This window comes from Vicia villosa, linkage group LG3, assembly GCF_029867415.1.
Source record: "Vicia villosa cultivar HV-30 ecotype Madison, WI linkage group LG3, Vvil1.0, whole genome shotgun sequence".
NCBI classification, from domain to species: Eukaryota; Viridiplantae; Streptophyta; class Magnoliopsida; order Fabales; family Fabaceae; genus Vicia; species Vicia villosa.
This window is the reverse complement of record NC_081182.1, coordinates 23,855,713-23,914,186: the sequence shown is the minus strand read 5'-3', so window position 1 is coordinate 23,914,186 and position 58,474 is coordinate 23,855,713. Positions and strand designations below refer to the sequence as shown.

Sequence of the window (58,474 nt, the reverse complement as noted above, 5' to 3'; positions counted from 1 at the left end):
CATTGTCCAACATAACCTTGTTCACTTTCATCGCTTCACCATACTCCAGATTTTTCACCTTAATGATGTTAGCCTAATATAATGGCCTTTTATAATCAACCATATGCATATCTTTATTACGTCATGTCCAAATGCTATGACATCCCATAGCCCAATAATTGCACCAACCTTTTTCCTCCATATTGAGCAGGATCCAATACTAGAAACTGGTACAATAAAACTGATTCTTCAACCTCTAAGGCAAGTTGTTCTCCCACACATGCTTAATAATGTCACAGTCACGAAAAACATTTAACGAGTCCTCACAAACATGCCCACACAAACCACAACTATCATTTCCAATACCACATTTACTCTTTCGATAGTTTGTGAGAAGCCTATCGTGGCACAAAAGTCACATGAAACTTCTTACTCTCTCGGGAACCTGCAAACTCCACAACTTACTCCAAATTTCTTGCTCCTCAATGGTATAATCATGCCTAAGATTAGCATACATATCACTCACCGAGTAACCTCCACTATTCGAAATAAGTATAATTAACATGTCTTCCCCGCGACCCTCACATGGAGAAAGAATTTCATGCATAATATGTATGATAGAACTTGCCAATTCCACTCCACAACCTCATTCACCAAATCAATTACTTTCGCTTCATGGAGAACAATTGGTATGTTCAGTCCCAGATCTTTGATATATAAACTTGGGGCTATCCAAGGATCACCCCACGCATCAATGTTCTTACTATCCCCAATGATCTAAATACTTTCCTCCAACTATAATGGCAGATTCTTGATAATAGCCTTCTAAAGGCTAGAGTCCGAATTTTTATAAGTCATATCTTCATGCAGATTATTCTTTTGAGCATTACATAGAATAACTTTCCACCATAGATCATCAGAGTTATTCAATAGATTGTGACCAAGCTTCATCATGCGAGCTTGATTCATACTATCTAAGTCCTGAATCCCTAAACCACCGTACTTTTTTGGCATAGCAACATTGCTCCAAGCTACTGCATGCATTCTTTCTTATTATCTGTATCACCCCAAATAAAATCATGTTGCATTTTTTTAATCTATTTAAGACACGCTTTAGGTGGAAGATTTATCATCATGGGATATACCGGGATACCTTCCACCACACTCTTGGCCAAAGTGATTCTACTTGCGAATGAAAGATAAGAGGTTCTCCAACCTGCGATCTTGAAGGAGATTTGTTCCATGATATATTGAAAATCCTTCTTCTTTAAGGATCTGCCACTAAGAGGAACTCCCAAATATTTCTCAAACTCAAGCGTTTCTCTAAAACCAGAAGCCTGCACAATTTTAGATCTAATTGCTCTAGTAACATTAGGAGAAAACAAGATACTAGACTTATTCGTGCTAACTTCCTGCCCTAAAAGCTCGCTGAAATTTTGAAGAGTATTCATAACACACTTGATATGCTAATTAGTAGTTTCTCCAAACAGCAACAAAATCATCAGCAAACATTAAATGAGATATCTTCGGGCCATTCCTATCAATCTGAAACGCACTCCAATTCTTATTCAGCACTTCCTCTTTAATAAGATGAGTTAGTTTATCCATACAAATAACAAAGATGTAAGGTGAGAGAGGATCACCTTGTTTAATGCCCCGTCCTAGACGAAAATATTCACCTTTATTCCCATTCCAATTAATATTCGTTTCCATACTCAAAAAACCATGCATGATGATATTAACTAATATATTTGGAATATTAATTTTAGTAAGAACACAATTTTGCCTGGACTAGCCAGAGTAGAGATAGCTGCCGAAGCATCCACACGCATCAGTATCAGACAACTCCTCCACTTTTTTTGTTAGAGCTCTTTCACAGCTTATACTGTTTTAGCTAACTCGAAATTTTCACATATTTGTTAGTTTAATTTAATTTTGTTAGTTTAATTTAATTGGAGAATATGAAAATTGAATTGAATAAAATTGTGCAATTAAATAGATTTAAAATAGTGGATTCGTTTAAGTGACATGTAGAAAAGATTTAAAGATATAAGTTTGAAAGACTCAAAGTAAAATCAACAAAATACTAATGCTTATTAGAAAAAAAACCACAAAATAATTTTTTTATAAAAAATGTAGTGGTTGAAATTAATCGAACCCGTATTTTATATTTGATGTTCCTACACATTTATCGATTGAGTTGGCTTAACGAGACAAAATAATTTTCTTTTTAAGAGTTAAAATTTAGTTTTAGAGATTAAAATGTTTTTAATAAAATAAATTTAGATTTTTTTAGATTTTTAATCCCAACCATTCAAATATTGAAATATTTAATGCCCACATGCCATGCATTGGTAAACTAAACTGAAATAGGATGAATATGTAAATGAAGCATATACCGACTTGATAAAATTATTGAAGGAAGTTTTCATGATAAGTTGGTGAGATGTGTACTTGACTGGAGCTGGAGACATGAAATCCGTACGATGTGCACCGAAAAAGGAACGGTTGGTATTTAGAGTAAAATTGAGGTGCCTGTCTATTTATTGTTAACTGCCATGTTTGCCATACATCATCATAGCTAGCACGGGACCGTTTTTTAGTACACTGTACCCACTTCTTATTTTCTTCCCTTTTTTTTTTTTGGGTACAAACAACTCAACTCACTTTTTCCTTTTTCTTCTATCTTTATCGTTATTTTAAATTTTATTATACTGTATAAAGATAAAAACTAGACATCTTTGCAAAAACTTTGATACCTTTAGTTAAGAGAAATATAATACTTAAACACTTAAAATGAGTTTGAATTGTCTATACGTAGTAGTATTTGGTTTCCCAATAATTGTTGTCCTTTAATATGTTTATATTATTTAAATAAGAGGATCTCCCTAGTTTTCTTATTGTCCAAGTGGTGTCATCAATGATCTCTTTTGATAGTAAATATAGGGAAAATTAGTTTCTGTAATTATTACACGTGAAAAATATAGAGATGTAAGTTGTAACATGTTTTATTTTTGTGTGAATCAAATATGTTTCACGTGCAAATATATAAAATTTCTCGAGTAGAGAAACGGTGAAAAGAAAAACTCTTTCTTAAAAAAATAAAATAAAATAGTTACGCATTCTTCTATTTATTTATTTATTTTTGTTTGATTGAATAAAAATAAAATATAAAAATATATATAAAAATTTTACACGGTGAATCAATAAGAGTCATGTATCACAATAAAATATATTTTTATTTTAAATTACTGAAATGATATGGCAAAGTTGTTACAGTATCACCTTGCTAGACACAGGTTAGATCCCAAATCAATCAGATCCACCATCAATAGATTAGGTCCCAACTCAAGAGGAACAAAAGGGCTACCACCACACTCTGAAACAGGGAAAATACTCTATCCGCTATAAGTGCATGTAGAGGATAGAATTTTGAAGTCACTTCGAGAAAGTACAAGAGTTCTCCTCCGACTTACCCAAAAACCAATTAGAAACCGAAAAATAGCCTTCACCTCCACTTCTTTTGTTGATTTTGTGACTCCATTAAAGATTACATTATTTTAGGCTTTCCAAATATACCAGATTACAGCATGCCAAACAAACAGATAATTACCCCTAAGAATAAAAATATTGGAAAAGCACCCTAAAATCCTGATAAATAACTATCTCTCATCCCAACCACCTAAAAATTAAATACCACACATACGAAGCTAACTCACAAGTAACAAAGAGGTGAGAAGCAAACTCGAGAAATAATCCACAAAAGGGACAAAAAGCCCACTAGTATCTTAGTGCGTTCATATTCTAAATAGGTTAACTCTCAAAGGGATTTTATCCTGCAATAACCTCAAGGGAAAAAATCAAGATCTTAGACGGAACCCAACTACTCCAAATAAGTGAAAGCGTATCACTCTAAAACGAAAGAGAAGCCATAGAAGATGTCAAACTCCCCCTCTATACCAGGTAAGTGGATGCCATTAAAAAGTTCTCATCACTAGAATGCATCCAAATCCATTTATCTCCATCCAAGGTAAGAATAATATCTTTGAGAAAGGCATGGAACTCCTCAAGAACGGACAGTTCTATGAAAAAGAAGGATCTCCTCCATCCAAAGTCCCAGGTCAAACCTCATTGATAACCTCCCTTATCTCACCCACCCGTCTTTTTTCGTCGGAGAGAATAAGAGAACAAACCATGAAATTTGAATTTTAAGAGATAGTTCCCAAGCCAATGATTCTCCCAGAAGGAAGTCTGAACAATCGATCCAATTGTATCCTTGTAATGCCATCAAAAAAACTAATTTGAACCACCTTCCTCTTTAGTCCTGAGATGAGAAATCTCTTTCCACCAAGATGAGGAAGAATTTAAACCTCTAGCACTACCACCATTAAGGGAAGAGATATAATATCTCTATATCTAGCTATCAGAAAATTTCTATAGAGCCTTAAATCTCTTATAAGTAGCCTTTGTCTCCACTTAAATAGAAGGGAAATATTAACCACCTTGAGATCACTCGCTCTTAATCCTCTTCCACTTTTAGGCTTACAGTCACCATCCCAATTCACTCATGGAATCTAAGATACATTCTTCACCCCATCCCAAAGAAATCTCCTTTGGAACACCACTATCCTTTTCCTAATCATAGAAGGCAATTTCAAAAAGGAAAAAAAAAAGATAAAGATAACATTAAGCAACGAATTAAGGAGAACCATTCTACCTTCCAGAATCACATATTTATGCTTCCAAGAATTAAGTCTTTTTTCCAACAAAACACTTGAAGAATCTCAAATAGCCTCAGGACGGGGATTGACTCCCACTGACAATCCTAGGTGCTTAGAAGAAAGCGAGGTTATCTCGCAATGGAGAAAGTCCATTGCAGAAGAAAGAAATACATGGTAAACACGAAAACACGAGGCCTTCTCAAAACCTCTAAGGATGGCCTTAATACACCACTGGTTCTTTAGAGACGAATCATCCATCAAAAAAGTATCATCAACATACTCAAGATAAGACACTACCAATCCGGAAGTACCAACTCTAACTCCAGTGTATAGGCCCAACTCTTTTTCCCTCGCTACCAAACTACTAAGACCCTCAGCAACCAGAAGGAAAAGAAAAGGGGCCAAGTGATCCCCTTGTTTCAGAATACTCTGAATGCTAATCACTTGAGTATGAGACCCATTCATCAGCACTGCAAGGTTCCTGGCAAAGACACAAACTTTTACCAAGACCTCAACCTCTCACTAAAACCGAATATGATCATCATATAATTCATAAAATACCAATTAACTAAGTCGTATGCTTTCTCAAAATTCCCCTTAAGAATAAGACAAGGTCCTTTTTATCTCTTGGCAAAGTTAACCACCTTATTAATAACCATCACCCCATCCACCAAACAATCTCCCCTTAAGAAAAGGAGATTGGTTAGGAGATATGAGCTTATCTATCACAACACCTAGTTTAATGGCCAACACTTTCGCCAGCAACTTATAAAGGGATCTAACCGAGAAGATAGGTTTAAAGTATCCTAGATGGGAAAGGGAGTTAACCTTCGGATCAAAGTAAGAAGCAACATTGTGAGATGGAGATGCAAAACGATGAAATTAATCCAACAAGATCTCCAGGTTTCCCCGAAGGAGGTTTCAGATTATTTTTTTTAAAAAGAGAAGTTAAAAATATATGGACCTGGACTTTTATCACCCTCACTCTAAGATATAGCCACATCAAGCTATTAAGAATTGAACAGGGAAGATAAAGGAGATGTTGTCATCAACCAAAATATATGGACCTGGACTTTTATCACCCTCACTCTAAGATACCGCATACCATTGTTCTATTTTTCTCACTTTTTGATTTCATATACTTTCACAAAATTTGAAAATACTACAATACACCCAGAAAGAACAAAGGGACGCTATAGTGACCGAATTTTGGGTATTCAAATATGATTTCTCTTTCTTTAGTGTATATGATTTGCAGATTGCATCACTAAAATTTCCAGGCAATCATTTTCAAAACATACGATATTCAAAAAAAGAATAGAATTTCAGAATGAGTTTTCCGAATCCTTCTTTTATGTGTTAGTCCACATATATAGTTTGGTAAAGTTGTTTTGATATGTCTAAGTAAAATAGTTTTACCTCAACATTCAATGAGAACTCGCAGAACTCACAGTATGTCATGAGCTCACTCTCTAGCAGCAATTTAGAAACAGTTGCAAAATATATAGTTATTTACCACCTCTAGATGTTTAAACCCTATCATCAGTACAGCATAATATTTTACTACACTTCCTCTTCCCTCACAATACTTCCCTTCCATGTTCCAATTATTCATCCTAAACTTTAACGGCTAGTTCGTGCATCTTCGAGTTCTCTCCTCTCACTCACCCTGCCATCAAAACTTTGGCAACTTTGCATTTGAAATTAAAACATTCAGACAAATCACAACCAGTATATCAATATAGGAGTATAAAGTTACTTGCCACCTTATAATTAGTGCCATATTTTATTATAACACCTGCTCTTCCCTCACAATACTTCCCTTCCAATTCTTCATCTTAAACATGCCTCTTACAACTCTCACCACCTTCACCCTACCATTAAAACTTCAGTAACTTGTTTGAAATTAAAACATTCAGGCCAAGCACAGCTAGTATCATTATAGAAAGATTTACCACCTCCGGATATTTTAACACTGAGTAGCTTAGTGTATTCCAGAGCAACTCGCTGCAAGACAATATGGATCTAATGCATAACATTTGTTGATGTTACCAAACTGAAATCCATAAAATTAAAGCCAACCAGAGAAATAAATATACGCCGATACCCATTTACTGACCAAATCAACTTTAACTGCTCCTACCTCATCAACTATGCTCGAGGCATTCCCCAATAATGAACATCCACATCTCAATCAACAAAAATAAATATGATTGGGTGGACAGAAAACATCTGCCAATATTCAAGACTAGCACCAAAGCATTCTTTCAATTAAGGTTGCTAACCAAAAGGTTTTAACTGTTTTCAAAAAATCCATCCATCTAGTCTAGAAGAAACAATGGAAGAAAGAAATAAAATTATTACCCTATTGACCTGAAATACTACTAAACTATTCTTAAGAATAACAACGCTAGCATAGCAACAATGAGCTGAGCTCCGAAAACTATTAGCAGATGCCTAATACACAGCTTTAGATTCACCACAGTACACGAGCCAGAGAAAGAAACATCCAAATGCTGTAAGGAAGTGCACTGATAAGCAGAGGGCAAGCAAGTAGATATGGAATAGTCTAGGAACATATATTCCTTCTAGCTTCTCTGACGTTTATTTCCCCTCTTGACCTCACTTCCTTCTGCCTTTGATGAACCTGATGTCTTGCCCTTTGTATATTCCTCCTCTCTTGCTGAATCATCTGAGTCATCATCCTCCAAAACTCTTTTCTTCAATGAACCAGATTTCAACTTGCCACCACGGTCGACACTAGACTTTCCGCCACTATTTGGGGGCTTTCCCTCAGAAGCAGCAGTCTTTGGGGTCTTTTGGTTGGTTGCTCCACTCTTTGACGTTTCCTGCTTGGACTTGACAGAGGGTTTTGGAGTGATAGTGTCGTTATCCTTTGGCTTGCTTGTCTTGGAACTACCAATGTTCTTGGACTTACTAGTTATTTTCGGTGCAGCAGATGCAGGAGTGTTGTCCTTAAACTTTCTGCTAACTTCATCCTCAGAATCGCTAACAGTATTGGATTCTTTGGATTTGTTTCCATCCTTAGACTTCTGACCAGACATCAAAACACCCTTTGATTTACTTGATCCTGATGCTCCGCCACTACAAATCAAAGGAGTAAAAAAATTAGAAGATAATAAATTTAATTTCTTTTATTCTCTCTACAAAGTAACACTAAACAAAGTATTAAATAATTGTTATGCTTGCAAATATTAAATTTGTTTACTTTATTTGATAATTTCTCTATTTAACACAATGATAATACTTACAGAAAATATAATGAGTTTAATAACTATATATGGACTGTTTAAGATGCACAATCTTATTGGCACTATCTTCCACAACTGCACAAGCAGCCCCCAGTAAAATATGATGTGGAAATACGATAAAGTATAATTGAAATTATATGTCAAACATATTAAACCGTCAATCGATTGTCATTTAATTCATATAATATTAAATTACTTCAATACATACGCAACTGCAATAAGCACAACTGTACGTAAAACTAATTATGCCACCTAAGAGCACTGCTTCTAGTTGCTCCATTTGATTTACTAAATCCAGTTGCTCTACCAAGACAAATCCAAGTAGAAAAATTGACATCAAACAAAAGGTGGTTCATAAAAGCTGAATATCAATATTGACAAACCTCGAGGACAGCTTTCCATGCTTAGTTGGTTCACCGAAACTTGTTTTTCCTTTCTTTTTTGTAGGCCTGAATAGGATTTTAAAAAACAGTACACCCAAATAAGAACAAAATTGCTTCACAAAGGATCTTCTCCAACCAAACTCCAGTCAATAGAAAAACAATCAGATGAGGAGTCAGATTGCTAAAAATGTCTCATTTTTATGGAAGAATAGCAGCTTCTTAGTTATACAAATATTGCAACTCCCTAATAATTGCAAACAGGCCAGCCCAGTCCATTTAATGTACAGGTTTATGCAGATTGGATTAAACCGAGCGGGCCAGCCTGCACACACAACTCTAGCTATAAGACTAATGCTTGAGCCCAACGTGGTGGAACTGTGAGACCAAGTGGAGTACAAACATACACAAACATGCATACAAAATAATTTAGGATGGTTTTCTGATATATATCAAAAAGATGTATCTAAAAATGCAATATTATTCAATACATACATTTCAGGGGAAGCATCGAGACTAGCATGATCACTTCCTTCTTCCTGTCCAAGGAAATAGTTGTCATTAAGTTAGGCACAGAACGAATATGATGTAATAAATATAGGTAAGAGACAAACCCCATCTGCAACTGAATCAGCTTCAATGATATTCCATTTTTGCCTAGAGAGGTTTAATACTTCAACTTCACCATCATCATAAACCACCTAAAATAGAAAAACAAGCATCAGAAGATAAGAAGTGCCTTTCGACAAACTTTACAAAAAGGCTTTTATGATAACGCATTTTTTTTATTCTGCTAACTTTTCTAGTTTCAAGCTTATGATAGAGCATAATAAAACTTTATTTGGGGGTTTTTTGGAAAGACTTCTCCAATTATCTAAAAAAATTATACACGTGTTTTTAAAATCTAAAAGTGCTGCTGCTTGAGAAAATAAAAACAAACAATGGAGTCCATGATTGCAGATCTAGCATGTTATATTTTTATGCTATTTAAAGTTATATCTTTAAATATACACCCTAAAACAGAAGGCAAATGCATGCTTTTAAATAAGAAATTTATTAGAAGAAATAAGTAGAATGGGACAATTACTATTCAAAGGGAGGAAATAATCAAAATGCATACAACAAGATAATAAAGAACAGAGTATTTTTCTAACAATAGGGATGGGAGGGTACAGGAATGATTTAATGAACAGTCATATCACCTTGTGCTTCTTTTTTATAGGATCAAAACGTTCAATGACACCTTTGTAAAACCTGCAAACAATTATACATTTGTCAAAAAAGATATATAGATTTCTATTCTGCCAAAATGAAAAGGCAAAGTCTCTTACGACAGCATGTCAAAAATTAAGAAATAGAGAGTACTTACTCACGATCCTTAGGCCACCATACTTCAACTCGTAGACCAACAAGGTTTTCACCGTATTCCTTGACCCCAGATCCCTGATAGCAGCAAGATACTTAGCAATCAAAATGAAAAGAAAAGATAGTTTTTGTAGTTTTTGTAATTGCTATACGGAGACATAGCTGCAAAAAGGATTTTCCCAAAAAAAATGCACTATAGGGAACACATCATGAAGATTTCATATTATTTTTAGAAATTGATTGTAAATGCCAAACAAAATACACACATTTTTTCTTCCTGAAGCGGGTTTCCTCTTTGCACTTGTTTTGGGAGTCTCCCCTAACTTTTCATCTTCGGCGGGTTTCCTCTTTGCACTAGTTTTGGGAGTCTCCTCTAACTTTTCATCTTCTAAGGCATGTTTCCTCTTTGCACTTGTCTTGGTAGTCTCCTCTAACTTTTCATTTTCGGAGGATTTGGTATCGGACCTTGGAGAAGAAACCATTTCCTATATTAACAATTAATAATGATTCTGTCAACAATTTGTTTTTAAATTGATTAAAGCAAAACAAAATCATGTTGAAATAATAAATAGTACAAATTAATAATAAGAAAGAAAAAGGCTGTTTAAAAAAGAACAAAATGTACCTTATCAACACCTACACTAGAAGACTTTGCTGCACCCGTCTCTGAGTTAGCTTCCCCCCACCCCAACTTTTTCTCATCTACAAGCTGTCTGGAAGAGGATCCACCACCACCACCCTCGTTATCATTCAATTTCTTGGCAGAGTGCTTTTTAGCATCAGCACTACTAACAGCCCCACTTTGTGTTTTGTCTGAATCTGTACCAGCAGTTTTTTTTACACCAGAGCTTCGACCAAGTGTCTTTTTCACTGGCCGCTTGACAGGTTTGGCTTTTGATATACTTGCTCCTTCAGATATCTTTTTCGAAACAACTTCAACATTTGCAGGGCTTCCTTTAGTTTTTGCTTTTCCAAGTTTCTCTGAATGATTTTCGTCAGGAAGGCTGTCACTAGGTGAAAGAGAAGCCACAACTTCAGATTCATCATTGTGAGCTTCCTTGCTGTAACTTTCAGAATCCAACATTTTCTCAGCTTTCTTTTCATTAGCAACAACTTGACATTGAGACAGTTTTGCAGATTTGGTTGAAGAGCTCGATTTCCTCCGGCTCTTTTTGGTGGCTTGTTCCGGTTTTCGTTCATTCTTGTCAACTTTTCCATCACCCAAATCATTGAGCTCCTCTTTGGAATGATCAGAAAAATCGGTATCTTCTGTCTTTGTAATGGACTTATGATCTCCTAAAGTGGCGTCTTCTCCAGCTGATGCAACGCCATTGTTTGTGACTGACTTGGAAGATCTATTCCCCTCCTGGTTATCTTGTGGAGAATGTGCATCTTCCTCTTTAACCACCACCTGATCAAACCATAATTAAAAATATTGTATTTTTCAATTCTAGAAGATAAAATACAGAACCAGATCAGACGAATAAAAAAGAAATATACAAGATGGAACATACTGGGCTTGACTCCTCAAGTGGTAGTTCAGCTGACTTGGTCTCGTCTTCCTAAAATGGTCAAATGATTCATAATAAGTTTGTGTCAATTTTTTGAAAAGTTAAATGACTCGGGAGTCGGGACTGATCTAACCATAATTAATAATATTGTATTTTTCAATTCTAGAACATAAAATACAGAACCGGATCTGATGAATAAAAAAGAAATATACAAGATGGGACATACTGGGCTTGACTCCTCAGGCGGTAGTTCTGCTGACTTGCTCTCTTCTTCCTGAAATGATCAAATGAATTCATAATAAATTTTTGAGTGTCAAGTCTTTGAAAGGTTAAATGACTCGGGAAAGATCAAACCATAATTAACAATATTGCATTTTTCAATTCTAGAAGATAAAATACAGAACCATATCAGATGAATAAAAAAGAAATATAAAAGATGGGACGTACTGGGCTTGACTCCTCAGGCGGTAGTTCTGCTGACTTGATCTCCTCTTCCTGAAATGATCAAATGTATTCATGATAAATTTTTGAGTGTCAATTCTTTGAAAAGTTAAATTACTCTGGGACTGGGAAAAAAAACTTACCTTGTGGTCACTAGTAACACATACACCATTTTTCTCCAAGCTATCACAGGTATCTTGGCATATTGAAGCAAGTACTTTGCTATAATCATCCACAGATATATCCAACATTCTCACTGCTTGCACTAAGTAGGGTTTAAGTTTGGTTGTACAATTTTCAATAACCCTCTCTGCCAATTTCCGGGCAATCGGTGATACTTCCTGGACCACAATGATTGATGATAATGACAATGATAAATATATTAACAATTTAAACAAGAATCAAGCTCAAAATCACAATCTATTGAGAAGAATGAAAATCAAAACTGTCAAACTCCAACCTCATTGTCTTTCTTAATGCTGTCCAGGAGAGGAGAAAGCAAATCAAAGGATATTTCTTCACTTTCCTCTAGGACAAGTGTCATAATGGTTTCCATGGATGAAAAAACATTCTCTGGATGATGTTCCCTGATTTTCAAACGGAGCTGGTTAGAATCATATTCCCGCATATAAATTTATCTAAATATCAAATGAAAAGTTTTTGTATGCATGTGTCATGAACTATCCTTAACTTTTCCAGTAAAAGCACATAAATGGCTTTATATTACATATCTAACATGTCCCTAAGAGCTCTAAGGAGTAAGCAACTCTCCAAATTTCCCAAAAGATGAAGATGTTTGGTGAAAGCATGTGAATGTTTTTATATTGTATATCTAACAGTATGTACCAACTATATTGTAGAAAGTGATTGCATTTGTAACTACGTGTTTACAAGGTAGTAAGAACAAGAAAAAAAAAAAACACATTAGTATAATTCGTGCCAACAGTATCATGAAATATCGGATTAAATTTAAAGTGGAATTATAAATGATAGCATCCAACACCATGATAGTGATGGACTTGTACATAATTGCTCCTAAAGTCTCACCTTATTGCCTTTAAAAAGTGCTGAAACATCTCCAAAATCAGCCCATCACATTCAAGGTCCAGCATTACCACGCATGATCTGACTTTGGCAACCGTTTCCAGAATTGCCCTCCTCTTCGCATAAGATCGGCTTGAGATATCATGTAGCTTTTCAAATGAAGATACAACTAATTGAAATATCTCCTGCAAGAAAAATCCATGATGTCTTTTATGAAGTGTATGAGAACAGGCAGGTCCATTGAAACTCTAGCAAAAAAAATAATCATACACACCTTCATTTGATCATCATCATAAGGAGCATCAGGCGCAGTGATTCTTGTTATTTCGGTGATGCAAGAGGCAAGTGCAACTTGGACATCAGTATCCGGATGCCTTAAAAGCCTATGCTCAACCAATGCTTTCAACGTCGGATCGAGTGCTTTTCGCATAGAGTCTTTAGGTGACTGTTCCACCCGTGCTAAGCAACTATCAGCTCGCTGCAGTGCACATGGAAAAAGATTAAATAAGACTGAAGACACATTTAATTTCCGCGCAAATAAATACGCAAATTTAGTGCAAATTTAACTCATTTCTAGGTAAGTTTTCAATACTATTACTCAACCTATATTCTACAACATTAATTGAGCATTATAACCGGGCAAATTTAGGGTTTCAGATAATTTGGAATCAAAACAACACTCAGAAAAAAACCACATTTTTAAAATTCCATCTCCAAATTCGAGATTCCTGAACTTCATTTCCACTTAATTGCATAACAAAACATAAATGGCATTACCAGAATAACAAAAATAAATTTAAAAAACTGAAAAAGAGAGATTACAGTTAGCAGCGAGATGAGCTGATCCACCGACGCAGGAGGATCCGCCAGCTTTCTCCCAACATCCAAAAGCTGATCTTGCAGCTCTCTGTACTCAAACGCCATTGATAGAGCTCAATTCGAGCCTCTCCGTTCAGATCTTTCCCCAAATCACTTCACTCTCCTCGGCTTCAGAAAATCGAAGCCTGAAACGCTCCAATTGAAGCCGATTTGTTGCTTCACGGTGGTTTTCCGGTGAGAAAGAGGGATTAGGGTTTTTTGGTAACGATGAAGGAATAACAGACAAAACGAGAACGAAGAGTAAAAAAAAAAGGAGAGAGAAAGAAAGTACAGTGAGGTTTGTTTGTCGAAAAAAAGAAAAAGAAAATTGAAACTAAATTTTGTGAAATCCTATCTTATATTCTCTTCTCTCAAAAACTAAATTTGAGACTTTATGACAAGAAGAGGGACATAATATGGGTATTTATAGATGGAAAAAATATATAAAGTATAAAACTTGTCAAAGAAATAATTTAAAAAGTAATAAAAAATATGTATATTTAAAGCAATTAAGAATATATATATATATATATATATATATATATATATATATATATATATATATTATTTTTATTGACTATAATTATATAAAACTTGTCAAAGAAATAATATAAAATAGTAATTAAAAATATGTATATTTAAAGCAATTAAGAAAAATATTATATATAAATTATTTTTATTGACTGTAATTATTTTTCTTTATTATTATTAGATGAACCATAAGATATATGTGCGGAATATATTGTTCAAAATGTATTTAGATACATGTAAATTTGAAATGGATGGCTTATTTATAAATAAACAATGATCTTGTAAATTAAATTGTATTAAATAATCATATAAAAAAGACATGTAAGATGATAAAAATAAAATTTTAACATTTAAAAAATATAAATTATTTCTCAAATAAAGATATTTATTGATTAAAATAAAATAGACATTGTGCTGATAATTATCTGTGAGATAAAAATTATTTGATGCGATATAAAATGTATTTAAATATAAATGTAAAATTTAAAATAATTTACTTAATTGTAAAATAAACAATAATAATAAAAAATTAATTTATTAAATAATTATGCAAAAAGAAAGAAACAAATCGTGAGATGGAGAAAAAAAAATTAATGTTTAAACATAAGAATTTTATCTCTCGAATTAAGATATTGTGTTGATAAAAAATTAATGTTTAAACATAAGAAAAAAATTAATATTTAAACATAAAAATTAATGGTTAATTAAAATAAAATAGATATTGTGTTGATAATGACCCCTGAAATTAATAAAAAAATTATTTTATTAAAATTGAAAAATACATTATTGGTGTTTTTAGTAATGATAAATAAATAGAAAAAATTAAAATAAAAGTAAAAAAGTCTGGGAAAAAGGAATGTGAGAAAAATTTAAAATTTTAATCAAGAGAAAGCATATGTGCGTAATAGTTAATTATGATTTAATTAGTGAAGGTTGTAAAATGAATGACATGTCATAATGTGATAAGATATGAGAATGAAAAAAATAAACATTACTTAATTACTTAAATGTCATTTTCTTAGTGTAAATAATATATGGTGAAAGATCAATTTAAAAAATTCATGATATTGATTTTTAATAGGTAGATAGTAGATAATAATATTATTAATATCTACTATCTAGCAATCAAAACAATAGTCCTGCACATTTACATTATTGCCCTTCCTTTTTAACTAATTTTCTACCTAAGGGTTACTTTGGTCATTTCATAAACCAACTATTTTTCTACACTTCCCACATATCCTCACCTTTTCCTTTTCTTCTTTTCATTCAAATTTCAAATTTCCCCCCACATTTCTTTTTCTTACACTTACTTTCTTACATTTCAACTTTCTTATTCATATTTATTTTCTTATTTTTCTTACACTACTCTTATTCTATCTCACTTCTCTCTCCACATTTATTTTTCATTTCATTTCTACTTACTTTTCTCTCTCTTTCTCTCTTGCATTTTTCTCTCCAATATTTTCACTTTTATTTTAATTTTTTCGCTCACAATTTTAATAAATTGAATTAACATAATTATTAAAAAAATTATTTTCAAATGTCAAAATGATTCATAATTATTAAAAAAATTATTTTTACATGTCAAAATTTCTACTTTTCTCACGGATCACTATGAACAAAATAAATATTTTGTTTTAGTTGACATTATACTTATTTGAGACACAAAATTCTTATTTTCAAATGTCAAAATTTTCTATTTTTCTCACGGGGCACTATCAATAAAATAATCATTTTATTTTAATTAATCATTATCTTTATTTGAGACACAAAATTTTTATTTTCAAATATTCAAATTAAATTTAAATTATTATTATTCATTTTATAATTAAATAACTCATTTCAAATTTAGATGTATATTTAAATAAAATCTATATCATATTAAATAAATTTGTAACAGGACACGATCAGTTAAATTTACGCAAAATTTTTTTTGATAAATATTGCTTTCAATATGCATTTGAATACAAATTTACTAAACAAAATTATTTTAACCTATACAAACTCATGAATATCATTAATTTTTTATAGAAATTATTTTTTCGCTCACAATTTTAATAAATTGAATTAACATAATTATTAAAAAAATTATTTTCAAATGTCAAAATTATTCATAATTATTAAAAAAATTATTTTCACATGTCAAAATTTCTACTTTTCTCACGGATCACTATGAACAAATTACATATTTTGTTTTAGTTGACATTATACTTATTTGAGACACAAAATTCTTATTTTCAAATGTCAAAATTTTCTATTTTTCTCACGGGGCACTATCAATTAAATAACCTATTTATTTTAATTAACAATTCTTATTTGTAACGGAACACGATTAGTTAAATTCACACAAATTTTTTTTTGATAAAAATTGCTTTCAATATGCATTTGAATACAAAATTATTTTAACCTATACAAACTCATGAATATCTAATTTTTTATATAATTATACTTATCATTCAATATTCTAAATATCTAAACAAACTATATATATAATATCAAATAAATGTACCCGTGCGGCAGCACGGGTAGTTTACTAGTTATGGTCAACAAAAACATTATTAATATTATTATTAGATAGGTATAAATATATAATATTAATATAATTCATAAATAAATTGTATATAAATTTAATACTATTAATTGATCGTTAATATCAATTGACCAATATTATTAAATTTATAAATTATTAATTAGGTTTAATATTATTTTTTATCATGTATCTTGTATTGAGGATTCATTTTGGTATCTTAATTTTAAAAAATAATAATTTGAGTCTCTTAACTTTTCAAAAAGCACCAAGTTGGACTTTTCCGTGTAATGTAAGTAACTTAGTCAATTTTTTATGATGTGTCAAATAACGTGTAGCACTCAACTTTTGTGACCAACTCAACAACGCAAAAATCTATCGCTGAAATAGAACTTTTGAGTTTTTAGAATATTGTTCATCTTTATGGTTAAAATCAAGAACACCAAAGTACCAATTGCAATTATATAGATTAAAAGACACCCACATTCTCAAATGATTTACGCTTAACATACATAATTGTTTCTTTATCCCTATAACACTTCAACCATTGTTTTTCATTCTTCTTCCGCATCTTCATCGTGTAGACACGAAGTACAGTTCGTCGTACAAAGATTCACTCGACTCATGTGAAGGTGCGAGAAACACGAGAAAGGGGTTTGAATTGGGTTTTAAGGTTTAAAATAAATTATTCTCAAGTCAAACACAAAGAACACAAGAACAAAGGATCAACTGTCGAACTGATTACAGAACCACAACAAGGATCAACTGTCAGTGTTACAAACCACAAGTTGATTTTGCCTTCTCAACAAGGACTTAATCTACTATAATCGAACTGATTACATAACCAGAACAAGGATCAACTGTCAGTGTTACAAACCACAAAGACTATTCGTCAATATCTTCTTGAGAAATTATGATTGTACTTTAGTCTCTCAAGGAACTATCAACTTACAATTTGAAATACAATGATTTGTGTTTATAAAGTTACCTCTTGAAAGTAGATTACACAAATTTAAATACAAACAAAAAACACAAAAGGGTTTAGTAAGTATATGAACAAAAGCTCACTTGTTGCAAGTTAACAAACAAAAGTTCACTTGCTTTTACCAAACTTTACAAATAATATATCAGAGTAATTTGAACAGCGTTTTAGTGTAAGTTTTGTAGAGTGTCGTTAGCATAAATTCTTCCTGTCTTCAATCTTCCAGGTCTTCCTTTTATTGCCAAAAAGAAGTTCGTTGAATGGTAGAAGACGAATATGTACCTCGATAAATAGTATCTTAGTATAATTCTTACGCCATCATATTCGGGTAGTGGAAACATATGTACCTCGTACTATTTCCTCACGCAAACCAATTTTGATCTTATCTTCTAATCTTCAAAAGCTTCTGATAGTCGATGGTGAAGCTTGCTTAGAAGAACAACAACTTGAATCTTCAGAACTTAAGTCTTCAGAGTCTTCAGAACCTGTTCATCCAGAACCTTGTCATTAGAGTCTTTAGCACTTGGTCTTTAGAAAATTTGTCTTTAGAATCTTCAGAACTTGTTCTTCCAGAACCTTGTCTTCAGAATCTTCAAAACTTGGACAACATAATCACAATGCTAAAGGAGTCTCCAGAAGCTCTTCCACAAGAGTCACGATCAGAATCTTTATCACTAACGTTCATCCAAATCATTGTTATAGAAGCATTCTAAAACTTGACTTGGTATTTGTAAACACCACTGGTTTCTTCCAGAGTCAGAGTGTGTTGAGTTCCAGAACCTGATGACATCACACGCCTTATCTTCATAGTCAAAACTTGTTAGTAAAAGCTACACACTAGACATAAATTGTTAGAGTGCTAAATTGTTCTCTTATCTAAGATGTCATGTAATGTTATCATCAAAACATAAGGCCAGATGCAGAACCAAATCTTGTTCTTACACCATGAATGTTGAGAATGAAGGGAACACTGCCACATACAAGAGGGTAATTTTGGACGACGTATTAGGTTCCAATGAATGATGTGTCACCGATAAGGATTAGGTCTTTGAAATGGAATGGAATAGAATTGATTGTTATCATAAATAACTATTTGTGATTGATTCAATTGAAATGATACTTTTTTCGTTCAATGGTTCGATAAAATATAGGGGAGAGATAATTATGTTCATTGTGTTCTTTCTAGTCTTAAATTATGTCGCAGTCATGATTTTTCAGGAAGATAAATTTGTTAGATTACTTGTATAATGCTAGCCACCTTTACTTACTCTATATATTGTATTTAAAATTTTAGAAACATTGTGTTTTCCATTGACTCTATCAAAGTCACTTTGTTTTTTACTACATGTCGTTTAGATTTTAGAACTGAAATTTGGAGGTTAACTCTCTTAGAATTCACGTAACGCGGTCAGGAAGAATTAGAACTACACTAAAATTCATTTCCAAAAAGTTTTAAATGGGCTCAAATAGAAGATGAAAAAAGACTAATCTAAGTGTTATAATTTGGATTTTCTAAACCAATTGTGGTGTGGATAATTATTATGATTTAGATTTTATGGGTTTGGGGAAGAAGATGAAGAACTATAATTAAAACTCATAAATATTTTACTAACAAATTTTTCGTTGTTAAATCAGTCACAAAATTAGTCCGGGTTATTTGGCATTCCACGTTAATGCCCCGTAATTTTATGGATTGACTTTGACTAATAAAACGGATGAAAATGACTAACCTGGTCTAGTTAGTGAATACAAGAAATTGAAATGGTCTTTTTAAAATTTAAGGGGTTAAACTAGATCTTGAGTCAAAGAGATAAAAGATGAAAAAATTATTAAGCATATTAATTATTAATATTACTTTGTTTTATTTATTATATAATAAGTTGTTAAATTTAATTAATTTATTTTAGTTTGATAATATATAGGTAATATGTGCTCGTCTGTCCAATTTTTTTTAGTATGCATATGCGTGAAAATATAAGTAAATTTGTTTCTTTAATTTCTTTAATATATCACGTGGCTTATTCAATTCTTCTCTCTATTATAAAAATAATATTATATAAAAAAAGTTTATAAATTTCAAAATTAAAAAAAAGTTATTATAGAAAAAATGTTTATAGAAATTAAAATAAAAATGGTAGAAGAAAGTTATATTTTTATTAAAAAAAGTTAAATAATTGTTGTAACATTAAAATAATTTATAAAAATAAAATTAAAATCAAATAAGTTACACAAAAACATATGTTTCTTTTATATATTATTATAGATAGTATAATATGTAAAGAAAGATGTCATAAATGGTGATTTTTTTAATGTTCAATTATAAATATCAATAATTTATTTATAATAATGTAAATATAAATAAATTTTACAGTTACAAATTGAACATTAGAACAACAACATACATGCATGTAACTCAACAAAGTGAGGCATTGATGGGTGCATACTTTTCTATTATGTTTAATGGAAAATGCTTATTAGTAAGAAAGTGGAAAAACAAGAAATGCAAGAATAGATCCCAACCATCCATTATCACCACAACCCCATGATCCCTATTAAAAAGGAAGTTAAATTTAAAATTAATTTAAAATTTACCACTAAAATAGTGATACATACTCATTCTTGCATTTCTTCTTCAAATTGCTTCGTACTAAATAGCACTACTCGTGTTTAATTGTATATTTATTTTATTTCTATAATTTATTACTTTTTGAATATTTTTTATTTTGTTATTAGATTAATGGTCAACAATATACTCAAATAATTATGAATATAAAAATATAAGATGTGTTTGATTTGCAAAATAATAAAGATTTAATTGAATAATTTTTAAAAACTATTTTATAAAACTTATTTTTAAAATCAAATTAAAAATATATATATTTTTGATAATCGCCTTACAACTATTTTAAAGTTCTACATTATTACAAATTTATCATTAGTAAAAAAAATATATATATTTTTAAAATTAAAAAAACAGTTTTACAAAATCAAAATCAAATAGGACCTAAGTCTCCAAAAATACTAAATAGTATAAAAAAACAAGTATAAGACAAAATTTTTTCTAACTCTAGTAACACTAGACAATTTTTTTCATTTTATTTGAGAGATGTTATCAAATGGATCAATTTTATAAAATTTAAAAAATTATTTAATATTCTTTCATATCAATTTATTTCAACATATAATAAATTATTTGAAACATAAATAAATATCAACTATTAAAATATATCTTCGTTGTTAAGCATAGTGGTTTGGATAATGTGACAGCTGATGTGGTTGTCTAGATTTGTATAATGATGTTATATAGGATAAAATATTAATTATTGTGTGAATATTAAATTTAAAATTTTAGTTGCTTTAGATTTAATTTTGAAATAAAAATCATGTGATCTATACATGTTCAGTGTATTCAAAGTTCAAACAAAAACAAACAAAATACATGTTCAATGTATTGTTCTAGTTTTAGAAGTATTTTATTTTTTAGGAAAAAGTTTATTATAGTAATAATATTTAAATAGAATTAAAATTATTAGAAACTAGTAAATTTTAACATAATATGTAAAGTTAAAATTATATAATTAAAAAACAATACACATCTAAAAAACATGTTATATAATTTTTAAAATGAAAATGTGATATATACATAGTCAGTGTATTTGAATAAAAAATAACAAATACACGTTCGATGTATATTTATAGTTTTTGTCTTTTTGAAGTATTTTATGTTTTGTGATCAAGGTTTATTAATATAATAATGTTGTGATTGAATTTAAATTTATATAATTATTATTCGTCACAAATAACAAATAACATGTCATATGATAAATTTTATTGAAACATATATTATATTTAAAAATCACAGTATTGTTATATGATAAATTATATTATCTAAAATTATATAACATAAAATTATCACATGGTTTTCAAAAATTATATATGCATGTGATATATTTAAATTTTTAAAAATTATCACATGGTTTTCAAAAATATATGATGAATTATGTCATATAACTTTTGAAATGAAAATCATGAATTATGTTATAATTTTTTAAATATATGGTTCGAATGTGGTTTTTTTATAAAAATTACGCACTTCAATTATAGTTTCTACTAATTTAACGAATATCATATGCTATTTTTATTGTAATTTTTAACTAGTTTGTAATTTCTCTTTTTTGACGAATTTTACCGTTTCGACAATGTAAAAAAGTTGGAGAATCCTTAGTTTTCTCTTATATAAATACTTAGTTTTCTCTTATATAAATCCTTGCTTAAAAACAATATTCAGTGTATTTGAAAAAAAAAAACAAATATATATATATATATATATATATATATATATATATATATATATATATATATATATATATATGTGTGTGTGTGTGTATATATATTTAAAATAAGAGATAAGATGATTCAATGCTAACCATGGATTAATTAAGAGAGAGAAATTCAATTATTTATGAAAACATTAATATAACTATTATTTCTCTCTCTTGATTAATTCAATGGTTACCATTGAATCCTCTTATCTCTTATTTAAAAAGCCTCCTACTTGATACATTCCCTATATATATATATATATATATATATATATATATATATATATATATATATATATATATATATATATATATATATATATATATATATATATATATATATATATATATATATATATATATATATATATATATATATATATATATATATATATATATATATATATATATATATATATATATATATATATATATAATTTGTCAAAAATAATATAAAATAAAAAAAAATCTCAATTCAAAACAATTAAGAAAAGCATCATTTATAAATTATTTTATTGACTATAATTATTTTTATTTATTATTATTAGGTGACTAAATATTATTAATATTATTGTTAACAAAAATATTATTATTGAATAGGTATAAATTTACATTATTAATATAATTATTAATAATATTAAATTTAAATTATTAAATTTAAAAATTTTTAATTATTACTATTAGTCCATTTTTTATTATTTATTATATATTAAGTTTTTAAATTAAATTCGTTTGTTTTAGTTTTATAATATAATTAGCATCCAGATAAGTACAATGTGCTCGTTTAACCACTTTTTTCTAATACGCACACACGTGAAAATGTAAATTTTTTTTTTTTAACATTCTTTACCATATTATATGGCTTGTTCAATTCTCTCATTTATTATATTATAAAAGTAATCTTATAAAGAGAAAAATGTATACGGATTTTAAAATGAAAATGAAAGAAAAAATCTTTATAAAGATAAAATGTTTACAGAAGTTAAAACAAAAATGAAAGAAGGAATTTGTATTTTGTGTCGAAAAAAATTAAATAATTGTATTAATTGTAAAAAAAATTAAGGATAAAATAAAAATAATAATAAGTTCTCAATAATAATGATAATAATAAAATTCTACTAAAATGGCTCGTGGGAGAGGACGGCCGAAGAAGAAGGTGTTCTCTCTGCCGCTACAACAATCGAATTGGAAGACTGTATCAGAAAATAGCAACAATGATATTGATCTAGTACTAACCGAGGAAGGCGATAACGATAACAACGATGAAGTAGTCATTACTAAAGAAACCCTGGACGATTTTAAGGAAAAGGAAAATGAAGACAAAACTCATGAGGAACCTTAGAAAAAGCTATAGGTTGATGTTATCAGTGGCAACCGGATCCCTGCAAATGGGATGACTATTGATTTTGTTGTGCCAGACATTGAGGAAGGGGAAATTGAAGTGGAAATCGAAGACGCTGACGTTGAATCTGAGGTACAGTTCTAGGAATCCTCACCGATCATGTATGTTTTAGGCAAAGATTTGAGTATGAACATAGTGAGGCAGTTTATGAGCAAATTTTGGAACTTTGCCACATTATCTAATATGTATTGCCATGATGAGGGATATTTCTTGCTTCATTTTCATTCTTTCAATGAGAGGGACATAATTTAATGAGAGGCCCATATACAATTCATAACATGCCAATGGTTTTGAAAGAATTGACTACATGATTTAATTTCAAACGTGATATGTTGAGAATGCTCTTAGTGTGGGTTAAACTTCCTTAATTGCCTTTTTTACTTATGGGGTGCTAAGTGTTTGGGCAAGACTGGTAGTACTTTGGGTAATCCTCTCTTCACCGATCAGTGTACGACAAACAAATTGAGGGTGTCATATGCTCGCATTTTAGTGGAGTTAGATACCATGTAAAAGCCTAAATAAGTGATAACTATCAAGAATCATGAAGATAATAGATTTGAGAAACTTGTTGAATATGAGTGGAAGCCAAAACACGGTGAATCATGTTAGAAAATTGGCCATCAATGTAATACAAATGAGTTCAAAATTGCCAAGAAATGGCGTGATAAACCTCAAACTAATGCTAAGTCGCATGTAGTGGGAAAATCACATACATCTACTAATGTGAATACCTCGTGGAATAGAGTGAAGACATATTGTAAAAGTAAAGGAAGGAGTGTGATTAAAGAGGACAATTGCAAGATTGTTGATGTTATTCCTTGTCAGAATAGGTTTGAATCACTAAGGATTTTGAGTGATCCTTTAGTGACCATAGACAAAGGAATATGATTCTGTCATGGAATATTATGGGACTAAATAATCCAGGTAAGTGCAGAGAGACTAGATTCAAACTAGATTTAAATTTGTCATCTTTCATTTTTCAGCTAAATGATTCTGTCATTTTTCATAGACTAGATAGAAACTATATTTAAACTCCCAAAAGTTGAATCCATCAGAAGAATAATGGACAATAATTAGAAGTTTCTTGACAACTGCCCTAAGCAGGAAAATGGGAGGATTTGGATTCTTTGGGATCCATCAAAAATTAAAGTCACAATGAGTTTTTCTACTGCTCAAATGATTCAGGTTGGCAATTACTCTATGAAAAATGTTTTGAAGGCTTGGTGTATTGTCACCTATGCTAATAATAATATAGACCAAAGGAAACTCTTTTGGAATGACATTGAAAGGCTGCACACTAGCATTCAAGGGACTTGGTTCTTATTGGGAGATTTTAACAATGTCCTGAAGGCTCGAGATAAAATTGGTGGTAATGATGTTCTTAAGTTTAAATATAGTTATCTCACTAGCATGATGGATATAATTGGGCTATATGAAAAAGACAGTATAAGAGACTATTACACCTGGTCAAATAAACAAACCAATAACATTGTCTATTCCATAATAGATAGAGTCATTGGCAACTTGACTCGGCTGCTCCAAAACATTGATACTACTATAAAAGTCATAACTCCATGAGTTTCAGATCATGCCATGTCGTGTTTGTATGCCCGGGAGCAGAGACCTTCCACCAAAAAATAATTCAAATTTTTGAATGCCCCCGTTTCCATGGAGGGGTTCCAAACACAAGTAAAAGCTAACTGGAATAAACCAATGTATGGTAAACCTATGGCAATAATCTAGAGAAAACTGCAGAGGCTCCAACCTACCTTTAGCAGAAGGTGCAAGTCAATTAAAAAACCTCATCTTCAGCTTGAAAAAGCTAGAACTGAGTTACTTGAAGCCCAACAAGCCCTTGCTCAAGAAATGATGAACTCCAAAAAAATTGACTTTTTCAAATATCGCACCTCAAATGGAGTAATATTGAGGAGCAGGTGCTTAGACAAAGATCCAGACTTGGCTGGCTTAAGATGGGGGTGGAAATAATGGCTATTTCCATGCCACCCTGAAATCCAGGAATAAGCAAGCTCAAATGGATTCCCTCCAAGGCAGTGATGGTAGATTTTTGATTGCTCAAACTGATATAGAGGAAGAAGTGATCAAGTTATATAGTAGTCTAATAGGGATAGTTGCTCTTAGGTTACAAGGCATCAACATCCTTGCTATGAGATAGGGCCCTCAAATGTCTATGGATCAAAAGAACAACCTTACAACCCAATGAAGGAAGAGGAAATATTCCATGCCATGAAAGGCATCAACGATCTTATTGCCCCTGGTATAGATGGGTATGGTGCCAAAATTTTCAAAGCGACCTGAAATTTCACCAAACCTGGTGTAGTTAATGTAATCCATAAGTTCTTTGAAAATAAGTAGATGAATATCAACATAAATAACACCCTTGTAACTTTGATCCCTAAGTACACAAATGCAAAAGCCATTAAATAATACATGTCAATTTATTGTTGTACCACCATCTATAACATCATTTCTAAAATTATGTCCAATAGAGTTGGAAAAGTCCTTCCTAGCATTATTCACCCTAGCCAATATGCCTTTGTCCCAGACCAACATATTCAGGATCTCGTCTTCTTGGCCTATGAGTGAATGAAAGGTTACTCTACTAAAGGTGGTGTTCCAAAATGCATGCTTCAAATAGATATTCAGAAGGCATATGATATTGTTGAATGAAGTGCCATGAAAGCCATCCTTCGTGAGCTTAATTTCCCAAGCAAGTTCATTAGTTGGATAATGTTATTTGTCTCTATTATTTCCTATAGGTTCAAAGTAAAAGGATAGGTCTCTAGAACCCTAGCAGGAAAATGAGGCATAAGGCAGGGGGTCCTATTCCCCCTTGCTTTTTGTGATCATCATGGAGTATCGCAATAAGATTCTTCTTAGATTGAAACATATCCCATATTTCATTATCACTCAAAATGTGAAAAATTGAACATCAGTGACTTGAGTTTTGCATATAATTTTCTTCTATTTGCAACAGGTGACACAAAGTCTATCAGCCTCCTCGTGAAAGGCTTTGAGGAATTCTCCAAGTCTACAGGTCTTGAAACCAACCCTTCCAAGTGTAATGTGTACTATAGCAATGTGGACTTGCATACAAAGGAGTAAATCTAGGATATTACAAAGTTTCGAGGAGGTCCTCTTCTTTTAAAGTATATTGGAATGCCTATAACAAGTAAGAAACTTACTAATAATCAATGCCTTGTGTTAGTATAGAAAATTATTGTTAGGATCAGTCATTGGAGTGTTAGGTTCCTTAGTTTTGCAGGAAGAATGCTACTTATCAAAAGTGTGTTGCTTGCTGTCTCAAATTTTTGGATGCAATGCATCTTTTTGCCTGAGCAAATCATAAATAAAGTAGGTGCAATATGTATATCCTTCCTATGGGTAGGGGCGATACCATTAGTAGGGAATCCCCTGTTGCTTGGGATAGTATTTGTGCCCCCAAAAACCAAGGAGGCCTCAACATTATTTCTATCAAGCATTAGAATAAAGCTTGTTTGTTGAAATTGCTCTGTAACGTCAGTGGCAAAAGAGACAGTTTATGGATCAAACGGGTTGTCATACCCCAAAATTTGCCCATCACATTTCATCATATTTCAATTCACCTGACTTTCAAGAGTTCAAAGATACCCAAGAAGGAAACATGCACCACTCTTCTAAGCAATAAGCCTCTGAACTAGGGTTTTTGCCTTTCTCAAAGGAAACTCAAGTTCTGATACCTCAAGTGGACTTCATGGCTTCCCACATGTCCCAAATAATCCCTATGCTAATTTTCAAGCCCTAATTCCCAAGATTGCACAGTCAACTGCTCAAATGATCACTAGTCGATCAGTTTGACCTAAAAGTCAACCATGGTCAATATACAGTCAAAACTTCTGATTTTTGGTGAACATCAACATTTTAATGTTATATTCATCATTTGATCAAGGGTTGATCATTATTCATCAGGAAAAGCTCCAAAATCATCAAAAACCTAAGTTTCTAAATTAGGGTTTTTAAGGAGAAAGTCAACCCAACTTTGACTGATCATATATCTCTCATATTTCATCAGAAATTCCCCAACCAAAGCTCATTCTCAAGGAAATTCAATTCGCTACAACTTTGATGTTGGGCCCAAAGTCAAGAAATGCTTCCGCATAAGAGATATAAGTCAAAACATTACAGGTCCTTCTAGAAGCTCGCAAAAAGCTGTTTTTTGTCAGGAGCCATATCATCAAGATAAAATCTCCATATGGAAAAAAGGTTCCAAAGTGTCTTGTAGAGGACATCTTGAGCTTTCCAAAAAGTCCTAGAACTCCTTCATATCTTAAAAATTTAGGGAGATATGCCTTGTCAAAGTTGGATAATTTTGAAAGGAAAAATGTGGAATAAAAGGCTCCAAAATGAATCTTTTTGCAAAGAAACCCAATCTTTCTTGGCCCAATCTTCATCCTCAAGTTATCCAAGGCCTCAAATTCAATTGCCACGAAATTACATGATTTATTTGATTTATTATGAATTTTTATTCAATTAAAAAATGAATAAAATCAAATAAATCAAAAGAAAATCAAATATTTGATTCAAAGGCATAAAGGAATCACTTTTAATCATCATTCATGACACATTATCAATCCAATTTCGTATCCATGGTAATTGGTATAGATTGAGGTCAATTGGATCAAAATAAGAAACATTTGAAAATCATATCTTCCAAAATTTTCAATCAAATATCCATTGAGATTTTATCCAAAACAATTGACCTAATTTGTTCCATTATATAAGCATAACCAGAGCAGACCATAGGGGACAAAATTAAGGAGGGAGCAAAGGAATAAGGGTTTCAAAGATTGTAAAATTTCAAAGAAGAGAGTAAACTTGCAGTCTTCATTCAAGCGAGCTTCAAGGCCAACTAACAATCCTATTCTCTTCCCGAGGTGCTAAAGAGTAGGTATGGATGGTAAGTTACGATCTAAATAGCCTAAAACGCATGTCTATTCATCACTCATGTTCATACGTATGAGATTTCTGTTTTCCATATTGCATCATGTGTTTACCTAAGATAATGGTTTCTTTGAGTTCCCAGCATGATTTAGAGTATATTGGACGCAGGACATGGAAACTTTGAGGCCTAAACCAATACTTGCCATGGTTAGGGCTTCTAAGAGGTGGATCATCGTTTTCAATGTTCCAAACCGTATCTGTGCGAAAAGATGACACCATTAGATTCATAGTGCTTTAAATAGTAGATCTGGGCATTCTTGTTTCTTGTTCGTTTTGATTTTCCAGGTTTTAGAAAGTTGCTATGGTGAAGGAAGAACCTGCGGGAAAATCCGCAGGTAAAACTGCAGTTAAAGCCGCGGCGAAATCCGCAGGTACGAGGGACAGGGATGATGAACAGGATTCTATGACCTTTGACTTGCACGCGTGGTATGTTGGCGTGTCCTGGTTGGCCAGTCTGTAATTCAACACACTCTCACCTCTCTCTATTGGTCCGCGCGTATCATACTGGGGCCCGTGCAGTTTGTTCTTTTGACTTTTCCAAATTCCCCAGTTTTTTAATATTTGTTTATTGATGTCAGACTAATTAGCAACTAATAAACATGACTCAGTTGGCAGGTGGTATGGATTGATTACACAAGGGGCCTAGGTTCGATCCCAGTGCCCTGCAGTTTATATTTTTACCTTTCATTCATATATATTATTTCAGATCCAGTGAATGTGACCAACGCACGCCCACAATGCACCATCACACGCAATCGTTGGATCTCCTCCAATCCTGATCTGAAGGGCCAAAAAGCAGCAGTTTACGGTATGCCCTCAAGGAAGCGCCTCACAGGATTCTACACGCCCAGATTTGTTTTTTTCTCTTGTATTTGTTTGTTTTAATTCTTTTTTATTTATTTATTTTATTGTTTGACAATTAATTCTTTTAGGTTTAGTTTTAATTAATATTAGTAATTAAGATAAAGTTTTAAATTTAATTAATTAATTTAGGTCAACTTTTTATTTACTTAGATTTTACTAATTAAAATTAGGATTAGGCTTCCCCTTTAATTTAATTTTAGAATTAGGTTAGTAATTAAATAGGGTTAATAATTGATTAGGCTAATTAAACAATTAATTTAATTTTAGGTTAAATATTTAGTAATTAGTTAGATAATTTTAATCAGGTTTAGCCTTAATCAAGAAATCATAGGTAAACCTTAGTAACTATCAATAATGTAAGGATTGTCTATCAAACTGTAGGCTTAGGTTTTTACCCTCAAAGTTTGTCATCAGTTTTTTTTTTGCCATAATGTTTTTTAGCCTTCAAAGGTCAGGGTTTACCCTTTTTTTTAATCAAACATTAAATTTCTTCATTACCGCGAACTTCTCTTCTCATCCCATACTCCATTGATTGACGAATGCCCCCCTTTATTTAATTTTTCCCTCTTATTTTATGTTTTTATTTAATTTGCCTTTAGTTAATTTTTTGCCTTTAATTTTAATTGTTTATTTCATTTAAATTTCGTTTTATTATTTATTTTAAATACTATAAATTATGTATAGGTCGCAATAAGTTTTCTTGTAATAGTTGTAGGTTTTATTTCCTGCCTTTAATTTCCGCCTTTATTTTCCTGCCCACTAGTGTTTATTGTAATAGCGTAGGACTTTTAATTTTTGCCTTTAATTTTGCTTATATTAACTGCGTGGTTAGTAACCTAGGGAGTGACAAGCCTGCTAATAAATTTAGTTTGCCTAAATTATAAGATAAATATAACTGAATATTAATCACTTGATTGTGCACCCACACACCTTTAGGGTAACCCTTCTTGTTGCCTGTTGCCTTTATTTGTAAAAAATAGTCAAGTCCCTCGATTCCGAGGATACCTAAAGCAAAGGTTGCCTTAATCATTGAAATCATCATATGAGATTTAGTCCCTCGAAGTTGCCTCGGTAAAACATGATGATTGTCCCAATTGCTAAGGTATCCTCGCATGATGCCTAAAAAGATTAATGACTATTTTATCCTTCCCTAAAGACTACCTACCTCTACATGGTAGGGACAGTTTTATGGCGAATGATATCTCGATGCCCCTTCAATATCCAATGAAAGGACTTCCTACCCTCTGATGGTATGGATAGCCCTTTCAATCTGAAAAGCTAAAAGAACATTTTTCCTAACTTAGGGTAGTTGCTACCAATTGCTTGCTCTAAATTCAAAATCGCTTGCTCTAAATTCAAAATCTTTTTCCCACTCCTTTTCAAAATCAAATTCAAAAAGACTACGCTTATTTACAAGCTAAAGTTCTTCTTCAAAAAATCCTTTCTTATTCACACACTACAAACATTTTTGAGAACAAAGTGAGCTAAGCAATTAAGAGCCCATGGATAACCATGGATACAAAGGATGCTTATACCTTCCCTTTGTATAACTCACACCCCGAACTCAATCTTTTTAAAAGGTCTTTTCCTGTTCTTTTAGCCTTTCTATATATTGGATAAAATAAAAGTCGATGGCGACTCTTGCTTTCCGCAATATTTCAAAAGTCAGTTCTCCCACTGTATTACACGGGTGAGCTGCTATTACTTAAAGAGTGATAACATCATGATTGTCCCCATTAGAAAGTCATGATCTTGGATATTAAAATCTATCCTCAAGCAAAGATTCCTTCTACATAATCAACACGTGAAAAACATATTTATGCAAGACCCTACCTATCACACCAGAGACATACACTTCTGCATAATTGAGCTAAAACAACCAGTTGTTTGGAAGAAAATGGTGTATGATAACATGGCCAAACTAAGATCCATATTTGTCCTTTTGATGGACTGCCATGGCAGATTGGCTACCAAGGAGATGCTTAAAAGATTTGGCATGATCTTGAATGATACTTGATGCTTTTGTAATCAGGAAGAAATCTTACAACATTTATTTTTTGACTGTGTTAAAATGAAAAGTATTTGGAATCAAGTGTTTGATCGCGACTTTGCGTGTCTATTAGTCGGGATAACTGCAAGTGCACAGTCGTGTCGTGTAGTTTTAAAAGATATCGAATCCACAGGGACTATAAATCGACCTACCGTTATCTAAAGTTACTATGCAAAGCTAAGGCTAATGATATTTGGGTTTTTTATAAATGGGGAAACTAAAATCTTAAATCTAGGTAAAAATATAATAACAAACGGATATCAGTATGTATTTCATCTAACTTAGGTGATCTGAAGTTCCATTGGCCAGATTCTAATTAAATGAAAGATCTTTACTAACTATGTTATTTAAAAGTCCTCCTCTCAAACTCTCGCTCTATTGATTCAGACTACGATCCTAACTCTTAATGTACGCTTTCGCCATCCCACCAGATTTAGAAACGCTTTTTGAAAACAACTTAGTTAATAAAATGCTTGTTTTATGAAGTCGTTATCTACTTAAATCTCCTAATCTCAAACTCTCGCTCTGTTGACTCGGAACATGCTAATATCCCTAACGTACGCTTTCGCCATCCCGCGCGGGTTTAAAAACACTTTTTGAAAGTAAATAAATTCTAATTAGTTCTAATACGCTTTCGCCATCCTTAAAACTAATGTCCTATGTCTACTATCCAGTTAAAGATCTCAAACTTCCGCTCTATTGATTTTAACCTTTGACCGTCTTAACACCTCAAACTTTCGCTCTATTGGTTTTAAGACTTACTAATTAAATTAGACATACAAACCAAAAACAAGTGACATTTAATAAAATATAATTAAGCCAATTTATTTCGGATCCCTACGGTTAAATTACTTTACATACCGACATCTAAATAAATTAGCCAGACATATTAATATGGTTAAACATGCATAAATAAATTCGGTTCATAATATTAGGCATATTAATTGGCATATAATATATCATGCAATAAATATAAATAATGGCGGTAAATAATAAACCTGAATAATATAAATCTGAAATAAAACTTGAATCTTGGAGTACTTGAACTTCCACCACAAGTCGGTTGGATTGTTCTTCAGAAATTATTCGGCGTAAATTAAACAAGGAAATTAAAAAAACCAAATCTAACGTAAGGTTAGATCTGTTAAAGATTCACAACAATTTCCGGTGTAGAAATTGTTGTGAGAAAATATGAACGAAAGTAGAAATAAAAACTGAAATTAAAAATGCTGGAATGAAAAGGGAAATAATACTGAACTAAAAATGGTGGCTGGGACTAAGCATGGTCCAACCCTTTTTCACTTCGCAGAAGCCTCTATTTATAATGAGAAATGTGGTAACTGCTTCTTCACGTGTTCCTCTTTCTTCCCCGAGAATTTAGGAACAATTTTGACTTGGAAAGAGTTGGAGACGTGCGCCTTGTGTGAGAAAGGAGTGGAGAAAATAGTGGAGAGATGGAGACGGGCGTCTCCATTTGTTGAACGTGGCCACTTGTGTGAGAAAGAAGTGGAGAAAATAGTGGAGAGGTGGAGACGGGCGTCTCCATTTGTGACGTGGCCACTTATGTTGGGCTTTGGGCCTTCGGAGACGGGGGTCTCCATCTTTGGAGACGGGGGTCTCAGTTTGGAGATGGGGGTCTCCATTTGGAGACGGGGGTCTCCATTTGGAGATGGGCATCTCCCTCTGTTTTCGTGGACTGGGCTTTTAGTTTGCACAATTGGGCCTTCTTTGCACCCCTTTCTTGCTTCAGCACCCCTTTTCCATCTTTTAGGCACAAATAGTAGTGATTTTAGCTCCATTTCTTTCCTTTTCACAAATAGTCCTCAAAACGAACATAAACCCTAAAACAATGAAAATACCAGCATAATACCAACATAAAACAACATAATTAAGATAAAATAGGGAAATAATATATGTAAATCAAGCCAAATATGTGATACAATTTCGTGTTATCAAATACCCCCACACTTAAACCATTGCTTGTCCTCAAGCAATCAACCACACGGTAAAAGAAAATGATTAAGCAAGTTTCGAAACAAGGGCATGACACGACTCCTAGTCATACGTGGTTACTAGGCAAAGGTTAGATCGATAGGTACTAAATGCCAACACCAAGGATACCGTAACGACACAATGTCAAAAACTCCCTCCTTATACAAACCAATTCGAATTATGCCATTATAACTCAACCTATATCTCTCGTTTTTTCTTTCACTCTTTTCATTCAAGCGCAATCACATTAAGCCCGTTATCCGTACACGCACATAGTAGGGAAATCGGTTAGCGACTATGATCCTTTTCTTTTCTTTAGCACGGGGTTCTGGTTTTTAGTGGTGCAACCCCATTTTTCCCAACTGCGGTTGCGGGGGATCGAACCGTAGTCCACCCTACCAAGCCCAGTACCAGTGACCTCTAGGCCAACCAACAGTGGGTGCTAATTATTAAATCCTTATTGGCTTAACAACCTTTGGGCTAAATGACCGGGTGAGGGTCACCTAACTTAGAAGGCTAATCTTCAATTAAATCATTTAAAAAACAGGATCATTCACTTATATTCATCGACTCCCTACGTAGTTTGTGCTTAAGATGGTGCCGACTGCTAATATAAACTACTTAAGAGCTACTTTGAAAACTTGAGCCTAAGGTCTCGACATAATGGGCATCCAAATTGATATCACATAATGATGGGGTTTAGGGTGTCAGGACAGTATCGATGTTGTTGAAACATCTCCAAGTCTTTCTAACAATGCCTAAAGTGTGACAACCTCTATACTTTCAGAGTGTGTATGCCATGCGTCAAAATTCAAATTTTTGTTGGAGGTTAAAATTTTCAAATTTTTTGGGAAATTTGATAACAACAGAAAATCATATATAAAGACTTGACAACATAACTAGAAAACAATAAAGCAACAAATGAAAGCGGTAAAGCTTCTCCCCCACACTTAAACCAAACATTGTCCTCAATGTTTCGATCCAAGGTGGAGAAGAAAAGTCAGAACCTATATGGATTCTACCGGCGGGCTATCACAACCAAATCTGCTCCGCGTCCGGAGGAAATATCTTCTCCTATCATGCTCATCAACTGTGTCACCACCAGCAGCAACACTCGTAGGAATGTGCGTGGAGACCCATTCATCTTTGAGATGATCATCTATAGATTTTTCGCCTAGATATGGCCGAGACGTGACAAGTGATCCATATCTTTATTATCTGCAAATTCAAATTATAAAAGGAAAACATTAAACTGAAAACTCGTGAGTTGCCTCCCACGCAGCGCTTTGTTTAACGTCGATAGCTCGACGGTTTAAGAGTGCAAGCACTCAAGGTGGTTCTCTTGAGAATGACTCCTCAGTTGCAATTTTTACAAACCTCGTTTTCCATGGCCACTTATCAAGCCATCTCACATATCCCTCACCTTTTCTTTTCTTTCTTCTGTGGGGTGGTTCATTCTTTTGAAATCGTGGTGGCGGTTCTGGATCGATCCTAAGTATCAGCTTTTCGAGTTCGGGCTTAGTGATATTATCCACCACCTCAAAGGTTAACCTTACCCTCTTATCACTAACGATATCCTTAGTTTCATGGTCGTCTAAATTTCTCTTTTTATGCAAGACTTCAAATAAGGGTGCATTAGTGTTGATATTTTCTGATACCTTCACATACATTATGGATTTGGAGTCTACCTTAGCTTCCATAAAACTTTGCGGGAAAGAAATCGGTGGGGTATAAGGAAGAGGAATAACAATAGGTGTTTCCCTCTCTACCTCTTCTACAACCTCCCTTTCAGTTGGTGTTGGTGGATTTTTGTCAATCTCCACTCTTTTCTCACTAGAACTCTTCTCAACCATATTATCACTCTCCTCAATCTCATAATCACTCTCTTCAGGAATTTCAATTTGTTTTTCACTAATGGTTGTTTCAACATCCAAATGCTCCTCAAGGAAGGGTCCTAGAAGGTTTTGTTCAAGTTGGGAGATTTGAGTCTCTAATGCCATGTTGTGGGTCGCGAGGGACTCAACCATAGTGGTCAGTTGCCTAAAGGTTTCATTGTTCTGAAGACTTTGTTTGATAAACTCTTGGTTTTGGACGGTTTGTGTCTCTACAAAGTGCTCCATCATGGCTTCTAATCTAGAGTGAGTCAGTGTCTCGTCGGGATCCTCCATTGATGTTTCGAAATTAAAATTATGGGATTCTTGATGTTCTTCAAAGGGAGCTAGCATTGCATTTTTCGTTTCCTCAAAGTGCTTCGTCATCATAGATTCTAGCCTAGAGAGAGTTTGTTCTTCAATGAATTCCTCCATTAAGATTTCGAGGTTGGATTTATGATAATCTTGCGACTCCTCAAAATGTTGGGCATGGTGATCGTAGAGGAAATTTGGTTGATGATAAGTTGGCGTTGCATTGAAATCCTCTATTAATGCTTCGGGGTTAGAATTATAGGATTCTTGCGGTTCCTCGAAATATTGGGCGTGGTGATCGTAGAGGAAATTCGGTTGAGGATAAGTTTGGTTGGAATTATAAAATTCTTGTGGTTCCTCAAAATGTTGGGATTGGTGATTGTAAAGGGAATTCGGTTGAGGATAAGCTAGTGTCGAACTATAATCCCCAATTAATGTTTCGAGGTTTGGATTATAGGTTTCTTGTGCTTCCTCGAAATGTTGAGATTGGGAGTTGCAGAGGTAATTTGGGTGAGAATGAATTTGTGACGCATTGAAATTTTCCAACAGTATTTCGAGGTCGGATTTACGGGATTCTTGGTATCCCTCGAAATACTGTTGTTGGGAATTGTAGAAAAAGTTTGGGTTATACATAGTAGTAAATGAAAAAAAAAAATAATGCCTTAGTCTCTACGGTGTAACAGCGAGTTACGATATCGACTTGAATAGTCCCCGGCAACGGCGCCAAAAACTTGATCGCGACTTTGCGTGTCTATTAGTCGGGATAACTGCAAGTGCACAGTCGTGTCGTGTAGTTTTAAAAGATATCGAATCCACAGGGACTATAAATCGACCTACCGTTATCTAAAGTTACTATGCAAAGCTAAGGCTAATGATATTTGGGTTTTTTATAAATGGGGAAACTAAAATCTTAAATCTAGGTAAAAATATAATAACAAACGGATATCAGTATGTATTTCATCTAACTTAGGTGATCTGAAGTTCCATTGGCCAGATTCTAATTAAATGAAAGATCTTTACTAACTATGTTATTTAAAAGTCCTCCTCTCAAACTCTCGCTCTATTGATTCAGACTACGATCCTAACTCTTAATGTACGCTTTCGCCATCCCACCAGATTTAGAAACGCTTTTTGAAAACAACTTAGTTAATAAAATGCTTGTTTTATGAAGTCGTTATCTACTTAAATCTCCTAATCTCAAACTCTCGCTCTGTTGACTCGGAACATGCTAATATCCCTAACGTACGCTTTCGCCATCCCGCGCGGGTTTAAAAACACTTTTTGAAAGTAAATAAATTCTAATTAGTTCTAATACGCTTTCGCCATCCTTAAAACTAATGTCCTATGTCTACTATCCAGTTAAAGATCTCAAACTTCCGCTCTATTGATTTTAACCTTTGACCGTCTTAACACCTCAAACTTTCGCTCTATTGGTTTTAAGACTTACTAATTAAATTAGACATACAAACCAAAAACAAGTGACATTTAATAAAATATAATTAAGCCAATTTATTTCGGATCCCTACGGTTAAATTACTTTACATACCGACATCTAAATAAATTAGCCAGACATATTAATATGGTTAAACATGCATAAATAAATTCGGTTCATAATATTAGGCATATTAATTGGCATATAATATATCATGCAATAAATATAAATAATGGCGGTAAATAATAAACCTGAATAATATAAATCTGAAATAAAACTTGAATCTTGGAGTACTTGAACTTCCACCACAAGTCGGTTGGATTGTTCTTCAGAAATTATTCGGCGTAAATTAAACAAGGAAATTAAAAAAACCAAATCTAACGTAAGGTTAGATCTGTTAAAGATTCACAACAATTTCCGGTGTAGAAATTGTTGTGAGAAAATATGAACGAAAGTAGAAATAAAAACTGAAATTAAAAATGCTGGAATGAAAAGGGAAATAATACTGAACTAAAAATGGTGGCTGGGACTAAGCATGGTCCAACCCTTTTTCACTTCGCAGAAGCCTCTATTTATAATGAGAAATGTGGTAACTGCTTCTTCACGTGTTCCTCTTTCTTCCCCGAGAATTTAGGAACAATTTTGACTTGGAAAGAGTTGGAGACGTGCGCCTTGTGTGAGAAAGGAGTGGAGAAAATAGTGGAGAGATGGAGACGGGCGTCTCCATTTGTTGAACGTGGCCACTTGTGTGAGAAAGAAGTGGAGAAAATAGTGGAGAGGTGGAGACGGGCGTCTCCATTTGTGACGTGGCCACTTATGTTGGGCTTTGGGCCTTCGGAGACGGGGGTCTCCATCTTTGGAGACGGGGGTCTCAGTTTGGAGATGGGGGTCTCCATTTGGAGACGGGGGTCTCCATTTGGAGATGGGCATCTCCCTCTGTTTTCGTGGACTGGGCTTTTAGTTTGCACAATTGGGCCTTCTTTGCACCCCTTTCTTGCTTCAGCACCCCTTTTCCATCTTTTAGGCACAAATAGTAGTGATTTTAGCTCCATTTCTTTCCTTTTCACAAATAGTCCTCAAAACGAACATAAACCCTAAAACAATGAAAATACCAGCATAATACCAACATAAAACAACATAATTAAGATAAAATAGGGAAATAATATATGTAAATCAAGCCAAATATGTGATACAATTTCGTGTTATCAAATACCCCCACACTTAAACCATTGCTTGTCCTCAAGCAATCAACCACACGGTAAAAGAAAATGATTAAGCAAGTTTCGAAACAAGGGCATGACACGACTCCTAGTCATACGTGGTTACTAGGCAAAGGTTAGATCGATAGGTACTAAATGCCAACACCAAGGATACCGTAACGACACAATGTCAAAAACTCCCTCCTTATACAAACCAATTCGAATTATGCCATTATAACTCAACCTATATCTCTCGTTTTTTCTTTCACTCTTTTCATTCAAGCGCAATCACATTAAGCCCGTTATCCGTACACGCACATAGTAGGGAAATCGGTTAGCGACTATGATCCTTTTCTTTTCTTTAGCACGGGGTTCTGGTTTTTAGTGGTGCAACCCCATTTTTCCCAACTGCGGTTGCGGGGGATCGAACCGTAGTCCACCCTACCAAGCCCAGTACCAGTGACCTCTAGGCCAACCAACAGTGGGTGCTAATTATTAAATCCTTATTGGCTTAACAACCTTTGGGCTAAATGACCGGGTGAGGGTCACCTAACTTAGAAGGCTAATCTTCAATTAAATCATTTAAAAAACAGGATCATTCACTTATATTCATCGACTCCCTACGTAGTTTGTGCTTAAGATGGTGCCGACTGCTAATATAAACTACTTAAGAGCTACTTTGAAAACTTGAGCCTAAGGTCTCGACATAATGGGCATCCAAATTGATATCACATAATGAGGGGGTTTAGGGTGTCAGGACAGTATCGATGTTGTTGAAACATCTCCAAGTCTTTCTAACAATGCCTAAAGTGTGACAACCTCTATACTTTCAGAGTGTGTATGCCATGCGTCAAAATTCAAATTTTTGTTGGAGGTTAAAATTTTCAAATTTTTTGGGAAATTTGATAACAACAGAAAATCATATATAAAGACTTGACAACATAACTAGAAAACAATAAAGCAACAAATGAAAGCGGTAAAGCTTCTCCCCCACACTTAAACCAAACATTGTCCTCAATGTTTCGATCCAAGGTGGAGAAGAAAAGTCAGAACCTATATGGATTCTACCGGCGGGCTATCACAACCAAATCTGCTCCGCGTCCGGAGGAAATATCTTCTCCTATCATGCTCATCAACTGTGTCACCACCAGCAGCAACACTCGTAGGAATGTGCGTGGAGACCCATTCATCTTTGAGATGATCATCTATAGATTTTTCGCCTAGATATGGCCGAGACGTGACAAGTGATCCATATCTTTATTATCTGCAAATTCAAATTATAAAAGGAAAACATTAAACTGAAAACTCGTGAGTTGCCTCCCACGCAGCGCTTTGTTTAACGTCGATAGCTCGACGGTTTAAGAGTGCAAGCACTCAAGGTGGTTCTCTTGAGAATGACTCCTCAGTTGCAATTTTTACAAACCTCGTTTTCCATGGCCACTTATCAAGCCATCTCACATATCCCTCACCTTTTCTTTTCTTTCTTCTGTGGGGTGGTTCATTCTTTTGAAATCGTGGTGGCGGTTCTGGATCGATCCTAAGTATCAGCTTTTCGAGTTCGGGCTTAGTGATATTATCCACCACCTCAAAGGTTAACCTTACCCTCTTATCACTAACGATATCCTTAGTTTCATGGTCGTCTAAATTTCTCTTTTTATGCAAGACTTCAAATAAGGGTGCATTAGTGTTGATATTTTCTGATACCTTCACATACATTATGGATTTGGAGTCTACCTTAGCTTCCATAAAACTTTGCGGGAAAGAAATCGGTGGGGTATAAGGAAGAGGAATAACAATAGGTGTTTCCCTCTCTACCTCTTCTACAACCTCCCTTTCAGTTGGTGTTGGTGGATTTTTGTCAATCTCCACTCTTTTCTCACTAGAACTCTTCTCAACCATATTATCACTCTCCTCAATCTCATAATCACTCTCTTCAGGAATTTCAATTTGTTTTTCACTAATGGTTGTTTCAACATCCAAATGCTCCTCAAGGAAGGGTCCTAGAAGGTTTTGTTCAAGTTGGGAGATTTGAGTCTCTAATGCCATGTTGTGGGTCGCGAGGGACTCAACCATAGTGGTCAGTTGCCTAAAGGTTTCATTGTTCTGAAGACTTTGTTTGATAAACTCTTGGTTTTGGACGGTTTGTGTCTCTACAAAGTGCTCCATCATGGCTTCTAATCTAGAGTGAGTCAGTGTCTCGTCGGGATCCTCCATTGATGTTTCGAAATTAAAATTATGGGATTCTTGATGTTCTTCAAAGGGAGCTAGCATTGCATTTTTCGTTTCCTCAAAGTGCTTCGTCATCATAGATTCTAGCCTAGAGAGAGTTTGTTCTTCAATGAATTCCTCCATTAAGATTTCGAGGTTGGATTTATGATAATCTTGCGATTCCTCAAAATGTTGGGCATGGTGATCGTAGAGGAAATTTGGTTGATGATAAGTTGGCGTTGCATTGAAATCCTCTATTAATGCTTCGGGGTTAGAATTATAGGATTCTTGCGGTTCCTCGAAATATTGGGCGTGGTGATCGTAGAGGAAATTCGGTTGAGGATAAGTTTGGTTGGAATTATAAAATTCTTGTGGTTCCTCAAAATGTTGGGATTGGTGATTGTAAAGGGAATTCGGTTGAGGATAAGCTAGTGTCGAACTATAATCCCCAATTAATGTTTCGAGGTTTGGATTATAGGTTTCTTGTGCTTCCTCGAAATGTTGAGATTGGGAGTTGCAGAGGTAATTTGGGTGAGAATGAATTTGTGACGCATTGAAATTTTCCAACAGTATTTCGAGGTCGGATTTACGGGATTCTTGGTATCCCTCGAAATACTGTTGTTGGGAATTGTAGAAAAAGTTTGGGTTATACATAGTAGTAAATGAAAAAAAAAAATAATGCCTTAGTCTCTACGGTGTAACAGCGAGTTACGATATCGACTTGAATAGTCCCCGGCAACGGCGCCAAAAACTTGATCGCGACTTTGCGTGTCTATTAGTCGGGATAACTGCAAGTGCACAGTCGTGTCGTGTAGTTTTAAAAGATATCGAATCCACAGGGACTATAAATCGACCTACCGTTATCTAAAGTTACTATGCAAAGCTAAGGCTAATGATATTTGGGTTTTTTATAAATGGGGAAACTAAAATCTTAAATCTAGGTAAAAATATAATAACAAACGGATATCAGTATGTATTTCATCTAACTTAGGTGATCTGAAGTTCCATTGGCCAGATTCTAATTAAATCAAAGATCTTTACTAACTATGTTATTTAAAAGTCCTCCTCTCAAACTCTCGCTCTATTGATTCAGACTACGATCCTAACTCTTAATGTACGCTTTCGCCATCCCACCAGATTTAGAAACGCTTTTTGAAAACAACTTAGTTAATAAAATGCTTGTTTTATGAAGTCGTTATCTACTTAAATCTCCTAATCTCAAACTCTCGCTCTGTTGACTCGGAACATGCTAATATCCCTAACGTACGCTTTCGCCATCCCGCGCGGGTTTAAAAACACTTTTTGAAAGTAAATAAATTCTAATTAGTTCTAATACGCTTTCGCCATCCTTAAAACTAATGTCCTATGTCTACTATCCAGTTAAAGATCTCAAACTTCCGCTCTATTGATTTTAACCTTTGACCGTCTTAACACCTCAAACTTTCGCTCTATTGGTTTTAAGACTTACTAATTAAATTAGACATACAAACCAAAAACAAGTGACATTTAATAAAATATAATTAAGCCAATTTATTTCGGATCCCTACGGTTAAATTACTTTACATACCGACATCTAAATAAATTAGCCAGACATATTAATATGGTTAAACATGCATAAATAAATTCGGTTCATAATATTAGGCATATTAATTGGCATATAATATATCATGCAATAAATATAAATAATGGCGGTAAATAATAAACCTGAATAATATAAATCTGAAATAAAACTTGAATCTTGGAGTACTTGAACTTCCACCACAAGTCGGTTGGATTGTTCTTCAGAAATTATTCGGCGTAAATTAAACAAGGAAATTAAAAAAACCAAATCTAACGTAAGGTTAGATCTGTTAAAGATTCACAACAATTTCCGGTGTAGAAATTGTTGTGAGAAAATATGAACGAAAGTAGAAATAAAAACTGAAATTAAAAATGCTGGAATGAAAAGGGAAATAATACTGAACTAAAAATGGTGGCTGGGACTAAGCATGGTCCAACCCTTTTTCACTTCGCAGAAGCCTCTATTTATAATGAGAAATGTGGTAACTGCTTCTTCACGTGTTCCTCTTTCTTCCCCGAGAATTTAGGAACAATTTTGACTTGGAAAGAGTTGGAGACGTGCGCCTTGTGTGAGAAAGGAGTGGAGAAAATAGTGGAGAGATGGAGACGGGCGTCTCCATTTGTTGAACGTGGCCACTTGTGTGAGAAAGAAGTGGAGAAAATAGTGGAGAGGTGGAGACGGGCGTCTCCATTTGTGACGTGGCCACTTATGTTGGGCTTTGGGCCTTCGGAGACGGGGGTCTCCATTTGGAGACGGGGGTCTCCATTTGGAGATGGGCATCTCCCTCTGTTTTCGTGGACTGGGCTTTTAGTTTGCACAATTGGGCCTTCTTTGCACCCCTTTCTTGCTTCAGCACCCTTTTTCCATCTTTTAGGCACAAATAGTAGTGATTTTAGCTCCATTTCTTTCCTTTTCACAAATAGTCCTCAAAACGAACATAAACCCTAAAACAATGAAAATACCAGCATAATACCAACATAAAACAACATAATTAAGATAAAATAGGGAAATAATATATGTAAATCAAGCCAAATATGTGATACAATTTCGTGTTATCAGTGTTGCAATGGCTTCAGATATCTCACATTCTAGGAGGCTGGCAAGAATAGTTGCAATGGATTATAAACTACAGCAAAGGAAAAAGTTGAAGAGCTCAAATCCTTAAATGTGCTTTCACTGAAACTGTTTATGAGAGTTAAAAACATAGAAATTTTAAATGTTTTAACAATACTCATAGCAATTGAAAGTTAGGTGATTTCATAATTCACATAATTGTAAATATGCTTTGGATGAAACCAGAGTTAAGGCGTCATCTTGCTCATATGTTAATGTCTTAACTGTTGGTTATAGTTTGTTTCTTTTCTGTTGGCTAGATCTTTATGATCGCCTCGTTTGTAATTATTTTTGGTTCATCAATCAATATATTCGTGATTCCAAAAAAAAATATATGTTTTTCTTTTATATATTGTCATAGATAATATAATATGTAAAAAAGGCACAATAAATGGAGCATTTTTTTAAGTTGTTGATTTATAAGTAGAGTTTAAAGGTAGTGCACTGTCACTGTAAGATAATATTACCCATAAAATCAATCAAAATGCTTATACTTGTCATGTCGTCAGGGTCGTCTTACTCGATATTGAGGCCTAAAGCAAACTCTAAAAATTAGACATTTATGAAAATATTTTTTTTATAAAAATGATTTTTAATAAATTTTATTTTTCGGAATTTTTAAGATGCAAAATCGTTTATTAAATTATCATAACCAAATTCTTGTAAAATTTATTTTTCAATTGATAATAAAGCCAACACATTTAATATTTGTTGAAACAATTTTGATCTTAGATAGAATTTTATTAATCAAAGAATGTGACTAGACCTTTCAATTGTTCTACAACAACATCAATATGCATATTTTTAGATTAAATTTTTTTACCAACTGAATTTATTGCAAACCACACCTCATACCAAATAGTCATGCCTAACAAAAACTCAAAATTTTCAAGCTCATAATTTGTTAAACATTCGACTTCACTCTCTATTTTTGGTTAGTCGTTAACTTCAACTAATTTTGATAAAGTATCTCTTATTTGTGAAGTTTGAAATCTTAAAGATTTTACACTTTTAATATGACTTTCTCAATGCATTTGTGGCATAAATATATGAGTTAAGCTGGAGATATGATCTTGTATAATTTTCTATCTTTTAGTAGAAGAAGAAAATATTGTATAGATTCATTGTATCACTTCAAAAAATGACGTACTTTTAAGACAATAATTAGCCATGTCACACACTACTAAATTTAGACTATGACAATCACATGAAGTTTAAAATGTTATAGGATTAGTCTCTAAAAATCTTTTTTATACACCATGATATTTTTCTTCCATATTAGAAAAATTAAAATTCAGGGACCTAAAGTGAGGACTTTACTCTCCTAAGGGTTGAGACGGCCTTACGTGTTATATCAGTATTTTAAAATTAAAAGTGTGATTTGACAGGATACATGTTGCTCATTGGTTGGCATATACATGTATATAAGATGAAATATTAATTATGTGTGAATATTAAATTAAAAAATTATTATTGTGAGTATTAATTTAAAAAATATATATTTTTGAAACAAAAATTGTTCAATATATTCAAACAAAAGAAAAACAAATATATGTTCGCTGTGTTTTTCTAGTTTTGAAATTATTTTATATTTTTTTAAGTAAAAGTTATTATAAAAATATTGTTGAGATTGAATTAAAATTATTACAAACTTGTAAATTTTAAAATAATATGTAAGGTTAAACTCATACAATTATTATTCCACACTTGTTACTCACTAATGTTATATGATAAATTTAAAAGAAGTATATATTATATTGAAAAATAATAATATGCATCTAAAAAATCATGTTAAATAATTTTTAAAATGAAAATGTGATGTTGTACTAGATAAAAGTACAATAAACGTAACAACCTCAAATGAATTAGGGTTATTAGAGATTTAAGGTTTGTTCAGAGTTAGAGTTTGCTCATGTGGGATGGTGAGAAATTACGTATGTTGGTTTTCTCTATGTGTTAAAGATTGTCCATTTGTTATCATGGTGCCCCTCTATTTATAGTCCATAAAGGCTATTAATCAAGCAAGCCCAGTCTCTCTAGAATATCACAACCCTTGAGGGAGTGGTGGTTGATACTCAGATATCCATGAATATGGCTAGATCCCATGACTTCCTAGATATTGATGGTTGACCCGAGACACACACGTCATGGACGGTGAGTGGAAGATCGGGTGACAAATTCTGATAAAGTCAATCAAACCAAACCATACTTTTTTCTCTTGCGATTTGGATGGCTTTTCATACCAAAACCTCCAAAACCAAACCACACTCTTTCTCTTGCGGTTTGGTTGACTTTTCATGTCAAACCCGCCCAAACTGCACCGCGAACACCCTTAATTATGAGAGCTTTTTCCCTTGCTTCTCACATGGAAAACATGTGGTATTTGAAGAAGAGCCCTTTGATTTAAGCTTTATGGAAAACTATGTATTTCAGTCGTCTCCTTTGACCAAAAAATCTTACCTTAGCTGGCTAGATAGGGTTAAAAAAATGAAAAGTATGGGAAAATGGATATTTTTTTATTTAATACAACTTTCTATGGTTGGTCCTAATTATAACCCTCATACATTGGTCGTTTCCTTCTTCTTACGGGAAACTTTGACCAACACATTTCACATACTGTGTGGGATGTTCACCCATACGCTTTTCGGCATAGCGACAATGGCTGGTCTTTGGCCAACTAGGGAAATTTTTTACCCCACTCTGATGACCAAAACCAAACATGCCTTCCATTTCACTAGCGCTTGCTGTAACACCCTAACTCTCCAACGAATATTAATATAAAATTACAGTAAATTTTTCATAAATAATAACACATGTAATTATGATGTCACACTTCTACCACATAATATAACCTGCTCAATTATTTGAATAGATACATAACACATATATGGATGAACAAAAATGTCAACACATAGTCTTTAACTTCAACTTTTATTACGCAGCGGAAAAAGAATCATAATTATTCTCAACGCAATTTGCATTCACATGCAATATTAATTATTCAGACAACTAAGAGTTCATACAAAACAACTAAGCGTTCATTGTTGAAGCGGTAAAGCGGCAAGCAAAAAGTAATATGTTTATTATTACCGGGTGATATAGGTTATATCGTATCGTAGTCCACAAGATTGGTAGAGAAAAAATGCCGTTCAACTATCTCACGTTCTAAGTTTCATGATTGGGTTATGGAATGTAAAATGCGGGAAAAGTAAATAAAAGCAAATAAACAATCTATTGTAGCTTAAGAGAATTCATTCTGGAATCATATTTCTACTCAACCCGTCGAATACTTAAATCTGAAGATCTATCGCTCAACACTCATAATACACATCAAAATCACCAGGCATCGCTCAAGATGCAACATCAGTGTCCATTTCTGCAACACCGTCAAGAGCTCAACCGTATCATTCACATCGACGATTTCTCCACCGACACAAATAACACGGAGGCATCAAACTCAATACCTATTACGATTATTAGCGCCAAATCTATGTATAGAGCTTAGAAATTAATAGCTATCATTCCTAATCAAGATCTATGATGTCTATTTCTACAACAACACAAATCCAAAGCATTTAAGCAAAAAGATCAAGAACAACAACAATAATGATTTGTAAAGCAACTAGATAAATGATCCCAAGATCCACAAATGCACATACAAGAGAGGAAAAATATACATATAAACCCATCGTTGGAATGAGTCACAGGGAAGAAGAAGAACAAATGGAAACTTACAATCGGAGACCACCCGCGTTCAATAGACATGATAAACCACCCAATAGTGTTGCTTTAACCTTTAAACTACAAATAATAGATCAGAGCTCAACTTTATCAAAGAATAGGTGATAATAAAACCTAAAATGACAAAGCTGTCTTATTTATAGAAAAAACAGAATTTCACTTAGCGCGCGACACGCCCAAATAGCACGCGATGCACCCTCTCACTAATGGACCAAACCGCCCTAGCGTGCGATGCGCCCTAAGTCCGCGTGATGCACCCAACCTTCTACCAGAATTTATTCTTTTGCTCCCAGGCTGCGCGATGCACCCTCGATGGGCGCGACGCGCCCTACACCAGAACTTCATAGTTTATTCCAACTTTGTGCTCGCAGTCGTGTCTTCGAAACTTTATTTCTCAAGGCTCAAAATACGCTAAAATACCTACAAAAAGACACAAAAACCGCCAACGGTATACAAGTATATAAAAATACAACTATTCACAAAGTATTCGAATTTACATACAAAACGGGGAATTATTCAAACAGTATTAACAAAAAGTATTGATAAGTGTCACTATTTACATACACCAAATAACTACATTTTGGAACTTATAATTCATCCCCCTGGTGTTATGTAACACTCGAGGCCGAAGAAGGCGAATGGTGGTTGCACCGCGTGTAACACTCAAGGCCGAATATGGCAAGGAGTGGTCGACAATTAAGCGTGCTTGACTTGGAGTAGTATTGGGATGGGTGACCTTCTAGGAAATTTCGGTAGCCCATTTCATAAGAACTCCACAGTTAAGCGTGCTTGATTTGGAGTAATATTGGGATCGGTGACCTTCTGGGAAATTTCCCAAAAAGCGTGTGAGTAAAGTCAAAATATGCTGAAAAGACCCGTGTTGGTTTATGAGGTGAGTCGGTAATCCTGAAAGCAGTTTGGGGAGTTACATGTTAAATATCAGAGCAATGACGCCATCTTAAAATAAAACAAAAAGAAACATCTTCCAAGCTACTTCGCCAGCGGACTAATCCTAATTACATGTATGTTACCCGCGTGGAGGCAACATTCAAACAAGAGGGGTGAGATATCATAACAATATAAAAGAATGTATAATAATAAGTATATAGCAATATCATCAAGCGTAGTCATACATTCCACATGTCACACATTCACACCATTCACAATAATCGTTATTAACATATACATCAACCACAACACTTATCTATCGTGTTAACAACAATGCAGTGCAATGAGACTGACTCACAAACTCAATGCACGTGGTGCCAATATCGTTTCAGATCCCATATATCTAGGATAAGAACCAACAGTTATAAACAATTTGGTTCACCTCTTTCTAGATCCCCTCTATATAGGATCATATCCAACAATCATGAACAATTTGTTTCACCTTGTTCCAGATTCCCTCCATCTAGGATCATAACCAACAATAGGACCGAAGTCCACAATACACCATGCATGCGACACAACCATGCAACAACACGCAACACATTGACATTTACACCTATCAATTCAACACTCAAATACACGCCATCTACTGTCCATACATTAAACAAAGAAATTTCACACAAGTCAACCAAAGCATATAACATCATCACATATAACAACATACACACATTTCAGCATAACAAAAGATATCTCGCACAGAAAAGAGTTGATCCCTAATAAATAATTACCCACTATATTTTAAATTGTTTTTATTGGATAGAAAATGTTTTTAGCTTCCCGTAAATTCAAACGGCGCGTCGAATAGACACCCGAGTAAAAAGTTACAAATTTTTGAAGTTTCAGAAAAATCTATTCAACACAATGGTAACCAGTTACGCATATACTGGTAACCTGTTACACCCCTGTAACCCCTAAACTCTAAGCTTCTATTTTGTATGGTAACTGGTTACCACCAGAACAGTAACTGGTTACACCTTTGAAACTGCCTTCCCACGCCATTTTCAAATAGGGTAACCGGTTACCCTCATACCGGTAACCGGTTACACCTGAACCAGTCCCAAAAAAAATGAATTTTTCTCCATTTCGAGAATCCTTCCCTCTTAACCCCAAAACCCTAAATTGCATTTTAAAACCAAGTTTTTCATTACCAATCAACAAGCATACATATTACCCATGTTCCAGTGCAATTTATACCACCAATTCCACTGATTCTTTCACAATTACATCACCAATTCATCACATACATTCACATATAAGAACAACAATTTCATGGATAAAGTCGTACAACCAAAGCAACCCTATTCTCACACACAAACCATTATACAATCCCTTAGAAATTTGGAACCCCACCCTTACCTTAGATCGACGGTTCCTAAACTTCAAAGAATGAATCTTCAAGCTCTAGACTCTTCTCACTTCCTCTCTTCTTTGCTTCTATTTGTCTTTGAGCAATTGTTCCAAATGATACAATTCTCTTTCTCTCCTTTTCCCTTTTTACTAAATAAACCCTTAGATCCCTATTATGGTATTCCTTATTTACCCTCACTAATCCTCATTATTCCCACTTATATTTATCCGATTTAAATAATTTAAATAATTCTAACAATTATTCATAATTTCCAACACAATCATTTAAATTATAGTAATTCTCAACACGACAATCCCCATACACTACCCCACACATAGCATCGTCAAACAATTTATTTCATCAAATAATTAAAAATAAAATAATTAAATAATAATTGTAATATTTGGGGTGTTACACTTGCGCTATCTATAGTTCTTTCATCAAAGATCATCATATTTCGTAGGTGCCCAAGAATACATAGCTTTTCTGACTTATTGGTTATTCCACTTTATTTTCTGCACTAGTTTTCTCTAAGTGGTTAAGAAGTTTATTTCTATGGACTCTCAATTCCATGAGAGAAGAAACATTTGCTTAAGTAAATTAATCTTTGGTAGCCTATCTGAATCCCTAGGAACCACTTCTTATGACCTAAGGGAACATGATAATTCTGAAAGCCTTAAGGTTTTTGGCCACATTTGACTGTTGCAGTTGTGGCTTAATGCCACTTTTGAACCTTCCCTCAAAAATAGTATTTCACATAACCTAGACAGGAATATCAAAGGCCTAAGATTTCCCAGGTCACTCGGGATGAAATAAACCTCACATCAAAGGAAATCTTTGAGACCTACTCCGATATGTTCTACAATTGTATAACATTTTTCTCAACCATGGCAACATTCGTTAATTGAAACTATAGATCCGTCTGGTTTTGAAAAGCATATCCATGCTCCACTGTTGAATATCAAAGAAAAATACATGACATCTAGATTGAATTCTTCAAGCCACGTGTCTTGTCAACAAAACTCAGCTATTCAAAAATGAGGCAATATGACAGCTTCCTACCAACCAAATTTAGTAGTTATACAATTTGGCTTCATCCAATTCTTGCCAAGATCCCTTTTTGTTCAAGAGAAAATAATTTTTTGATGTGTCTGACAAACCAAATAAAGACTTTATCAACGCATGCCTCAATGTTTTTGCCAAGAGAATCCTGCACCTCAACCCTTTCAAATTTCCCCTTCTTTCCACTGCACAAAAGAATTTAAAAATTGGCGTGCCGCCTATTATCAAGGTGTGATCGACCCTTTTACGATGGTTCAGTGCCTAACCGATGCCTTTTAATATTTGAAAAATCACTCGAAGAAAAACAGAGGTACGCGCATCAAAGAGATCCAAGTTTTTTAGCATTATTTTGAAACTTTGTATGATTCTAGTAATATTAGTCGAACTATTTATGACGTTGCTCTTACTTTTTAAAAAAATTTACTGAAGCCCTTCCAAACTTGAAGATACCCTCATATGTAGGAGATATGCATGTATTCTTTTGCTTTGAAGTTTTATTTTTCTAAATTCCACTGTTGCCTACTTGTGAAATTGGTTTGGGCTTTCGTCCACCATTTCCCGACTGGTTTACTTGTGGATCTTTATCACCGTTAAACTACGAACTAAAAAAAGCCTTATCATAAAGTAGTTTCAACTAACTACAACATGGAGAATTATAAAGGTCATATACATGTCGATGTCAAACACATCCGAGTTTTGTCCCCAATCTTAATAAGGTACATACAAGACTATTAGGAAATTCTAATCTTCGTTAATGTTCTTTACTTACTTGTGTTGGAATTTTATAGCTATACCCATTAATCGAAAAGAAACTAAGAATAAGCAAGCCATAACAAGCAATGATCGTGAGAATCTCGATTAAGTAAAGGCAACAACACATATAAATTTTTGCATCTTTGCCATATTTTAAAGCCATTACTTATCTATCTCTGCTCTCGTCTTTCAGGGTTGAAAGAGAGGAAGCACTTCGACTGATGACCGACAGTAAAAAAAGAAATCTAAAAAGAACAAAGAGAAAGATGTTTTGGACAGTGAAAGAGCACATGTTTCATTTACCTCTTTATTATTTTTACCTCTTCACTTTTATCCTTCATTATACTAACCATGTCGACTATCCTAGTCTCCACAGAAAGAGTCAGAGTTTATGGATGAGAGACTAATTTTGACTCAACCTATTCCTTCAAAGCATCAAACTACTGCAGTCACTAAGGTTGTAGTCTTAAATTTCGAGGATACGGGGAAAGGCAAAGCTCTTGCAGAGAGTTTTGGTAGAAAAAAGAAAAGAAAAAAAGAAAAAGACGAATAAGCAAACATCTAAGTCTACTCCCAGAAAGCTCATGAAGGAGACGATGACCACCTTCGATGATGAAGGGATTGCTGAAGGGGAGGACTCCCAACTCAGAAAAAAATAAAGTATGGCAAATGCCACCGTGTCGACCTCATAGAAGTCCACAGAATGCATATTCTTGTCTAAAATTCCATGTAGCTAAGGTATTTATCAATTCCTCCCTGTTTATATTTCAATATCCACCTTTCATAACCTATTTTGATTTGATTTTAATTTATAGGTGCGACCCCTCAGTGTTGAGTTCCCATCATTTCAAGCCACTGTAGCAGTGCAAAAAATTGATATTAAGTTATTGATTAACTTAACTCACAAAGAAAGAGTCGCCACCGAACTTTATTGTTTCCAAAAGAGAAAAAGGGGAAATATGGATAAGGAGGTTGATTATGTAAGGGGAAGGTATTAACAACGCTCACATATGTGGTACTCCACATGAAGCTTTTGAAAATATGTGTTTTTAGGCTAAAGCGATTTTGTGTTCGCCGCTGCTTTATGATTTACTTCATGTTATCTATTATTTTGTTATAAACAAGTTATACACATTGTCTTAAATATTATATCTAACATCTGTCCAATGAACGAACTAAAATTCTAATACCAAATATGAGTATCTCGTCTATTCTTATTTACTCTCAACTCCCATTTTTCTAATAATACAATATTGAACAATCTTAAATTTTTAATCCCCGAATCTCATTCTTCTATCGGCATACACATATTTTTTCATATAACTCAATTATTTTTTCTCTCCACCTCACACCCCCGATAAATATTTTTAAAATATAGATTCTAATGTTAAACCTAAAATAATTAATAAGTTATTTTCTAAACCATTATATTATAGTATTAGTCCATCTTTAAAATTTAGGATTTAACAATTAATAGAAAGTATTAATAAAGAAGAAGTTAACGCATTAAAAAAACTCTTTTATAAGAAAATAATAAAAAACTCATGAGACCAAACTACAATAGAAAATAAAATAAAATATATTCTATATATTCTTTTTTTATACACCTAAACGATATCAAATTAATTATATATAACTAGGGGTGTTCATTGGTTCGGGTAAATCTGAACCAAATCAGAATCCAAACAAGACTATAGTATTTGGTTGCATATTTTTTAGTTCGAGTAAGAACCGAACTAAATCAATGAAATCTAATGACAATTGATTCATGCATCAAATTTTTAATTTTTTACCCGCAAACCCAACCCAAACCAACCATATATAATTATCATGAAAATAGCTACCAAATATTCAATTTCAAGAAAAAAAAGTTAAATGTCATATATGGACAAATTATTCTATTTTAATTTTTTATTAGAAAATTGTTAGTGTAATGTGGTAACTAAGCATAGAACTATGAAACACATTCACTATCATACTAACTAAAGTGATTAGTTATAGATTCAAAAGCCTATATGTTAGATATTTTTCTTGTTAGATATTTTTCAATGTATTAGAGAAAAATTGTTAGTCTAGTATTTACACTTGAACAATATTATTACTATACTTTTTTATACTACTATGAAAAATTAATTATTCGTAAATAAGTTATTTTTTTGAAATATTTTTGCATTTTTTTATCTACCTGATCAATCCAACTCAAACTAACACGTTGTTTCTCGGTTCAGTTTGGTTTGTGCTTTATTGCAAAAATTTGCAAATCCAATCCAAACCAATCCATTTAGTTTTGACAATTTCTTTATCCACCCCAAACCTTCTTAGAAACCCGCGTGAAATTTCTAAAACACTCCTATATTTCAGAAGTGCACATCGGAATGCACATTTTTTCTGAAAAAAAAGTGATTTCGGATGTGCACTTCCAAAAATACCTTACTTTTTTTAAAAAAAGGTGTCTTCGGAGATGCACTTCTGAAAACACATTTTTTTGAGAAAAATAGTATCTTCGAAGATGCATTTCCGAAAACATATTTTTTTTTTTTTTGAAAAAAATGTAAGAACCAAACTTCACCAATATGCCTAAAACTCAATTTCTTGGTACCATTGGATGTGTATTGATGTACTTAGAGAAAACACTTTATCAATTTCATGCAATGCCATTACCATTTAATTTAATTTTGAAAAGCTAGGGTTTATATGCATTTATGGTGAATTTCAATTTTTGACAAATGTTGCTTGCTTCTTGCAAATTTATATGCCATTAGCATTAGATTATCATGACAAATATGAATTAATGTTTGTTTTCGTGTAAGACCATGCCTAATGTGTGAATGGAACCCGTTTTGTATGTGAACTTCGTGCTCATGATTATGCTTGATTATGATTGTTGTTTTGCATTTTCTTCTTATCATCTTGTTCGCCATACCATGAGCTTTCCAACACATATTTGTTTGTTTATTTTCATTGAGTATGAAAAAATTTGTTTTGAATTGTTTGGAACAGTTTGAACATGAGTAAACGAAGAAGATGATGTTCTTCGTGATTTCAGATTTATTTCGGAGATGTATTTTCGAAAACACTAAAAAATGAGTGTTTTCGGAGATGTATCTCCGAATTCTAAGAAAGTAGAAAAAAAGTAACTTCGGAGATGCATCTCCGAAGTCAGGGGTATTACGAGGTTTCCAACAGGAATTCTCACACCAGAGAGGTGGATGAAGAAATTGTCTTAATTTTAATAGATTCCGATATCAAATTCTCTCAAAATCGAATCAAACTCGCCGGCGAACACACATATATAATAATATAATCAATTCATTTCACGTTAAAAATATAATTAAATTCCTGTTGTATTTCTTTTTATTACCAAAAAATATATAATTAACTTTAAACTAATCACATATTTAAACAACTATACACTTTAAATAGTAAAATGATAGAAGTGTAAAGAAAAAGATGTGTAGCAATAAAAAAAATAAAAGTGTCACAAAATAATGAATGAACATAATTTAGACGAAGTAATGCTCTTCCTAAAATCCAACCATTGAAAAGCATACACGCAATTGCTTACATCCACGTGTACGTTATCAATTGGACCAAAGCATGTCACAAAACGTACATCTAAAAGTCCATTCAACCATCAAAACGACTCGTTACATTACCGTGCAAGAAGGGGTTGAATTAACTTAAGCCATAACAACAACAACCACTGCATCACATTCTCCATCGCGAACGAAAGTGTGGAATGCACTAATTCATTTCTATCACAGTGGCTTCCTCAGGGTCACAACAGCAGGGAGGACTATCACGAAGAAAACCTTCTTCTTCTTCTTCTTCGAATCAACAAACCGGGTCGACCCGAATCATATACAGAGAATCAACCGGTCATTCCGAATCGGATCTTCCGATCTGGCAGCGTAACTGGTTCATTGCGTTTCTGTTTGTAATGGCGCTTGGATTCTTCGCTCTCGCTATTTTTCTCTTTCTCACTCTCGATCCTGATGTTTCTCCTTCCTCCACCGCTTCTGCTTCCGCTGCTTCCTCCGAAGGCGTCGAGGTTTCACTTTCTATATTTTCAATTTCAATTTCAATTTCGTTGTTTAGGGTTAGCGATCTTACGAATTTATAATTGATTTGGTTTGTTTTGATCTGGAAATTGTATAGGTTCAGATTACTTATGGTTCGGTTATAAAGCTTATGCATGAGAAGACCAAATTTAGGTTGCATTCTCATGATGTGCCCTATGGTTCTGGCAGTGGCCAGCAATCGGTTACTGGTTTTCCTACTGTTGATGATGCCAACAGTTACTGGGTAATCTAATTTCTAACCTCATCATTCGTATTCAATTTAAGCTGTGATTGGATTACATGATTAATTAAGCTCTTATAGGACAAACGCATAACACATAAGTGCTTATTAATAAGCTATTTTTGCTAATAGAAGAGAAAATAATGGTGAATTGTTATTTTATTGATTATAATTTGTAAGTTACCCTGGGGAGCTTATATAAGTAAGGTGCAAAAAATTTATATGCATATGATAAGATGTTTTCATAAGCTCTTAAAAATATTCTGAGTATTAGTGTTGGTAGATAATCTCAAATAAGTTCATCCAAACATACCTTTAATATCTAGGTGATTTTTGTTATTATTGTGATGATTTGTGTTGATATTGATTCGGCGATTGATTATTGACTTTGGATATGTGGGTTATTGTTTTGCAGATTGTTAGGCCTGAGCCAGGAACTTCAGCTAAACAAGGTGACACCATTAAAAGTGGCACAATTGTTAGATTTCAGCACATGAGGACAAGGAAGTGGTTGCACAGCCATTTGCATGCATCCCCAATATCAGGCAATCTCGAGGTGTGTTTTCCTTTCTTTTTTTCTGCAAGTGTTTATTACTATATATATGTTTTAGGATTTGTTGGTGGTTGATTTTTGTAAATGTTTCACTTTAATAAACTGATTCTAAGGTGTTCCCTGTGTATTCCCCCTTACATATAGCTGCCAAATTAAAATTACAAATCACGGTAAATTCCTTATTAATAGGTTATACCTCTGCTCCCACTTGCATAAGCTAATGGTGCAAATTGCAATCTGCTCTATTTGCTTCATTAGATGTGCGAGTGCGATTATAAAGACAAGACTCTGCATTTGGTATCTAATTGAAACAATTTTGCGGGTGTCACCTCCTCTTGCATATAGCTGCCTTACATATAGCTGCCAAATTAAAATTGCAAATCATGGGTGATTCCTTTTTAATACGTTATACTTCTGCTCGCACTTGCATAAGCTAATGTTGCAAATTGCAATGTGATCTATTTGCTTCATTAGATATGCGATTATAAAGACAAGACTCTGCATTTGGTATCTAACTGAAACAATTTTGCGGGTGTCACCTCCTCTTGCACCTTCTTTATGTCTCTGATTATGTTTCTCTTGTCAAAATCTCTCGTCTTAGCGACATATCATAGGCCACTGTTTAATTCTATCATTTCGCTTTGGGAAATTATGTCGTATGCTAAATGAATAGTATCATGCTATCATATATTGTCTCTGATTTCTTTGCATTCTTTTCAACCATTTTAGTATTTCAGTATTTCTTCAAACATGTCTTAAGCCTATCCACCTATCCTTTGCTGAAGTAAAACACAAGTGAATATGACTAACTGCAACATCCTGATATTATCTCTTAGTTGCTTCTCTATAAAAATCAAATAATAATAAATACTGTTTATCATATATGTAATACATGGAGATAAGGTTTAGTTGTTGTACTATGAAAAAAATCAAGACTGATGCAACTAACCACCACTTATAAGTTATTTCATCATTTATCCATGTTCTCACCTATAGACTGACGCAAATAAATTTGACATTGCATAGTTTCTTGAATTATACTCCTAGACCTTATACAGGAAGGGGTATTTTTTCTTTCTTTCTTAAACCTAGACCTAATTTTTTGGTCCTATTTTATTTCCTTTGCATTTGAGTAAGCTAAGATTAAAGTTAATGTTATGATTCAAATATAACCTGTTTTAGACCTAGTCTGACCATTGAATAACTGGGTTTATATTTTTGAGTTGAAAATAGGTCAGCTGCTTTGGTGGAGAAAATGATTCTGACACTGGGGACTATTGGAGGTAACTTGGTTTTTCATGGACAATAATATAACTAGATCACTATATTCTAGAAAGTGCTTATATTGGTTTTATTTTCATTAGGCTTTTTATAGAAGGAAGTGGAAAGACTTGGAAGCAGGATCAAAAGATTCGGCTTCAGCATGTTGACACTTCAGGCTATCTACATAGTCATGATAAGAAATACAGTCGGATTGCAGGTGGACAGCAGGAGGTGAGAAATTACCTGGAATCTTAAAATTTTCTTTGGTCTTTTGCAAATATTTTATTGAATTGCAGATCAGCAGCGATGTGCAGACGATGTTATATACCCTAGAAAATTTTGGATACTTAACTTGCTGCTTTCAGTTGTCATTTGTTGTTAGGCACTTAAATGTTAGTTTTTTTGGGTTTTTGGCATGCATTACTAATAATGATGTTGATGATGATATCATATACCATAGTTTTTTTTTTTAAATGATACTGATGTTTTATTTTTTATGCAAATATTGGAAGTGAATTATCATTATTGATTGCCATTTATTGTATTTGACTAGGTTTGTGGTGTTCGGGAAAAGCGCGCTGACAATATCTGGTTGGCAGCTGAAGGTGTCTATCTTCCTGTTACTGAAAGCAAACAAGTTGAGTAGTATCAATATTTTGTCCAATTAGGGTCGATTATGTGATTGGTTGGCTAGCATGGGTAGTGATAATAGAGGCAGATTGTTGAAGGGAAAAATATACGTGAGCACTCTTAGGATGATATTAATGATAGAAATATTGTCATAGGTTTCACTTTGTTATGAAGTACTGCAGGTCCTTCTCCCTGCAGAAATACTTGCTGCATCTGTTATTTTTGTTGTGCAATGTGCTAATGGGTAATTTTTCAAATAGGACTAATAAGGATGGTGCATTTAGTAGTGGAACTTTATTTTTCAGGTGAATTAAGTTTAGTCAATTATACAGATGACTACGAAGCCAATGTTCAAAAACTTTTTATTTTTCTTTCTAGTATATAAATGAGTTAACTTTTGAATATATACACGAGTTAAGTTCGAAGATATTTTCTAACTAAAAAAAGTTAATTCAACGACACCGAATATGTATGATAAATATCCCTTTTTTTGCCTTGTTGCATTACACCAAAGTTATATGATCTTTCTATCAAATGATGGAATCTTAGTTTTTGAAGAAAATAACATCCTAATATCAGCATGACAATCTTCAATATTGGAAACATTTCTTTAGAAAAATTGTCAAGTGCTATCGAATAACAATTTTAACATCTTAACATTTGGGTTGCAAGTAAGATGTCACATGTAAGATCCATGACAACCTCCGTTGCCTATTTTGCTCAGTTTCAAGTGTTATAATTACAGACACATTGTGGTCGGCCAACAATTGCTTATCTTACCGTAGTTTTTCTTCTAGCTTCTTATACTTGTTGGAGATCAATATGGGAGGAAAACGCGGGACTCAAGTGTCTTAAAACTTAGTAGTGTTGGTTTTACTCTAAAAATTTACTAATTTTATCATATTTTAGTGTTTTTTTTTTTCTCATCCTTAAAAT

At 33.4% G+C, this 58,474-nt stretch overlaps 2 protein-coding genes across 3 annotated transcripts; one reads left to right on the top strand and one right to left on the bottom strand.

The window, feature by feature from the left end:
- Positions 1 to 6,890: 6,890 nt before the first annotated feature.
- LOC131660664 (sister chromatid cohesion protein PDS5 homolog C-like) lies at positions 6,891 to 13,946 on the bottom strand. 2 transcript variants are annotated; one of them, XM_058929954.1, is made up of 16 exons: positions 13,536 to 13,946; positions 12,988 to 13,191; positions 12,717 to 12,898; positions 12,130 to 12,256; positions 11,813 to 12,010; positions 11,676 to 11,723; positions 11,455 to 11,502; positions 11,232 to 11,279; positions 10,343 to 11,128; positions 9,984 to 10,202; positions 9,722 to 9,795; positions 9,555 to 9,606; positions 8,967 to 9,053; positions 8,848 to 8,891; positions 8,356 to 8,421; positions 6,891 to 7,805 (listed from the first exon to the last, which is right to left on the bottom strand). In XM_058929954.1, exons 1-16 carry the CDS (start codon positions 13,635 to 13,637, stop codon positions 7,289 to 7,291), a joined length of 2,802 nt encoding a protein of 933 aa, XP_058785937.1. In that variant the 5' UTR covers positions 13,638 to 13,946; the 3' UTR covers positions 6,891 to 7,288. The 2 variants fall into 2 exon arrangements, with proteins under 2 accessions (XP_058785937.1, XP_058785938.1); XM_058929955.1 differs by lacking the exon at positions 11,455 to 11,502.
- Positions 13,947 to 54,444: 40,498 nt separating this feature from the next.
- LOC131660663 (stromal cell-derived factor 2-like protein) lies at positions 54,445 to 57,848 on the top strand. Its single transcript, XM_058929953.1, has 6 exons — positions 54,445 to 54,841; positions 54,949 to 55,095; positions 55,508 to 55,648; positions 56,879 to 56,928; positions 57,010 to 57,139; positions 57,462 to 57,848. Exons 1-6 carry the CDS (start codon positions 54,731 to 54,733, stop codon positions 57,552 to 57,554), a joined length of 672 nt encoding a protein of 223 aa, XP_058785936.1. The 5' UTR covers positions 54,445 to 54,730; the 3' UTR covers positions 57,555 to 57,848.
- Positions 57,849 to 58,474: the final 626 nt, after the last annotated feature.

Bases quoted from the DNA above. Each gene is read 5' to 3' on its own strand.
- LOC131660664 (XM_058929954.1), bottom strand. From the start codon at position 13,637: ATGGCGTTTGAGTACAGAGAGCTGCAAGATCAGCTTTTGGATGTTGGG. The intron at 10,203-10,342 runs GTACATTTTGTT...TTGTTAATATAG, and splicing joins CTAGTGTAGGTGTTGATAAG to GAAATGGTTTCTTCTCCAAG. The intron at 9,796-9,983 runs GTGTGTATTTTG...TGCTGCTATCAG, and splicing joins CCGCTTCAGGAAGAAAAAAT to GGATCTGGGGTCAAGGAATA.
- LOC131660663 (XM_058929953.1), top strand. From the start codon at position 54,731: ATGGCGCTTGGATTCTTCGCTCTCGCTATTTTTCTCTTTCTCACTCTC. The intron at 55,096-55,507 runs GTAATCTAATTT...ATTGTTTTGCAG, and splicing joins ATGATGCCAACAGTTACTGG to ATTGTTAGGCCTGAGCCAGG. The intron at 55,649-56,878 runs GTGTGTTTTCCT...AGTTGAAAATAG, and splicing joins CAATATCAGGCAATCTCGAG to GTCAGCTGCTTTGGTGGAGA.